This window comes from Phoenix dactylifera, chromosome 4, assembly GCF_051530095.1.
Source record: "Phoenix dactylifera cultivar Ajwa chromosome 4, Ajwa_hap1_PhDact_Kaust_v1.1, whole genome shotgun sequence".
Lineage (NCBI taxonomy): Eukaryota > Viridiplantae > Streptophyta > Magnoliopsida > Arecales > Arecaceae > Phoenix > Phoenix dactylifera.
In genome coordinates, this window is record NC_143193.1 from 5,107,167 (window position 1) to 5,179,255 (window position 72,089).

Here is a 72,089-nt window from a genome sequence, read left to right on the forward strand (position 1 = left end):
CCTTACCCCTTGTGAAGGGTCACCAAGGATTAGATCCCTTGGATGACCATGTGCATACCTCCATTCCCTCGGAAGATCTTGATTTCTTGCTTGGGGTTGATCCTCTTCATCTTGCTGAATTGTGTCTTCCTTCACTTCATCCTCAAGTTGTTTGTCTTGTATGGAGAACTCCTTCATTCTGTCTTCAAGTATACCTGCATCACCATCTTCTTCTTTTCTAGAAGAATCTCCATTAGCTTCATCAAAAACAATATGAATGGATTCTTCAACAACGAGAGTTCTCTTGTTGAAGACCCTGTATGCTCTACTAGATGAGGAATAACCTAAGAAGATCCCCTCATCTGATTTAGCACTAAATTTACTTAGATTGTCCTTTCCATTGTTTAAAATAAAGCAACGACAACCGAAAACGTGAAAATAACTTATATTGGGCTTCTTATTTTTCAACAACTCATAAGGTATTTTCTTTAAGATAGATCTAACTAAGGCACGGTTTAAAATATGACAGGCAGTATTTATTGCTTCAGCCCAAAAATACTTTGGTAGATCCGATTCGCACAACATGGTACGAGCCATATCTGCTAGTGTGCGATTCTTCCTTTCTACCACCCCATTTTGTTGGGGTGTCCTAGGCGCCGAAAAATTATGATTGATACCGTTTTCTTCACAAAATTTTTCAAAATGCTGATTTTCAAACTCGGTACCATGATCACTCCTAATTGCTTTTAGTTTAAGATTAAGTTCATTCGAAATCCTATTATGAAACTTGATAAAAGCGGAAAAGGACTCATCTTTGTGGGCAAGAAATGAAATCCATGTAAAACGTGAAAAATCATCAACAATTATAAGACCAAACTTCTTACCCCCTAGACTAGCAGTTCTAGTGAGTCCAAATAAATCCATGTGAATTAGTTCTAAGGGTTTTGATGCTGAGACTATGTTCTTAGATTTGAAAGAGCTTCTAGTTTGTTTTCCTAGTTGACATGCAGCACAAATTTTATTCTTTTCAAAGTCTATTTTTGGTAGTCCTTTGACTAGATCTTTTGTAATCAATTTAGAAATTAAATCCATGCTAGCATGCCCTAACCTACGATGCCATAACCAGCTAGTCTCATTGACCTTGGTATCTGTGGCTACGAGACATTGGCCATCCTTCATGGTGAGATCATCAAGATCTACCATGTAAACATTTCCACGCCTATGTCCCGTAAGTATGATCTCATTGTCAACTGGACTACTAATTATGCATAGTGAAGATTCAAATGACACTTTAAAGCCCTTGTCACAAAATTGACTTATACTTAATAAATTATGTTTTAATCCATTAACTAACAATACATTGTCAATAAATGAGGAGGGTGATATGGAGATTTTACCAACTCCAATGATTTGACCTTTAGCATTGTCTCCAAATGTGACTACTCCTCCTTCTTTTGATTTCAAGGTGACGAAAAGGCTCTTGTCACCGGTCATATGCCTTGAGCAGCTACTATCAAGATACCACATTCTCTTTTTACTCCCGGCTGCAAGGCATACCTGCAAAATAATCACGTGAAGCTCTTAGGTACCCAAGTTTTCTTGGGTCCTTCTTGGTTAGTGTAGTTGGTTCCCTTAGGCACCCATATTTTAGTTGTGTTTTTACCCTTTACAAATGTATTTTTATTAGTTTGAATCTTTCTTTGTATGCATGAATAAGTTTTATGTCCACTTTTCCCACAATAAAAGCATGTAGATTTCTCAGTTTTGACATTTTTTGCTTTTACAAAAAAGTTCTTTAGATATTTTTGTTGTTTACTAGTTTTGTATCCTAATCCGGCTTTATTAAAAATAGCTCTTTGATTAGATAGAATAAGATTTAATTTTTCAGAGCTTTGTGTAAATTTCTGCACAATTGGTTTGTACTTGTTTAGCTCATCTTTAAAGTTCACATTTTCTTTAGCAAATTTTTCCTTATCATTTTTAAGAGATTCAACATTTTGTGCAAGTGAAGTATTACTATTGAGTAGGACTTTGACTTTTAGATTTAATTCCTTAATGAATGTTTTTGTCGTTTCATTTTCAATGCTAAGTTTTGAATTTTTATTCTTTAGGTCAATGATATTATCATTTTCATGGCTTTCCTTTTCAATCAATAGGTTTTTAATGTCATCCTTTAGTTTTTGATTTGAGGCCTTTAGTTCTTTATTTTTTGCTCCTAACATACTACAATCATTCATGAGTTCTTGGAAAGCTTCATATAATTCTTCTAAAGTGAAATCTGTAGTTGAGCTTTGACATACCTCATCATCATCGAATGCCATAAAACACAAGTTGGCGGTCTCTTCCTTCTCTTCCTCGGAGGAGGATGTGTCACTGTCATCCCAAGTCGCTTTCAACGCCTTCTTCTTCTTCTTTCCATAGTGCTTCTTCTGTTGAGGGCATTCGGAGCGGATGTGTCCCGGTCTCTTGCAATCATAACATATGATGGGGTCTCTTTCCTTTTCTTTTTCCTTTTTCCAATCATTTCTCCCTCCAAACTTCTTTCTTGGGAGGGTCTTCTTTCTTCTCATGAATTTTTTGAACTTCCTTACTATTAAGCCCAAGTCTTCATCTTCACTTTCTTCTTCACTCTCACTGCTTTTTTCTTCACAAGCACTTGAAGTAGCCTTGAGGGCGATTGTCTTCTTCTTTGGCACATCTTCTTCATGTTGCTTCATTGTGAGCTCATGCGTCATCAATGAGCCCAATAATTCTTCAAGTGCCAAAGTGTTGAGGTCTTTAGCTTCTACGATCGCCGTGACCTTCGCTTTCCAAACTTTTGGCAAGGACCTGAGAATTTTTCTCACAAGTTCTGAGTTAGTATAAGATTTACCCAAATTTTTTAGACCATTTATTATATCCGTGAAGCGTGTGAACATGCATGAGATAGTTTCGTTAGGTTCCATCTTAAATAACTCATATTTATGGACTAACATGTTCATTTTAGACTCTTTGACTTGATTAGTACCCTCGTGGGTAACTTCAAGCCTATCCCATATTTTCTTGGTGGAACTACAGGTGGAGACTCTATTAAACTCGTTTACATCTAGAGCACAAAACAATGAGTTCATGGCTCTAGCATTGAGTTGAACCATCCTACTATCATTCTCATCCCAATCCTCCTCAGGTTTGGGAACTTGAATGCCATTGACTATGTGAGATAGTTCGTGTGGTCCTTTGATAATAACCCTCCACAAGGCATAATCTTGTGCTTGAATAAAAATTCTCATTCTAGTCTTCCAATAAGAATAATTTGTCCCATTGAAGAGTGGAGGTCTATTGGTTGCCTGCCCCTCAGCAGGAATATTGTTGAAGGGTGTTGCCATCTTGATCTTTGGCAAAGACGGTTAAGTCTTGAAGAATACACAAAGCACCCGCTCTGATACCACTTGTTGCCCAGAGATGGTCACCCAAGAGGGGGGTGAATTGGGTGTTTTAAAACTTTTTGTCTAATTAAAAGAAAACACACAAGTGTATGTGCTAAAGTAAAAATAAAGTTGTAAGCACAGTCAATCGCAAACACAAGGATTTATAGTGGTTCGGAGCTTCCACTACTCCTACATCCACTCTCCAAACACCTTTAGAAATTTCCACTATAATCAGCGATTACAGTCTGGTAGTTTTTCGAGTGCACTACCCAACTCGTTGTTTTACCCCGGGCTAACAACGAACCCTACAATCCTCCAATTTAACCTAGGCTTGGGACGCCTATCCCTTGTTCCAAGTCCCTTGACTTGAACAAGCACAGTAATCAAATATTTTACAAAGATTTAAAAGCTCTTATGAAAGCAAATATAACAATGAGAAATATCAAAACCGGAAGAACCCTTTTTGCCGTTGGAAGCGTGGGTGATGGTGGTTCTTCCGATGTGGATCACGTTGGCTTGAATGCGAGCTTTGAATGCCGAGTGGGAGTGAGTAGTTGAGCACGAAATCAGATGAAGAAGACTTGAATGCACTTGATTTCTCCTCTTGAAAGCACCAACTCCCTTGAACCTCTTTTTCTTTCTTCTCTCTTGAATGATCTTGTGTTTGGTTGTGAGAAGTTGTTTGAAGGCACTTAAAAGCTCCTTTTTATAGCCCTACAAGCAATAGATCCGTTAGACACAAAAATATAGCCGTTTGAAATTCAAACAAACCTGCAAAAGTGTGTCAGTCGCGTCCCAGGCGCTCCGGAGATGTCTCCGCTTGAACGCGAGACATCTCGGCTGTATAAAAATTCTTTTGATGATGTTGGAGTCGACTCGGCGCTTTCTGGGGACGACTCCGAAGAAGAACAGCTTGACCTTTTGTTTTTCTATTTTTCTGAGAGAGTCGGCTCGGCACTTTACGGGGACGTCTCGGGATGTTTGCGCTTTTTGCATGGGGACGACTCCGCGACGTCGGGGACGACTCCGCAGTTTTATCAACGAAAAACACGTCCTCTGGAATCCCTGAGAGAGTCGGCTCCGCGCTTTCCGGGGACGTCTCGGGATGTTTGTCCTTTATGCGTGGGGACGACTCCGCGTCCTTCGGAGACGACTCGCGCGCATCCTTTGAAATCGGCCTTTCTGCCGTCTCTGAGAGAGTCGACTCCGCAGAGTCGGGAGTCGACTCCGACCCTGCGAGATGCCTCGGCAGGTGCTGGGGACGTCTCCAGACGTGCCAGTTCTTCCTCTACGTGCCAGAGACGTCTCTGGGACAAACCAGAGACGTCTCGGCTGCCCCTGATCTGTTTTCTTCATCTCAAAAAAATCTTCAATAAATCCTTGAAAAATATGGAAACATGCCTTGACAATTCTTAACAATATTCTTAGTTAAACATCTGAATTCCTCAAATAAATTGTTAATATAAAGGGAATTATACTCTTGTGTTTTGTATTCATCAAAATCCATTAGGGGGTCAACAGTCATGTCTTATTTTGAGTCATCTAGTTAAAAAAAAATATATGTTGTATGAATGTTTTGTATCTTGAAGAAACTAATGACTTTCCTTCAAGAAAAAAAAGATTTTGCTAATAATGCAGGATCTATGAGCAAGAAATGAGAGATTTCAACTTGAAGGACACCTCCTCGTAAGGTACAATAAACATTCACATGCAAACAAGAAAGAGGATCTTCTTCAGCCAAAAACTTTACACTTAAGAAATCTAGTAGGTATTTGACTTGAAGAATGCAGAATGAATCGGTAACTTCAAATACCTCTCTTGTAAATTAACTGAGCAAAGTCAATAACTTAAATCTAATTGTGGTATGATTAAAGTCTTTAATTACTAATTTTTTGATATCATGCCTATAGATGTATTGACTAACTTATGCTTTTGGAAATTATTTTATGGTTTGCCTAAATTGAAATATACCGTTGCCTATGTAATGCATAACCATGAAATACACAAGTTTATGCTTCAAATTTTGATTTAAAATAACTTGTGATAAACTATGAATTCTTGGGCATAATTAAAATATTGTTTGCATGATATATATCTATATGATATATTAGATTATTTCTTTATTCTGCTCTTTCATGTAAATTACTTGAGACTAACAAAAAGAGAGAGAGATAAAGAAAAGAAAATGAGCATTATTCAAGGAAAGTAAAAGCAAATACTCCAATCTTAAGGAAAAGCAAAACAAGCATAATATATTCGGCACATTTGTGAGACTTGTGTGAGCATTCTTTTGGAAGGAATAAAATCCGTAATTAATTATATTTAACCAGGAAGAGTTTGGAGTGAATATTTTTAAAGAGAACGGTTTAACCTTTCTATATTGCTCATCATAGGAATGGTATCAAGAGGGAGGCTAGTGGTAGTACCTCGTGCCCCTTCCAACTTCACTGGATAGGGAGCAAATAGAATATAGAGCATAGAAAAGTAAAATCGAAAAACAAATGAAGATAATCAAAATGTTCATTGAGTGGTTAAAGAAAGAAATTAAAAAAAAAGAGAATGAATGACAAATAAATGAAAATATATAAGAAGGTTGTGAAAAACCAAATAAAGTTTCAATCACTTGAAAACACACCTTAAGGATAAAATCAGTGCTAAATTGTATTTAAAAAGGAGAAATTTTATTTGAAAAGAATTGATTTTGATCCTTGACATACTTATTTTTAATACTTTAATGGTATACATACTATGTTTCGCATGTGGCATGATGTTTTGAATTGTGAGTTTTCAATATTTAGATAAATTGAGGATCTTATTCAAGTATAATTTGTAATGCTCTATGCCTAGATAATTTAATTGAAACATGTTTCCACCAACAACAACATCATTTTGTTTTAGTAAATATCTTCTAAAAAAATAAAATAAAAAAAACAATCTGAATTTACAAATTAGGCAGAATGAATTAATTTTGATTTATCTTCCATTTTGCCTAACATTGGTACATAATATTCTGATACATGTTAAAATGTCTTCCAATTTGTACCAAAACTCAATATTAAAAATAAAGATTCTGAATGTGCTCTGATGTGCTTGAAATATGTATTTTCAGTCTTAATGACTTAAGATGAGCTACAATGTAGAAGATACATATCTCAAATTATGAATTTTGAAAGCCTTCTTGAAAATTCTTATGAAGTTCAGAATATGACCTAGTATAAAAGTTTAAACTCCATATAAAATGCTTATATCTTTACATTTTTGAAATTTTCATTTTATGCTTCAAAGATTGCATCATGCTGAAGAATAATTTACTATGATTCTTAGATAAAAACTACAGCTTAAGAAAAATAGAATTAATTTTGATATTTTGGTTGTTTGCTCCGATACGCATCTGAAACATATCATTTTTTATCTTGTAAGTATACTGAAATTGGTCTAAATGATGTATTTTTCAATGATCTTGATTGCGAACAAATGTTTCTAAACATATGATGTTATTTTGATATTAAAAAGATTTGTCATGCTTCATATATACATTGCTGAAAAACTATGACTAAGAAATTAATATTTTGAATATACACTCCTGCATAATTAAATGCTTCTATCATTAAAAAGAAAAGCTATTTTTAAGAAGAGAGTTAATGATCCTAAAGCTTAAAATATTTCAACTCACTTCAATAATTCTTATAGGAAAGAAAATGTAATTACTTTTGAAATAAATTTGAGCTTCAAAAGAATTATTTTCTGATTAATATTTTCATACATATTCAAAAAAAAAGAGGAAATATAATTTATTCTTGAAAGATTAAAAAGAGTGATTGCTATAAATTTTGAAAAATTCTAGATCACTCTGCATTCTTGATATTATAGAAGAACAAAAAAAAGGTTTGAAAGAAAATGCATCTTTTGAGGGAGAGCTTTAAATACTCAATCTCTTTATTGAAAATTATCTTCAAACTCTAAACTCTCAAATGGAATGATTAATTAAGGGGGAGAAAGAAAATTTCAGAGGGAGAGATTATATAGAACTTAATCGTGTAAATTCACAACTAAAGATGAGAGAAAGAATACTAAATGTAAAGTGGTATTAAACTTTGTGCTTCATTGAATATCTTTTGAAAGTTGGATTTTCATCTATATTCATCAGTAAATCATTTGTTTCTGAAAATTAATTGAAAAGAATTCCATCTGTCTTAGTATCGAAAATTTATCTTGGAATCTACTTATGAGTTCTTATTCGGTTGCACTTTAGTATTTCAATCATAAACCAATTCATTTTAATTGATTTTGATGCTATGATCTTTAAAGGAGTAAACTAAAGTCTTTAAAAGAGCTCTAAAAGAACTTTCAAAGCCTTGAATTTTATATATCCTACATTGCATAAATTCATGTTTTGGTATCTATGCCCCAATACTTTTATATCATGAAAGAACTTTGGAGTCATTAAGAATTAAGGATTCAACATAATCTTATGTTTTTCGAGTATATAAGTTTTGATCTTTATCTGCTCTTAACTATACTCTGAAAATTAATTAGATTGCTCTCATCTTGCTATATACTTAATATATTAAAAAAAAAGATGTTGAATTTTCATTCGCGTCTTCTTTGAATATTATTCTTGATACTTCTTGAAATAACTTGAAAAAGATTCCACCTACACTTGATTTGAAAACTATCTTTGGAATCTATATTTAGAGATCTCTTCTGGCTCACATCTTAAATGTCTCATTTTTAAAGCCAAACTTTTCATCCTTGATTTTGATGTGATCCAATCATAATTTTAAAACTATCTTAATTAGCTCTGATCTATACTCATTATCTTGCCCTGACAGTATTGCCTTGAGTCACATAATTCATATTCTTGCAATAATTTGGCATTCAATGAATGAAATATTGTCTTGTGCTTAATATTTCATTATTTTGTAATCTTTTTGATATTTCAAAAAGAAAAAGAAATATCTGAGTATATGCTCATAATGTTTTATGTTTTGAATTGAATATCAATCAGCTTAGATTGAAATATGTTGATTATGTTAAAGCTGATTAACTCTAAAAGCATTATCATGAAGTGTGTTCTTAAAGTGTCTCCTAGATTATGTATTTGTTTTGACATGTATTTGCTCTTTGTAGTAGTTTGTGCTTTTGGCATAGATGAAATACAATACTTCTCTTGAGCTATGATCTTTGTGATTGTCATTACAATGCTATCCATTTCATTATTATTCATTCTTTTTGATGATGACAGAAAGGGAGAGAAAATATAAAGAGAAATTAGAAGCAAATTCTATAAGAAAAATAGTATAGGGGAGAAAATCTAAAAGGTATATATTGCATACTTAAGGAGGAGACATGTATTATACACTTAAGGGGGAGACAATTGACAAAGAGAAAATCTGAATCTGGCACATGATCATAGAGATTTTTCTTCCCTCGATACATAGCTTGAAACTCTTGCTTTAAGGGGGAGCAAAGCTAAAATTCATTAGGCATTCTACTTGGATAAGATAGGTTCATTGATACATTCTCTAAATTAGACTATTTGAAACTTTTACACCAAAAGCATTTTCTATACATTAAACCTTACTTCTCACATGAATATCAATTTGCTTATACTCAATGTTTTGTAATCATCAAAAAGGGGGAGATTGAGGATCCTAGTGTTATTTTGATGCTTACAAATTCATTGAGGCCATATGGAAGTGCTAATTCTATTAACTCAATTAATCCAGTACATAAATGAGTAAGGAAGAAATATTCGATACATCATTGATAAATGACACCCTCGATACATTCACGATACATTAAGAATATATGGTCAAAACCACTCTCAAGAATTGATAACGAGATATAATTTGTAATAGAGAATGGTAGAAAGCTCAAGAATCCATTTTGGCAAAGTTTCACGTTAAAAATTTAAAAATACTTAAAAGGGCAATTCGATAATTGCTACTATTAAGGGTATGAAACTCTATTGTGCCATGCATCGTAATTTGCTTGAAATATCATATTGTTGTTTCAATGTGCATAACTAACCTTCAAAGTGCAGAAAAACATGGTTAGAGTCGACCCCAATTAGTTTGGAGTCGACCCCGATACATTTGGCACGCTTGGAACGAAGTGGCACGCCTTTGGAACACTTGGCACAGAGTAGGAGTCGACCATAGAAGAGATGGAGTCGACCCTGGCACGTTTTAGAAACATTCTAGCACATTCTAGCATTTATAGCACGGATGAACCGTACTTGGGTCGACCCAAGTGAAAGTTGAGTCGACCCCATCTTCAAGCCTAAAGAAAACAAGTCTCTGGAATTTCTGAGAGGGTCGACCCTAATGTAACTTGAGTCGACCCAACCTTGAGTCGACCCCCAAAAAGAGTTGAGTCGACCCCAGTAAAAAACGGCTGAAATATAAGGTTTTGTGTTTCCTGAGAGGGTCGACCCCAATATAGCATGAGTCGACCCCAGTGAAAGTTGGGTCGACCCCAGTGAAAATTGAGTCGACCCCAAGTCTGATGAACAGTGGTTTGAGTCGACCCCAGGAAAGTTTGGGTCGACCCAAGTACGGGCAGAAGCATAACGGCTAGTTGTGCAGAAGTGCTTTTTGGACTCCCAACGGCTATAAACGCTAGTTTCTTCAATCCAACGGTCAGGAAGGACTATTTGGAGGTTGGAGAAGTATTTAAGAGGGAGTATTCATCAGAGGAAGCAAGCTTTTGAAAATCATCAAGTCCATTCAAGAGAAAATCCTAGCAAGGCAAGCTTCATTCAATTGCTTCATTCAAGAGCCAAAAGAAAGTGGTTGAGCAGATTCCAAGAGACATTAAGAGCTCCACCAATCCTTGAAGAGTGAAGCAATCTTGACAAAGAAGAGAAGTGCCTTATTAAAGCGATAACTATATTCTAAACTCTTCTTTGTAGCTTATAATTATTTTATTTGCTCATTTAGGAGCTTTAGATCCTTGTTCTTTATTCTTGTTGTAAGGTTTGTTGGTAAGCCCGTAAAACCAACATTATAGGTTTGTTGGTGAGCCCGTAAAACCAACGGTATAGGTTTGTTGGTGTGCCCGTAAAACCAACGGTGTAGGTTGTCAGTGAGCCCGCAAAACCAACATAGGTTATTGGTGATCCCGAAAAACCAAATTGTAAAGGTTCGTTGGTGAGCCCGTAAAACCAACATAGGTTCTTGGTGATTCCGGAAAACCAAAGTGTAAAGATTTTTGGATTGTGAGCCCGGAAAATAATCCAACTGTAATCCGAGGGATTATAGTGAATTCCTAATGAAAGGCTTGGGGAGTGGACGTAGGTGCTTGAGGTGTACCGAACCACTATACGTTGTCTTGTTTGTGTTGTGCTTGTTCTTGTATTTATTCTTGCTTTATATTTGATTCTTGCTCTAGGGTAAGTTCACACAAGTAACTTAAGAAAGCTTCCACCGCACTTAACTAAGAAAACATTTAAAGCACCAAAAATTCAGAAAAACCCAATTCTCACGGAAGAGGTATGGTATGCCCAGCACGTGGAGGATCCGTTGAGAGTGTCCGTTGTCTCGGTAGGGAGCACACCCCCCCCCCCCTCTTGGGTTGTCACCTTGGGCAACACCAAGGAATTTGCTCGAGGTTACTCCGAATGCGCACTTGGCAGGGTTGAGTTTCATTCGATACTTCCTGAGTATGCAAAATGTCTCATTGAGGCCGGCCACATGGTCCTCTGATGTCCGATTCTTCACCAGCATGTCGTCCACATAGACTTCCATGTTTCGGCCTATTTGATTTTTCAAGATCTAGCTGACCAACCTCTGGTATGTTGCTCCGGCATTTTTCAACCCAAAAGGCATCACTTTGTAGTAATAAATACCCTTGTCGATGATAAAGGTCGTCTTCTCCTCGTCTTCTAGTGCTATTCCGTTTTGATTATATCCCGAGAAGACGTCCATGAAGGTCAGAAACTGGTGTCTCGAGGTAGAGTCCACAAGCTGATCAATGCTGGAAAGTAGAAAGTTGTCCTTTGGGCAGACTTTGTTCAGGTCGGTGTAGTCCACGCAAATGCGCCACTTCCCATTAGCTTTCTTCACGAGGACCACATTGGCGAGCCAATCTGGATAGGAGACCTTCCGGATGAAGCCGACCTCGAGAAGTTTGTCCACTTCCTCGGCCGCTGCCTGCTATCATTCCGGGGCGGAGCCCCGTTTCTTCTGCCGCACAGGTTTGCAGGTCGGTTTCACCTGGAGTCGGTGAACCATGACCTCGGGATCTATTCCCGGCATGTCGGCGGGCGACCAGGCAAAGACGTCCATATTAGTCCGCAGGAACTCGATCAGGTGGTTTCTTTTGCAGGCGCTCAGGCCAGAGCCGACCTGCACGGTTAGCTCTAGGCAGTTTTCTTTTAATGGAATTTGGGTAAGAAGCTCACTAGGCTCTATCCGTTCCTTCCGGAGGTCGTTCTGTACCTCCAAGGTTTCGATGGGCAGCGTCTGATCTGACGTTTTGGTTGACGCCTCGGCCGGTTGCTCCCCTTGGCTTGGTGCTTTGGCCGGTTGCTTTGCTTTGTGAATCGCCATATAGCACTGCTTAGCTATTGACTGGTCCCCACGAACTTCGCCTACTCCTTGGTCGGTAGGAAACCGCATGAACAGGTGATAAGTCGAGACCACAGCTCGGAGGGCATTAAGCCCTGGTCATCCAAGAATGGCGTTGTAGGCCGAAGGCAAACGGACCACAAGAAAATCCATCCTCACAGTACTTTCTTGGGGGGCGAGCCCAAGAATGGCGTTGTAGGCCAAAGGCAAACGAACCACAAGAAAATCCGTCCTCACAGTACTTTCTCGGGGGGCGAGCCCAACCGTGACCAGAAGGCTGACCTCGCCCTCAACCGGGACCGAATCCCCGGTGAATCCGACCAGTGAAGCATTCATTCTCCGAAGCTGGCTTTCTGTCATCCCCATTTTTTGATAGGCATCGTAGTACAAAATATTTGCCGAGCTTCCATTATCGACTAAGACGCGCTTTACATCAAACTTATTTACAATCATGGAGATGACCACAGCGTCATCATGAGGAGTCTCAACTCCTTCCAAATCCTCGTTCGAGAATGAGATAGCTTCGGAGGTGCGCGGGCGCTTCGGAGGAATCCTTCCCCTGACTGGTTCTTCGATTGAGCTTCCTCCGCCGATAGTATTGATGGTGCCGGCAATAGGCCTATTGTCATTTGGATCTTTAGGCAGAGCGGCATTTTCTACTGGCCTTCTTTCCTCGCGCCGGTTCCGCACAAATCGGTTAAGTACTCCGAGGCGGATGAGCACCTCGATCTCGTCCCGTAGCTGAAAGCAATTATCCGTGTCGTGGCCATGGTCCTGGTGGCAGCGACAGTACTTCCTAGATTGCGCCGAGCTCCTGTATCCCGCATCGAGGGTGGAGGTCAGAAGTAGTCTCGGCCTTCTATCTCCATTAGAATTTTCGCCTGGGGAACATTGAGGGGAGTGTAGTTCTCGTACTTCCCCAAAGGCATTCGTGGCTTCGGCAGAGATCTCGGTCGAGGCGGGGACTTTGGTCGAGGCTGTCCCCGCTGTCGGGGTGGACTCCTTAGCCGAGGCAGGTTCTCGTCTCTGCGGGGAGACGGGCTTTTCGGACAGCCGCGCTCCTCGTTGCGTCTTTTCTGCTTCTTTAAGGCCTGCTCGGTCGCGCCCCGCCTGGAGGCGATACCCTCTTCGGCCTTCGCATACTTCCGAGCTCGGACCAACATCTCGGTGAAGTCGGCGGGTGAGGATGATAGTGTTATTTTAATGATTAACAAGCAATAATCAAGAGTATGTTATAAGTTAATTCGATACTTCATTTATAAGTCTGTTACTCTCAGTATATTTGTATAACAAGTTAAAGATGCATTTCATTGTTTACTTGGATGAATCTAACCTTGAGTTGCAGCAAAATGTGAATTGAGTCGACCCCAAGGTTGATTGGGTCGACCCCGGGGCATCAAGAAAGCATTTGGCACACTTCTGCAAAAATGGCACAGATGAACAGTAAGTTGGGTCGACCCAAGGAAAGCATGAGTCGACCCAAACTTCAAGCTTCTCAACAACTTAGAAAAATGGTTCTCTGGAAATACTGAGAGGGTCGACCCAAGATGAAGTTGAGTCGACCCAAGCTTGAGTCGACCCAAACCCTGAGAGGGTCGACCCAAAGGTAATGACAGAACAGATGAAAGAAAAGGTTCTCTGGAAACCCTGAGAGGTTCGACCCAAGAAGAAGTTGAGTCGACCCAACTGAACCTTGAGTCGACCCAAAGAAATGTTGAGTCGACCCAAGTAAAGGAAGGCTGAATTGCAAGGTTCTGTGGTTCTGAGAGGGTCGACCCAAGGAAAGGTTGAGTCGACCCAAATGAAAGTTGGGTCGACCCAAGGACAGGTTGAGCCGACCCAAACACGGGCAGAAGCATAACGGCTAGTTCCGCAGAAGTACTTTTTGTCCTTCCAACAGTGAGTAACGGCTAGTTTTTGAATTCTAACCATTGGAGCTTGTCCAATGGATGAAGGAAACTATTTAAAGTGGCACTATTCATCAGAGAGAATATTCTTTTGCAAAATATCAAAGAGTACACAAGAAAGACAAAGTGCCCTAATCTTCTTCATCCAAGTGCTTCATTCAAGAGTCAAAAGAAAGTGGTTGAGCAGATTCCAAGGGTCATTAAGAGCTCCATCCACCCTTGAAGAGTGAAGCATCCTTGACAAAGAAGAGAGAAGTCACATCAAGCGATAACTATTCTCTAAACTCTTCTTTGTAGATTATATTGTTATATTTGCTCATCTAGGAGCTTAAATCTTCTTACTTTGTTTATTAAACTCCTTGTAAAGGTTAGTTGGTTAGCCCGCAAAACCAACGGAATAGGTTGATTGGGGAACCCGTAAAACCAATTGTAAAGGTTCGTTGGTGAGCCCGGAAAACCAACATAGGTTCGTTGGTGAGCCCGTAAAACCAACATAGGTTTTTGGTGAATCCGGAAAACCAAAGTGTAAAGATTTTTGGATTGTGAGCCCGGAAAACAATCCAACTGTAATCCGCGGGATTATAGTGAATTCCCAAGGGGTCGCTTGGGGAGTGGACATAGGTGCTAAGGAGAGCACCGAACCACTATACTTCTTGTTGTTTGTATTGTGATTTGTTTAATTCCACTAACTCATCATTTAACATAAGTAGGATAGTTAAAATTAAGAGAAACCAATTCACCCCCCCCCCCCCTCTTGGCTTGTCACCTTGGGCAACAAGTGGTATCAGAGCAAGGTGCTCCAATAGTACTTATTGATCTCACAATCAAGAGTTAAAGATCATGACAACCCAAGTGGAATGTTCTATGAGTGAGGGGCAATCCACAAATAGACCTCCTCTATTTAATGGCACAAACTACACATACTGGAAAGCTAGGATGAGGATATTCATTAAAGCTTTAGACTATGAATTATGGTACATCATTACTAGAGGACCTCACACACCCACACTTAATATAGAGGGCACTATCATACCCAAACCAGAAATGGATTGGAATGAAAGTGATAGAAGATTGGCACAGTTAAATGCAAAAGCAATTAATGTACTTTACTGTTCATTAGATGTAAGTGAATTTAATAGAATATCTACTTGCATCTCCGCAAAAGAAATTTGGGACAAACTTGATGTCACTCATGAAGGGACTAATCAAGTTAAGGAGTCAAAAATAAACATATTAGTACATAAGTATAAATTGTTTAAAATGGAATCCACTGAGTCCATAACTGATATGTTTACTCGTTTTACTGAAATTATAAATGGGCTTAAGAGTTTAGAAAAGTCTTATACTAACTCTGAATTGGTGCGAAAAATTCTCAGGTCTCTACCAAGAGTTTGGGAGGCCAAGGTAACTGCAATTCAGGAAGCTAAGGACCTCAACACATTGCAATTAGAGGAACTTCTAGGATCACTCATGACCCATGAGTTGACCATGAGGCAAAATTCAGAAGATGAGGTCAAGAGAAAAAAGCCCATTGCCCTAAAGTCTACCACCCCTAAACAACAAACTAAGTCGGAAGATTCAGATGATGATGATGAATTTGATGAAGAAGGAATGGCTATGCTTGGAAGAAAATTCAGAAAGTTTATGAGAGGTAAGAATAGATTTTATAAAAAGAAACCCTTCTTCAAAGGTAGCTCAAGCAAAGAAAAGGGTAAGGACAAAGAAAAGGAAAAAAGAAACTCCTATTTGTTATGAGTGTAACAAACCCGGGCATTATAAGATAGATTGCCCAGAATTGAAATGGATGGCAAGAAAACTGAAAAAGAAGAACTTCATGGCTGAATGGAGTGAAAGTGAGGAGTCAAGTTCAGAAGAGGAAGATCATCAAGAGACGGCCCAAATGTGTCATATGGCCAATGACGATGAGGTAGATTCTGAACTTGAATGTGATTTTACTATTGATGAATTACATGATGCATTCTTAGAACTCATGGAAGAACATAGAAAACTAATCAATAAAAATAAAGTTCTAAAAGAAGAAAATCAATCTCTTGTCAAAGATAAGTTAAAACTATCTCATAACTATGAAACATTAAGTAGGAAACTTACAAATGAAACCAAGAATCTAATTGCTGAAAATGTCAAGTTAAAAGAAGATGCTGAAAAATATAAATCCTTAGTAGATAAGTTTACACTTAGTTCTACCAAATTAAATTTGATTCTTGATAGTCAAAAAGCTGTATATGATAAGGCTGGATTAGGATATAAAACAAATAGGAAACAAAAATACTTAAAGAACATTTTTGTAAAAGCTAAAAATGAAAATATTACTTGTCATTGCTGCAATAAATTAGGACATAAAGCATATGAATGTAACTATAGAAAGTCCAGTCAAAACAAATTGAGTAATAATCATAAGATCAAATTAAGAAAGTTTGGGTTCCAAAAGGAACATCAAGTACTAACCCTAAAGGACCCAACATAGTTTGGGTACCTAAAGCTCTTTCTTGATCTTTATTGCAGGGGTGTCTTGCAGCTAATAAAGAGGAAAAACGATGGTATCTAAATAGCGGCTGTTCAAGACACATGACCGGTGACGTAGACCAATTTGTCACCTTGGAATCTAAGAAGGGTGGATTAGTAACCTATGGAGACAATGGTAAAGGATATATCATTGGAAAGGGTAAAATTTTCATTACTCCATCTATTTTCATAAAAAATGTCTTATTAGTTAAGGGTTTGAAATATAACCTACTTAGCATAAGTCAATTTTGTGATAAAGGATTTAAAGTCACATTTGAAGCATCAGTATGCATAATCACAAATCCTAAAGATAATAGCATTGTACTTGTAGGACAAAGGCAAAGAAATATTTACATGGTAGATCTTCATGACTTAGGCAAGAAAAATGGATTATGCTTAATTACTAATGAAAAAAAGAAAAATGAAACAAGTTGGCTTTGGCATCGTAGACTAGGACATGCTAGTATGGAATTAATATCAAAACTAGTCAAGAAGGAATTAATAAAAGATGTGCCAAAATTGATTTTTGAAAAGGACAAAATCTGTGGACCATGCTCATTGGGAAAACAAACTAAATCATCCTTCAAATCAAAGAATATAGTATCAACAACTAGGCCTTTTGAACTCATACACATGGATCTATTTAGATCCACTAGAACTGCGAGTCTAGGAGGGAAGAAGTATGGACTAGTTATTGTAGATGATCTTTCAAGATATACATGGGTTTCATTTTTGGCACATAAGAATGAAGCATTTTCAGAATTCTTGAAACTTTATAATAATATCATAAATGAAAAGAAGCTCACCTTAGTAGCAATTCGAAGTGATCATGGTACTGAATTTGAAAATCAACACTTTGAAGAATTTTGTAATAAAAATGGTATTTCACATCAATTTTCAGCACCTAGAACGCCTCAGCAAAATGGGGTTGTTGAAAGAAAAAACAGGACATTGGCAGAAATGGCACGCACGATGTTGTGTGAGTCAAATCTTCCATGCGCATTAATTGTTGAGTGAGCCGAAGACCAGTGGAGGCCATGCGCATTAATTGTTGACAGTAGTAGCAGGGCGTGGTCCTTGGTCGAGCTGCAGAAGGATGTGACCGCTGTAAGTGGATAGCGAGGTCGGACTTCCGAGGTCGAGGATGCTGAGGTCGGGTACCTAGGTCGGGAGTCTCGAAGTCGAGCGCTTGGCCAGGCGCCAAGTCGAGAGTCTTGAGGTCGGGTTTCCAGTTGGGCATCTTGAAGTCGAACGCCTCAAGGTCGGGCGCCAGGTTGGACGCCCTCAGGTCGGGCGATTCCAGGTCGGACGCCCGTCACGTGCCGGCAATGCGTTCATGCATTTTTGGGGCGATCTGCTTTTCCCCCAACAATATGCAACTCTAATAGGTAAAGTTAAATGTTTTGATGGGGCCTTCTCAAGTTAAATACGCATAGCCTCTGTATAGCAATATTTTCCCTATAATGCATTTTTATTTCAGGATATAAATGCAAAAATCCCAACAAAAAGGGGTGATAGCATCATACAAAACATAGCATTTTGCACAATGATATTTGCCCTATAATGCGTTTTGACTTGCCGGATATATGGCTTGTTTGGTTCGCGGAAAAAGGAAGAGAGAAAGTGTGGTTCACAGGAAAGTAATGAGATGCCTTTTGTTTGGTTGGAGTTTTCAAAGGGAAGAGACTGGAAAGTTGTATTTTTCATGGGAATATGATTCTCATGTTTTATGAAAAAGTTACTTTTCCGTGAGCCGAAAATCACTCTATTTTTATTTTTTTTCCAAAAAGGCCCTTCAGCATTAAAAAAGCATTAAAGACTTAATTTTTATTAAGGGTATAATAGAAATTACGCAACTTTTTCAAAAAAGTGGATAATCAACCAAACATAAGCACTCTGAAAATCTCACTTTTTCATGGTCAACCAAACATGCCAAAAGTACTTTTCTATACATTCTCTTTTCAAAAATCTGCTTCTCAGAAATCATATTTCTAGGAGGAAAAATACTTCTCGCTAACCAAACGAGACCATTAATGCAAAAATCCCAACAAAGAAGGGTAGCAGTGGATCGACTTTGGGACACAATCAAGTATAGATAGCAACATTCAAAACCTAGATATGTACTGGACTCAAAACTGGTAAAAAGGTCGAGACATCTCAACCTATACCTATCCACAGGTCATTTTGGATAACCCAATTTTGATCTTAATCTAATCTATTTTGCAAGGCTCAAATCCTAAAAGACTTAACTTGTCAAATCTAACTTTTACTATTCTTTCAGTCTGATTTTCAAAATAATCTAAACATATAGTATTAAAACAAGCACCAGTCACTCAATAAAATCTTATTCAAGATTATAACAACCCAGCCAGATCATGTCAATCAAAATAGAATTCAGCCCCTTCGACCGGGGTCGGGTCAGAGTTTTGACCCATATCCAATACATTTAAGGTCAGGTCAAAAAATATGACCTACACCCTAAAAAATCGTCGACCCAAACCCCACCTAAATATGGTTTGGGTCCGGTCAGGTTCTTGGGTCCAGTCAATTTTTGCCACCCCTGCCAATAATATTGTGAGACAAGTGAGTTTGGAACTTTGAATCCTCTCTAGCCTCATATAACATTTCCACACCCATCACTGCAGGATATATGGGCAGCTGGTGATGTGGGAAGTGAACCCCTCCAGCTTAGTTGCAAAGTGGATGACTGCCAGACTAAAATCTGCAAGCTGTGAACTGATAGAATCTTATCTTGAATGTCTAAGAAGGCACAAATGTATTAGATTACTGTATTTCATTTCCTCTGCTTTCCGGCATCTTATAGCGCTTTTGTTCTCTTTTAGGTCTTGCAGGACAAAATCATGTTAGAGCTTAGTCTCCTATTGTTACGGGGGAACTCAGCCACCATGCCCCACGTGACCAGCACGCGCACCCTAGAAGACTACAGCTGCCCCTTGATCCAGTAACCCGACCCCGAGTCGGATATCTTCGGCCTCGCAGCCCGACCCCGAGTCGGCTGCCCCTTGATCCAGTAGTCCGACCCCGAGTCGGATATCTTCGGCTTCGCAGCCCGACCCCGAGTCGGCTGCCCCTTGATCCAGCAATCCGACCCCGAGTCGGTAATCTCTCGACAACGACAGGCTGTTCCCCTGAAGCACGCCGCGACCCTCTGCTCCACTACTCCCTGCAACGGTCGTATCCGGCGCTGCTCCACGATCTCTTGTAACAGCCGTACAAAGCGGAGCTCCACTACGCCCTGTCATGGCCGTACCCAGCGCTACCCCACGACGCCCTGTAACGGCCATGTCAGTGGCAACTCCATCGTGCCACACGATGACCAACCCCCCAGAAGGACCCCCCAGCCTGGTATATATGCGGCTGGGGGGAGAAGGGGGGGTAAGCAAGAACTTCCAGTACATTCTCTTACTTGCTACTATTATCTCTCCTTCTCCTCCAATCTCCTCTGACTTGATCGTCGGAGGGCCCCCACTACCCCAGTGGTGGTGCGAGGCTTGCTTGCAGGTTTCCCGGTGGAAGGTGGAGCGCAATCAACACCAACCAAGGCAACTCAGACGGAATCCCGTTCACACCGCTGTGCCAATCGTTCTCGGTTTGGACCACCAGCAACACCTATGATTCCCAATTCGATGCTCATCGTCTTAAATAACTGAATCGCCTAACAAGGGATCAAGAAGAAGAGGCAATTTGTATAGGACACTAGTTAATAATCTTGCAATCTTGGCAGTGCTTGCTTGTTTGATTTTTTTTTTTTTTTTGGTAACTTCATGTCAGTTCTTGTTACTGAGTGACCTTTGCTGCAGCATTCACTTTGCCAGGACACAATAACCGCAATAGCTCATGATGCATGAATGGCCATGCTAACACATAAAAATGCTTCTATAAAGCAATCTTAATGTTGGATACTTAGCTACAGTCGGCTATCATGAATCGAAATAAACTCATTTATATGGGATCATGAATTCTATACTCTCTTAGCACTTACTGCAATGAAGTTCATGGGGGTAGCACTAGGAAGGATGAATATTATGCTACAGATGCATATATAACACTGGTCAATGCACATGTAAAAATGCTTTAACATTAGTCACAGGAGAAAATTTACTATTGTCCACCAAAATCTGGAGTGCACCACTTGTGAATAAATAAATTCCCTAGTTATAAACTAGAACTAAGTAATCCAGATATTTTCAATTGAGATTAGATCATTTGGCATTTAAGAAAATGCGATAAAAAATATAAACACATTACCACTCGTTCAAGGTTCGGTCAGATGCTGGAAATTTTATAGCATCTTGCTCGATTTGCTTTGTTGGCTCTAACAAGGAGGAAGTTAATTGAAGACCACAATAGGGTACTGCAGTAATGAACTACTAGTATATGGCATCAGTGATAGTTGATTTATTCAAGAAAATGGAGCATTTGGTATATATCAAGATTGTTTGAAGCAAAATTAAAAAATATACTGTCCATTTAATCTATGTACTCTCTTTTTTCTTCTATTTCAAGTATCAACAGGGAGTGTCCGAGGTTGGAATCTGACTTTGCTTTGATTAAGAAGATGGAACAACGAGTGCAACTCCACTGACAGGGCTGGTGTGCCCCATTTTTTGTTTGCAGAGGAAGAAGTGGTTCTCGAACCGGAACCAGAACTCTTGGATCAGCCCGACCCTCACTCTGCAAGCGCACAAGCGCCTATTCGCTCTAGCTTTCTTAGGGCAGCAGTTAGCTCTGTGGTTGACTAAAATCTGAACATGAAAGGCTACTAAAACAGAACACAGAGAGGATGGACATGCAGGGGCCCCGCTCCAAATATTGTAATAGTAGAGATAGCAAGTAGGAAATGTTAGCCAACTAAGATTAATCTTCTCAAATATCTGATGGCTATGGGGGCATATACCTTTCAGGATGATCCCTACATCTCTTTTCATTCTCTTGCATTTTGCAAGAACTTCAATTCATCTAAAACCCCACATTGACCCCATATTCTTTCACCTGACAATGTTAGCTTTTAATGGATTGATAAGTCATCATAGAAACTTAAATTATATGGTTTAGAATAGTAATTAAGCGACCACCCCTAAAATTGTACAGATTTTTAAGTAGAAAAAACTGCTGGGACTAATGTAAGTATCATAAGAATGATACATTTAGCCTGAGAAAAACTTCAGGTGTCAAATAAATTTTCTATGATCTACATTAGTATCGAAAATGAAATCAAAAGCAGGCAATTCTACCACAATTCTAACAGGGATTAGCAGTTAGAGGAGCTAGTAAGATCGTCAATACAAATTGCTTGTCAAAAGAAAGGTAAATACAAATTTGAACCAGAGTGGCTTGCTTGCTTAGTGCGAAGATCTAGATGCATCATGTTTGGGAGTATTTGTAAGTAGAATTGCATTATAAATGACTTCAGTAAATCAGGTCATGGTGATACAGCTATCTCATCATACTTTTTAAAGGTCCCTTAAAGCAAACACTTTCTAGCAACAGATGGTCAAGGCTGTTAGATCAGCGACCAGGTTTGATCCCGCAGCTTGACTAACAAAGATATCTGCAATTTTCAGATTCTAGAATTGAACCAGTAAGTGAATTGCTAAAAAAAAACTGTCTATTCCAATCTTCAATTGCCACAATAGAAGAAGAAAGGCTGTGTAGTTTAACTGTAATTTACCTGCATCAGCAGGAAGCAAGCAGAGTCTCTTGTTCCCATATCTCTCAAGTTCCCAATCAACAAAAGAACCGAGGGCCACAAATCAGTCATCTATATTTTGCCTATACGCCATTTAGAAAAAAAAATCTACTTTAAGCTATTAATTGGTACAAGATGTGTACCTGACATTAGCAGGAGTACCAGTTGAAAAAGTATCAGCCCCAAACAAATCCTATCACTGACAGTTTTTTTCCGCATCACGAATGTGAAACATAAGCTGGAAAAATATTATACTTAGAAAGTCGAAAGACGAAGTATTACACTGATCTTGATGATGAACAAGATAGACAAACAAATACCTTGGTTGCGACATAAAATGATACAAACAAGACAGCTAGAACAGGCAACCCTGTACATCATTAAAAGCATAGCTCTGGTAGGTAAATGCATGTTGAGCTGGAGAAAACTGATGTGCAGTTAACATACCATCCTTTTGAAGAAATCGTGAAATCAACCAATTTATGCCTGATGGTCCTATAACATAACCAATAAGATTTGCAACCTGTTGTTCAACAGGGGATTGTTAGTACCGATGTACCTGAGATTTACCAAGGAACATATTAAATATAGCATCTTAAAGGCTTTTCTTTTCCCTTTAAATACTACATAATCATATACCTTCATAAAACATGCAGAAACAAAAAAAAAGGTTGGTTACAGACATTTGAGGAATTTCCAGCTTATCTTACAAAGAAACCTCAGTTGCTGACTATACAACTGATAAAATCAACAACAGGTTGATATATTGCTTCTTGAAAGAAGATGTAGATCAGTCGCAATAAACTCAGGGATACATTTTCTACATAATCCCCACCCGCTCTCTTTTTCTCTCCCCCTCCCCACTCTAAATCCATTAAATAGAAACATGAGAACAGAGTCGAAGCTGTCTCATGGAAAGGTTATATGGTATGAAGTTCTGAAGAGAATATGCAATAAGATTGATTAGTTTGTAAAGGTGAAGCATATGAAGCTCTTCAGTTGGCACTAATCCAGTAAAAGGGCTTCTATCAGTAAAGCAAAATGATTTTTGTGGCCAGATACAAAGCATGTCGATGTTCAATTGATATTGCAGAGATTTAAGCATAACATGTTAGATATGCTCAATATGCAAGGACGAATTAATCAAATTTGCTGTAGGAATTCCAGATCTTACTTTTCTTTGGTAAGACCACCCAATTTCAATTATCGAAACAGTTTAAATGGAATTGTTTGAATTTTTGTACATGCATGTTCTTTATCCACAGTTCTAAATAATTTGAAGGGGGTAACTGCAGATAAATTTCTCTCATCCTTTTCCGTTTAAACAAGCAAATGGAAAAAGCTGTTGAATGAGCAAGCTCTGTATGAAGAACTTGTGATTAGCTCACTAAGGACTTGCCTGATTAAAACAGCCAGGTTTGATGGTTGAATTTAAGTTTGAAGATAAATGAATTGATATTTTCTACACTTCCTCATGTTTGACCCATTATTAAATACGTATATTATATATTATCTTAGTTATTATTTATAAGCATTTTTTTTAATTTTCACATACTACACACTAGCACAAATTACAATAAGAATGGGGGTGTGTTATCAGCCATCAGTTTTCTGATCCAAGTGTTACAATGTTTACTTGCTAGTGAACCATTTCAACAGTATGTCTAGATCTAACAACAGTGATTAACGTATATACCAAAGCTTTCGCAGCACTAAGGCTATGATCATTCCCTTCCACTGCTTTTGAACAGCGCAGGTTCCACCCAGAATTTACTTAGCAGTGCATAAGCCTGGCTTGAGTTTAATTTAGCAGAGCTTGAGCTTGGCCTCAATTTTAATATGAACAGAGCTCAAGTATGGCTTGGCTCTCTTTAGCTTCTTTTATTTACCACATGGAACCGTATATAGCACACTATGAATTCAAATTTAGAGTAGGATAGAAGGAAAAACATAAATACATTAGATATTGACAAACATGAGCAAACCGATCAAACAAATTAAAGCAGGGCATTCCTTTTAGAGTATGAAAGCTTAAAGGTATATCTACATGGCCCCTGAGGTCTGAAATGCAGCAGCAGAGGTGGTACGGGTCATGCATTGGTATGGCATGTACATCGGTATGCTCTCATATCTGCTCATGGTTTGCCAGCACAGATGGTAACCCATATCAAAATAGGGTCAAGATACAGGGTGACAACTATTGCAGTCTGGAAATTTTTCAAACTTTGATGACACCTCTGCTTGATCATGTTGCTTCTGTAGGTTGGCTACATGTGTGCTAAGTTCCATAAGTAGTTTATAGCAAAACCAGGTTAGATAATGGTAAAGGTCATATGGAAACACTAAGCAGACCTGGAAAAGAAATGATGTTGCATTCATGTGGCCTAAAACAAGAAACCATATGAAGGAAGTCTCCATTATGAAAAGGAAACATACCATTAGGCATGTAATTGTTACTGCACCAGCAATGGCACTAAGTTCACGATGTATGAACATTCCAGAAGCACTGTTTACCTGATCAGAGCAAAAGTTTATCAAGCATTCACTATAAATCTGGCAATGGTATTTAGTTAACCATCAAATCGAATGAAAAAAAGAACTAACTTTAAATATATTTAGTCGGCAGTAAACTGAATATTGCCCAATATGATGCAAGCACTGTCATGTTATACATCAGAAAACTAGGCAACTAAATGGTAAACACTAGCCTCAAATTATGATATGTTTCCTGCAAGCTAAGGATGCAAAGCAGGTTGCCAGGTCTAGGTGCACACTGGCCATCTATAGAGGTAAAATCAAGCAATATTTGAGGCAAGCAAGTTGATGCCATATAATGAAATTATTGTAATCGAGAGTTCAGACAAAAATTAGGTTTATAATTTGTTCCCAGCTTCATGTTTTCAGTCTATTACCCTTCAAGTGCTTTCGGATCCATTATACAACCACGATAGTTAATGATTTTGTATGTTCTCTTAATTTACACGTTATGGATTTTATACTGCCCAGAGCATGTGCAATAAAAATTATAAACCTATCGTGCAATAAAATCCATAACGTTTTCTTCTATTATCATCTCACAGTTTTTCCATTCTTAGACTTTCTTTCTCTAAAGACCAAAAAGACCTTTTGAAAAATCTTCAGTTCGAAGCCCTCAGAATTTCAAAAACTTTAATTTTAGAAAAAGATGACATTATGTTGAAACCTACAGACAGCCTTAATGTATTTTCTGAAAATTTAAGGTATCCTGAATCGCTGCAATATTACCCAAAAAAGTATGATACTAATTGGATAGTTAAACTCAAGTTCTACAACTATCTAGTTATGAGATCAGGCAAGTTTTATCAGTGCCTAATATAGCTCAGTGTCTGGATATAGAGTCAGATTAGGTTTATGAGGTATTAGGAATAATTTAGGCTGTCTTTTTGTTAAGAAAACTTGAGTAGTTAAATTAGATCTGTCATCTGCTATTTTTAAAATGTAAGTAAATTGGCTTCTGTGTGTAGGTGATGTAGCTGCTGAAGTTCGAGGCTGCAGAGTGGGGACTCGTGGACTGAGCGCATTTAAAGACAATCAAAGGCTTCAGCTGAATCAATCAGGTTTTAGTTAGTTGATTGAGTCATTTTGAGTTTTCGAGTCACTGTTTGATTTATTTAATTTTCCAATATTTTCTTTTATTTTAATGAAGAATCAAGTTATCTACTGGAGCATAACGTAATGGCTAGTTTATTTCATATTTACTTGATCAACATGTCACTTGGGGTTGAAGTAATGGTTAACTTTGTAACTAGATTATACATAGACGAGCATTTTGATCATACACCACTTTTAGGTCATCTATAAATAGTGCTGCCCTATCTCTTGTGATAATGATGATGTTATGTTGATCAACAGAAGTATTTTTCTTCTTTTTATTTGAGTATTCCCTCATAAGATATAAGGCCAGCTGTGAGACCCTTCGAAGTGTAGGAATTCATAACTTTTCTTGTTTCACTATCGTCATTCGTGTGTTTGTCTCGATCATGGTGTGAGACCACCCTAGAGTGAGCGGATCTTATTTTACTCTCTTTGATAAAATTTTGCACCTCTTCTTTCTTTTGTTTTGGGTTTAACCATAGATCCTCAACCCACAAGTTAAATTTAATCATTGTCCATACTTTCCATATAGGAAAATTGTAATGCACTTCACCTTCATTAACAACTCAAATATAAAAAGAAATTTCATTCACCAATAGGTTAGTCCTAGCATCTGATGTCCTTTCAACCTTTAATTTCTCCTTTTCCCCAGGCTATCCTACATCAATAGGAGAGACTAATTCCCAAGAATCTTTATTATCAATTTTTGAATGAAACAAGGTTCGTTGTCTCGATACCAGATCCCATACCGGTACCATCCTACTATCGTGTCGGTACGCAGTATGGTACGAGATGGCAAGGCGTACCGAATATCGGTACAGTACGAGACTGTATACCAATTCGGTATCGAAATAGTGCGTCCGGTATAGTACGATACCAACCGGTACGACAACCTTTGGAATGAAATAATGGTGGGTTGTCCCTTTTGTCTTTATCACAGCTTAACCTAGTTCTTTGTTCCCTCTAGTCTCCCAGTTTCCCTTCTTTTACTCTAAAATTTGGCAAAAGAATCCTACTTAATCCATCATGAGATTCAATTGCTATAATCATTTATCATAACCAATAATTTCAATGCAAACTAGCACGTATTACCATCAAAGTTAGCCGTCTCAGTACCGAACCTCATACTAGTGCCATCCTAGCATTGTATCGATATGGTACAATACAGAATCTTTTCAGCGTACCGAGTATCAGTACGCCTCCCATATCGAGTACCGAAACCAAATCGGTATAGTACGGTACTCTCCATACCGCGTATCATGCCACCCAGTTCAGGCGGATACGGCAAACCTTGGCTACCATAATTCTATTTGAATAATTGTCCTAATAAATTAACTTCTATCATTACAATTCTCATCTAAAATTAAATCTTACATCGCAAGCAATAGCTCCCCAACTTACAAGACAAAATACCGTAGAACATCCAAAAATCAAGGTGACATGTGAGGCAAGGACATGATTTTTATTGTAAAATATCGGCCAGGATTTTCATGTGTGCTAATATCATACACTGACAAACATTCACACACACGCACACATATATATACAGACAAGGTGTCGTCATGGTATCGGGCTCCGTGTCGGTGCCACACTATCAATGTATTGGTATAGTATGGTATGAAACCGGCTCAGCATATTGAGTGCCAGTACACCGCTGTACATATATCGATACCAAACTGGTATGGTACGGTATACCCTATACGGTCCAGTTCGGTATGGTACAACAAACCTTGCATCCTTTTTCTAGCTTTGTCAGTCCTCATTCACCATACTCCTATTTTAGCACCAATCTAATGTTATTCTAGCATCCAAGTAACATTAGGTCTTTTCCTTCTTTTCCCACAACCTTTAACATAAATTAAGGCACCTCGCTTTTTTTGAGTAAACCCAGGATTTGAACCCTAGACCTCCTCCAAGGGCAAGCCCTTAGGGGAGAGGTGCTAACCAACTAAGCTAGCAATTGCTGGCAAGTAATTCTCCTTATTGAAGCCCTCGCAGAACTTTGTTATAGTGCCCATATAGTCACAATCGATTTTCCATCACTTTTATGCAATTCCTTATTAACATTCTAATTACTTATTGAAGTCCTTAATTTATGCAATTCCTACAATTACTTGAATACACTAATTTCTAGTTTTATCACACATCCATCTTAACATTTTCACTTCTACCTAACTTGACTTATTTTTATGAACTATCTTTATTGCCCAAATGTCTGAGCCATGCAACATTACAAGCCTTAGATGCCAGCATTGGGAGCAAGTGCATGAGTAGGTACAAGTGGGGGTATAGGAATGTGGATATTTTAAAAACACTTGAAGTAAAGAAGCACTTAAGCAATAGGTCCCAGTTCAAGTTTTCGGAGAGTTTCTGAAGTGGATACATTACCTTAGGTGAAGGTTTCCTATCACTAAGATTTAAGCCTTAGAAATGAACAAAACTATGTACATTAGAAGTTGTCATCTTGCTCCATCCAGCAAGGTCGACGGTACCATCCCGAATCGTCCGATTCGAAGCGTATCGAGCCATATCGGAGGCCGACCGGGATAGTTCCGACCTCCGAATCAAGAAACTGGCGAGGCAGGAGGAGAGGGAGAAGGAAAGAGAGGAAAAGAGAGAGAGATGGGGAGGGATGGAGAGGGAGACTCTTGCAAAGACTAGAAGAGTCTAGAAGACATACTCCTTGGTCGTGTAGGTAGATCACCTTACAGTTTTAAATGATCATTGTCCATTAAAATAGTGACATGCCCATTGTCTTGGGATCTCAAAGTTGAGTTACAACAAGACAACTAACATGGATGGATTGCATTCATCCTTGTCACACTGTAAGCTTAAAGGTACTATATATAAGCACAATAGTGCACATGGGAATGAACACACAGATTATCAGAATTAGAGAAATGTCCATGAGATATTTATCTTTTAATTCTAGAGCAGTAAATGTGCTCAATTGTGGAAAAAATCTATTGATATGACTAATATGATATCCTACCGAACAAGGGACTTGTGAGATTCATCAACGTAGACAATGCAAGAGATCATACCTGAAAGGCATTAACTGATGATTTGACTAATATTTCCGGAATAAAAAATAAACATGTTAGCCATGCCCATGAAAGAAGTTTCCTGTTACAGAGCAACAAAACCATCAAACAAACTATCATATGATTTTGAAGGATAACTTTCTTATAGACTCATACTTCAGTAAAATGTTAATAATAGGGGAGACTAAAAACATATGTTTAGGGAAAGAAATACCATTCAAGATCATGCCATATTGCCACAAATGTGAAAATGACCCACACATTAAGTAGCTTTCTCTGAGAACCACCAAGTGGAATGTACATGTACCTATAATGATAATTTACTATTAGTAATCCCTGATTTTTGAAAATAATCAAAACACAAATTAGTATATTTAACTAAAAAGAAACGCTGAATACAACCTGACAAGCCATTTGTTGAACGAGGCATGCCAGTTTTTCCAGAAGCCCTCTAAATTATAACAGTTGTTGATACACTTAGGCATATTCTCAGGAGTCTCAATACCTCCTATCTGCAAATCAATACTTATTCAATCAGCTTCAGAATCAGCAAAATCAAGTGTACTCATGTCAAATAGAATACAGGAAATTGGAAAAAAAAGAGTAAATCAGAGCAGACGGCTAAGAATGACGTCACACAACATTATTCAATAGTTGCTGACAACACAAAATGTTAATAGCATAAAAAAAACCTCAATCGTCTATAGTATGAGTTAGGAGGGACAGAAGAGCTTAAAAAGTATATCAAGAAAGTGGTATTCAGGTTCAGTAAGATTACCAGCGACCAGAACCTAAAATAGCGCCAAATAAGAAAGAACTTTAACCACATAAAATTAAGGACCTGTCACAAGATAATGTTATAAGTAATCAATTGTCATAGATATATGCTAGTTAAAATAAAATGCAGCAGATATACCAAAACTCACCTATGGATGCATAAAAATAATCTAAATGCAATATTTAATGGAAATGGATAAACTCTATCAGTATCATCAATTGCATAACCTGCACCCAAATCCATCCTCACACGCTCACACCATTGGTAACTAAAAACTAAATTGCACAATTGCTTGTTATTAGAAGGCTAAATTTAGAGAGCTCCCAAGGGATTCTACTATTGAGCTGAAGGAGAAGACAGTTATGCAATGAAGCATGTTTTATGATAATAATAGTAAAAGACATCTTTCTTTCGCAATTGATATTAAATATGAACATGTTACATGAAGAAAAACATGCATAAGTTTGCAGGACATTTGATCTTTGTATCCATAATTATTATGTTCTACAACATGCAATATTCCATTAAGCATTTCTTTGATAGGTAAAAATTATAACCAACAAGAAAAATTAAGAATTAAATAGAGTAGAATTACTATTAATCTAAAATCTAGTGGAAGTAATGCTTATCAGCCTCAGTTCAGTTGGCTGGCATCCTTCTCCACTTAGGAGAGGAATGTTTGAAGCCAGGTGGCATCATCCCCTCTGTATTTCTTTAAAAGAAAATATAGCACAGAATATGATTTTATTTTCTATCTGCTATTGCATGAGACCTAAAATAATTTAAAGAAGTATTGCTTTTTATCTTATTTGATAACAATAATAGACTTGAAAAGCTTAATGACAGTTGAAGAATGAATTAAGTTGGTTCACCAAAGAGAAAAAGCCAGTGCAGAATGTGACAGAAGGAGAGAACAAGAGTTATACAACTTAACACATAACTATTAACTGTTCATATTTGTGAAAAAAAAACAGTTAAAAATATAACTCATTCATTAAAAAATCTGAATAAATATATGTAACAATTGTCAAATGATGCTTTTATCTAGACTGGACTATGTTGTCATGCAGGAGCATAGAATGCACAGCTTGCATGTAGTTACAAGATAAGAACAGGAACAGGACAATTCTAAATTCAGAGCACGGAAGCATTAAACACATAAAACAATTTGAAGCAGCATAACACATAAAACAGTTGATATATATTGGTATTAAGATAATCCTGGTACATAGAATACCGCATAACTGAAGCACTTTTTACAAAAACCAAAATCATGATATATCAAGTACGTAATAACCAAAGTGAGCCACAAAATCAACTTAGAATACCACACCAAAAAAATAACAATATGTCAAAAATGTTTATTTTAAAAAAAATTGTTAAAAAGTAGAAAATAGAATAAAATTGTTATTTTTTTACCAGATTATTTTCTCAATATCCAATTATTTGAAATGACAAAACTAACTCTTGCAGGATTACAGGTGTATAAGAACCAAGCTCAAGCAAGCCAAACCATGCTGAAGCATAGTTCAAATTGTACTCAAGCCAAGAATGAGCCGGAATGTAATTTGAATACTGCTCAAACTGTTCCAAAAAAATAATTCAGTCACTCGATTTATGAGAGCCTGACACAAGGGTTTAAATACTAGAAATGGGCCAGTATCAATTTTAGAATAGAATAGTACAGTAACAATAAAATCGGTAAGATCCAATTTAAGACAAAACCGATGTCCCGCACATGTACTTGTGCATGTTCTTGTCAAAGCAGAACGATATTAGTTGAGCCGTATTGAATTGATAGTATATGATTCCTAACTTGAGGTTTCATAAGGCTTAGGCACAGGGTCGGCGGAACTGGTACCGCGCACCATACCGGTTGCCTGGCAAGACAAATCGGTACAGGCCTGCGTTGTGCCGTGCTAGGCCCGTACCGACACAGTAGAAGAAGCCGGAGAGAGAGAACAAGAGAGAAAAAGAAAGAGAGAAGGAGGAGGCTAGCGGAGGGCCGAAGGGCTGGAGAGCCGCCACGTGGAGGCGAAGGGTCGGAGAGCAGCCTCGCAGAGGAGGTAGAGGCCGAAGAGTTGTCGGAAAGTCGTGGAAGAAGGGCTTCCTTTGGTCCCCTGTTTCGCTCAACATAGGGGCCGAAAGGGCCCCTTTTATGTTTGAAGATTTAAAAAAAAAATAAGTGAAGTCGGCAATATGTTTGCCGACTTTCACTTAAAATCTTCAAAAATAAAAGGGGTCCCTCCGACCCCTGTTTCAAACGAAACAGGAGGCCGAAGCAAGCCCCTCTTCCGCAGCTCCCTCCTCCGTGTGGCAACTCCCCAGCCTCCGCCAGCTGGCCGTGGAGGCCGGCCTCAACCTTCCTCTCTCTCCCTCTCTCTCTCTCTCTCTCTTTCCTTCATTTTCTCCCCCTCCGGCGTGGGTCTCATTTTCATCGCCAGAACCGTCCCAAGTTGCGGCTAGTACGATTAGGGACGCCCCGAACCGAACGGTTCAGGACGATTCTGCCAACCTTGCTTAGACATATATATGTGCATGTATTTATGTATCCTTATGTAGTATTTATATGCTTCACCCTTAAGTCACTAGAGTCAATCTTAAGGCTAAAATCTCTGTTGATTAATGAGCACTTGACATAAATATTAGAAAACTATATCTAAATAATATAATTTATTAACACTAAGGACATATAGGATGCTGGTTATGGGGTGGTTAGGTGATAGTTATTTACTTAACAAGCTAAACAAGTGCAAAAAATGGTACACTTACTCTATCTGGTTGATGCCCTCAAAAGTGGCTTAACCAGGTTAGGTTTATTTCATAGGGGGAGGTGAATAGCTTTAACAACCAGTCTATCTCTTTACTTTTTTTTTCACTTTTTTCCACAACTTATCCCACTAGCCCTCTAAGGTCAAACGAAACAGCGAATAATTCTAACTCATGGTTGTTTAATTAGGAAGTGGCGATGGTTAAAGATATCTACCCCTTGTTAGCTATCTGGGAACTAAACAAGGCCTAAATGAATTACATGCATATTTACGGCCTGCTTGCATGAATACATGGATATGTACGTAATATGTATGTGCATATCTAACTTGATTTAATCACACTGAATGTCCATCGGCGAGGAAATTCTCAAAGCAGAACACAAGCAGCTCACAAACAGCTCACTCTATTTACAGCCCCAAAAGATGGTTGTGATTTGTCATTGTGGACATTGTCCATAAGATCTATTAGAGACCAGCATCAAAGCCTTCCCATTATTTAAAAATTATCATGGATTTCTTCCATTTCTCCTATCTTAAAATGTGTTCACTTGCAGGGTTCATGTACATAGCAATGCTCTGCCTAAGCTACAATATCAATCCTTTGCTTCATTTAGAGACTGTGGTGTGTGAAATTGGAGGGACCAATGGCAAGGCTGGGGAGGATTGATGTTGAATACTCATTTTGTTATACCCTATCTTCCTTGTCATTATCTTCAAAGTATTGGTTTTAAAAGGTAGCGCTTATGTTGGCAAAACCAATAGCCTCTAACCTTCTTAGATCTTTCCTCAATGAGTTTGGGCCATGTATAAATTTGTCAGGCACCTTGAGTATCAGGAAGCAACTCCCCTTTGAAGCAACATCAGCAACTTGCATTCCAGCCATGACAACCAACATGGAGTCTATACAGAAGGATATTCCAGTCATGACAACTAACATGGAGATTCTACTGAAGGATAAGCTGGGAAACATGCCATAATCATTAGCCCTATACTAATACAGAAAGACAAAGGATGCTTATGAACACCTTGTGAAATTTTTATCTCCAAAAATTAAAACCCATCATGATTCTAGGAATATCTTGAGAAAAAATAGTTGCTCACAATTTTTGATTTTATCATTCATACAATGAAAACATTGGACAAAAAGTTACAGCATTAATTTAATTCAAGATTGGAATGAAACTTTGAGAAGGTACTTGATCCTCAACAATTTTGTTCACTAGCAGCATGTGATGATTGGTAGTTTTAATTTCAAACTTCTTTCACCTATGACACCATTGGAAACTAGGTTACAATTAATCTCATTGTGGAACCGAAGACCTCTCCATAGGATGCAATTACATCCACTAAAAGGAGTCTTTACACCCAATAGATGTAAGAATTTTATCCTTCATAGAACTGAATTCATGCTTAAGTGTCTCAAGATGGACTTACAAGCAGTATCACTATCTTCACAAAGTGGCAATGACCCTAGATGATAGATAATCAATGCCACAGTAACTTTTACATGATGCTAATGAGAATAGTGGGGTCCAAATTCACCACCCTTGATCAACTTAACCCAATATACATTGAAATTTCATTTTTCATGATATTGCAGTAATATTCACCCATGTTAATATATGTGACGAAAACTCCTTGCTTTTCTAACACCCACTATTAATGTGATTAAGGACATATGCAATTGAGTGGTTACTAGTGAGAGAACTTCTAGTAGTAATACTAGTAATTTTCCAATCATAATAGGCTCACCAAGGTTTTGCTCTAACTCTTTACCTTTTGCGCTACTTATTTGACATAGCAAGAATGGGATTTCAGCAAAAGCAGAAGAGATTACAACAAAGAAAGCTTAAAACTGAATTACGAACAAAAGGATCCTAGGAGCAAGAGCCCAACGAATTCCCAAATCTATATTATTTTCATAAAACAGTAAAAAAGTGCTTAAAAGGACTCTTAATCAAGATACGTTGTATAGGCCCCAATGGAACAGTACGGAGCATACCGTACCGTACCGGTATCCGGTACAAGTGGCATACCAATACTCGGTATGCTAAAAAAATTTCATACCGTACCATACTGACATTGTGCTAGTGTGGCACCACTATGGGGTTCGGTACCAAGACAACGAACCTTGCTCTTAATAGACCTTTTATACAAGTCTCTAACAACCTAAGCATTACAAACCCTTATTACATTAATATTTATTAAATATCAGCCATCCAAGTTCATTAAAAAGGTCATATGCAAGTCACATGACTTTTTAAATGACTTGAAAGTTGAAACATAACAATTTGCTGAAGCTTAAAACAAAACTAAGACATAACATAACATAAAAGAAAGACTAAGCTCTTAATAAATAATGAGCTGGTCCAATAGACTTAATAGGACTAATTGGACTTAGAATCCTCTTAGATGCTCCTTTATCAACCTCCTTGGGTGAGAGAAAGCTCGGTTTTGGCAAGAATATCTTAATAGTCTTATCATGAATTTCTAGGTCAATCCTCATCAACTCTTCTTCTGCAGTCCACATACTCTCACTAGTGGGTTTTCCCAACCAATTCATCAAGAAGCACTGACATGGGTTACCCCTCCTTGATTTTACCTCTTTAACATCCAACACATCTTCAATGATATCAAGTTTGAAATTCGATGACACATCAACTTGGGTTTCGGCAGCATAACCTTCTTCATCAAATCCTTCAAATGAGAAGAAATCAGCAACATTAAAGAGGGGGTTGATTTGCAAGTCTGGTGGTAGCACAATCATGTACGCATTTGAGCTAATCTTCTTCAACTCCTTGTATGGCACAAACTTTCTTGCCATTAGTTTATGATAAGTGCATTTAGGAAACCTGTCCTGTCAAAGTGCACTAATACCATGTCTCCTTCTTCGAAGTCCTTGACTCGTTCATGTTGGTTTGCTGCGTTGGCATAGACTTCATCGCAGGTCTGGTGGTAGCACAATCATGTAAGCATTTGAGCTAATCTTGTTCAACTCCTTGTATGGCACAAACTTTCTTGCCTTTAGTTTATGGTAAGTGCACGTAGGAAACCTGTCCTGTCAAAGTGCACTAATACCATGTCTCCTTTGAAGTCCTTGACTTGTTGATGTTGGTTTGCTGCGTCGGCATAGACTTCATTGCTCGCACCGATAGCAGCATTCCATTCCTCATTACTTTTCTAACATGATCAGCAAAAGCCTCTCCATCATCACTTACATGAGAATCTTCAGGTAGTGCAACAAGGTCAAGAATGTGTCAAGGTTTCAGCCACTATGATGCTTCGAAGGGTGTCTTCTTGATGGTCTGATTCATTGAATTATTATAAGCAAATTCAGCTTATAAAACTATTAATTCCCATGACTTCACATGATTCCTCATTATGCACCTCAATATATTACCCAAGCTTTAGCTAACAACTTCCATTTTTCCCATCCATTTGTGGATGACAAGTGCTGGAAAATACTTCAAATCAGTTCCAAACTTTCACCACACTGTCCTCCAAAAATACCCCATGAATTTGATGACTCTATCAGAAACAATGGATGTCAGAACACCATGTCAAGACAAAATCCATGCTCAAATGCATCCATGGGACTTCTGGTTCAGGTAAAGGGGTGTACAACCCTGTATTTTGTCATCTCCCCTTGGCAAATTGGCAAGCTGAACACCTTTGCTTCAGTCAACAATCCACATCAAGATTTAAGAAGTGGTAATCACCAAATCAGGTTGAGAAGAGATGATGAATGATGACTGCCTTCAAATCAATTATAATCATGTATTCTGGAGGGATCCCTTTGAGAGCAAATCACATAGGAATCCCATAGAGAGTTTGGGAGGACATTTTGGAAGAGGTAAAGCTTTGACAATGGTGGCTGATCATTATTTTTGACCGAAGATGTACAAAGATGTTGAAAGATTGGCGAAGTGGTTTTGTGCATGCCAATTAGATAAGGAACTTCAAAATATAGGTTTATACACCCCACTACCAGATCCTAAGGCTCCTTAGGTTCATCATGCAAACATAGATTTCATCTTAGGACTTCCAAGGACAATAAAAGGACATGACTCCATCCTTGTTGTTGTTGACGGTAAAAGGACATAGATTTCATGCGAGCATAAATTTCGATGAAGCAGTGAGGTTACATGGTGTTCCAACATCCATTGTTTCTGGTAGAGATACCAAATTTATGGAGCATTTTTTGAGGACATTATGACGAAAGTTTGGAATCATGGTTGGTTGTACCGCACCGAACTATCCGATTCAGGGCATACCAAACCAAATCGATGAGGAATCAAAACCGTTCACCCTATCGACTTTGTAAACAGGCATAACCCCCACCATTCAATTAAAAAGACCCCCAGGTTCAAGAGAAGCATCGTTCGAGAGAAGACCATTCGAGCAAATAGCACCCCCCCAACCCTCGCCCACAGGTAGTAATTGCCCCACCCCCTTGCGCGAGAGAAGCACCCCCCACCCCCCCACCCCCACCCCCACCCCCGTCCTCTGAAATCCCATCGAACTCGCTGCCCCATCACAGATCCCCCCTCCTCCAGCTCCTTCGCCTTCTTCTTTGGTCTCTCTCTCTCCCTGCTCCCTCTCCCCCTATGCGGATCCTTCAAAAGAACAGAATTTCTATAACAACATAAAAGCAATGAACTGGCCAACGCTGCGGAGGCATGGATCCGCCAACCTACCCACAGGTTTGGTCTCCCTATCCTATGATGTTTGCGTTGGGCAAGCTGGGAACTGATGACCTAAATATAAATCAACATAAAAGCAACAGAGGCACTGAACAAATTTCTATAACAATAGTTGGACATAGAAAATCAAACCAATGTGGCAAATAGATATTAGGTAACTCCAAATAGATTTAACATCAAAGGAGAAAAAAATTATATATAGATGAATAAACCCATGATAAAAATAAAATAATTTTTGATGGTAGACCTTTGTATGAACTGGCCCATGATAAGAATAAAATAATTTCTGATGGTAGACCTTTGAATGAACTGGATTCAACTTCATATTCATGTTCAAAATGTCTCAACATTAGGTCATTATCAAGTTTGAACTAGCACTCCCAACCCGAATAGATATAATTCCACTAATCCACTCCCCACCCTTTGCCCTGGTTACTCCACTCGCTCATCCCATGACTCCCATCATCCAGTTGTCCCCTCTCTTTCGAACCAAAGCCTAGCCGCAATGTCATACTACCCACTCTACTTCCCAAGCTGACTGCAGGCCAGCCGATGTACCACTCCCCATCTATGCCCAAATTTCTACCCACCAACTAGGGTATTAATTCGATCATTTAAATTTTTTTTTGTTTTGTTTTGTATTCTATATTACGTACTCATATTCCTACCTCAATTCGCACAAAACTTCTTGATACGATTACGAATTCTTGTTTCAATGCCGACGGATCTAAGCTACTTCAATTTGTTCTTTTATCAATTTTGACTTCCTAAAGAACAATATGTTTGTTTGTTGTATTTCTATTATGTTGAAAATGTGGTTTGTTATGTTCTATGTCTAAGACTCTTATTTTGTCTAATATTATGTGAAGTACCAAGGTTTGCTTGTATAATCTTTTTTATTTGTTTGATTTGCATGCAAAAATAAAAATTGACTTTCACAACTTTATCCGACCCGACCCATCCAACCTGCCCCATCTAACTGTCCCAACCAACCCTACCCCAAGGCAGCTAAGGAGCGGGTATGGGTACATGGTACCCAATTGCAAAACAAAAACGGGTAATGGCCTACCGGACCCATTGTCATCCCTAAGGGGGAATGAAAAACAACAATAACAAAAACCAAAGCAAAGGAAAAACATGAAAACTCAGTTGACTCCAATTTAGGGCCTTTAAAAAAGGCATCCTAATAATTTTTGACCATCTCCAAACCCCGTGATAGGAAGAAGCTCATGTACGGGGGCATCCTTTTCGTCTTAATACATATTGAACACTAAGGCATCCAAAGTGTCAGTATGATACTATAATGGTAATAGATTGGCACAATCCCCAGCCAGTATCTGCACCAAGATCAGGATTTTAAACCTTCATATTGATAGTAGTCAGGCAAAAAACTCCAAGCCTTCCCACAAAAATTCAATCAAACTTGTCTTAGATCTTGCCCACTTCATTTGAGTTCTTTTAAACAAATCTAAGACCCCTCAATTAATCAAGCCTCTTCTATTCTTCACCTTACATAAGCATACAACTAAAGCGAACATAGTTAGAAATAGAAACCACTATTGCTTGGCCCAATAGAATTTAGAGGCACTAATGTGTTTAGTTGTTCGGAAATAGTTACTTAACAATAAAACCATATTGACAAAAAAATATGGATAAATATTATTTTTAGCAAAGATAAGAAAGGGCAATTCTTTTACCATTATAACAATGACATCACTTTCTTAGTTATGCCTTTACCTCTCCTACATCTAGGTTGATCCCAATTGCGAGACCCAACAACATTAGGATATCAATGAATTATTTGATAAAGAATGGGATTAGATACTCTCCTACATGCTTGTTGTTCCAATTCAGCAGTACATATCTCTATTCAGATGGCAAGGTATTCTGTTGGGTCTACTTGAACCACTTGCAGCCCAAGCTGGATTTTTGCATGCATGCATATGTGGACCATTACTAATGAGCAGCTGTGCTTATGCATATTTTTGGGCATGTACATGTCAAAATGCTACTTGTAGTGTACACTTTCATGCCAACTTACATAGAAATTTGATGGTCACTTGCAAGGTCCGCAAAATAGTACCGAGAACCATGACAGTGAATTACCAATACCATATGGTATGGTTGGTGCAGTACGATATATACCCCATACTTAGATAGGCTTCCAATACTTTTTTCTCACTCCCAATCACTATGCCGCCCAAAACTAGGTGGCATGGTACAATTCCACTCAATTCAAACCAGCATGGACCTGTTCAACTCATATACCAAACTGAACCCGATACCGTATTAGTACCTTAATGGTATGGTATAATTGATACAGCATAGTACGGGTTGATACAGCAGTCCTTAGTCACTCGTGTGCACAAAATCCAACTAGCATGTGCACATTCACATGTACAAATATATCATGTCAATGTAACCCAAAATTTTTAAAAAATAACAAAATTTATTTTCAATTCACATGGAAAAGATGAGCATAGCTAGGAAAATGGTCATATTTCAGTTTCATTTCATGCAAACCACCTTCCATTGGTCCCTTCCTACTAGCAAAAGTACAAGCACAGATAAAAAATCAAGCAGAAAATGAAGTATTCCAAATATCTATCATGAAGGGCTATGAGAAAAATAATAATTCAACAGTAGAATTATACGCATAAACTAGATGTCAAAAAGATATCTTACCCCATAACCAATGATGAAGATCTCAAAAGGTGACAACTGCCTCCACAAGCCACTACACAACGTAACAATCAAATAGGTCTTCAACTCAGCCTATATATCAAAACCTGTTACTGATTCAAGCTTGTGTGCAAGTGGCTCACCTAATTGCAAATGCATTGTAGTAGAAAAAGTGTGTTACTGTTTCCATAAGGAGAAGGCTAAGAATCCATCTGAGCCCATACCAAGCTATTTGTCCAACTGAATAATTTTTTTGAGGTGCATCTAACTGCAAGATTTCTGGCATGTGAATTATGGACAAAAAATAAAGAGGTACACTACTTTCTATTGGAATGGAATATAATAACTTAATAAGCATGTATCTTCTCCAGCAAAGGAATGGTTGGTTTAGTTTGTCTGTAGCAAAATTTTATATTCAACAATATCAGCATGTCTTTATCCAAAAAAAAAATCCAAACAAAAACAAAAGAAATCAGGACGTCTGATCAAATAAAATATTTATGACTTCATGGCTGACAGAAAACACAAAGAACTAAGACATGCATTTTTAATTTCAATTACTTTGAAGAAAGCTTCAGACTACAGCATTAGTTAAGCAGATGTTATACCGACCTGTGCCACAAATGCATTGAAGCTTACAATGGGTCCAGCTATATAAAGTGGTGCATAAGTCAAATAGCACACATACATATTAAATGAATATTTATCATTATGCATGCTCCTTTCCTGCCAAATATAAAAAGAAAGATAAAGGCTGTTACACTTCCACAATCAAAGTGGTTAAATCAGAGAGTAAATAAATACATACCAGATGAACAGACTGCAAGACCCACTTAAATAAACAACAAAATCAATACACAAGAAGTTTAATATTGTGAACTTCCATGATGATGAAATAGGCGAACACTATCTATAAACTTTACTGTTTATCATTATACATCAAAAACTGGCTGATGTTAATAATAATTTGGATTGAAGAGGCCATATGCGGACACTGAGAGCCTTGACAATTGGAAAATGGAACAAGAATTTCAAGCACTTCTACACTGTCGAGAAAATTAGACAGAAACTAGATTTGCTTTTAAAGTGAAAGGATGTAGAAAGTAGACAAATGAAAGAAGCAGTGCAGAACTGGCAGGTTATTTTGTTTTTTATTAATAGGAACCAACATGGTACTCCTTATATATTGCTAGAATTTGATTCGAAGATAGCAAACTTTAATTGCCAACTTGCTAAACCATAAAATAAAGTTGGGTGTCAGACGTAGGATCCATGAGAATCAGTGGTTTGCTTCGGCACCATATCAAGGATATGAGGATCTATACATAGAAGCTTCATCAGAGGCATTCATGATTTGTTTAAGGAAGAGCGGTGCATAATATTAGTCTCATATCTTTTATTACATCTCAAAATAGGAAGTTAATGACAAGGAAGGTTTAATGAATTATAAATTTGCATGCCCTAAAATCCAATGCCATCACTAAATTTTGGGAACATTTGTTTATGGTTCATTGATTTGTTCAATGGAAACCAAAACTTGGAAGAGTACTTTTGTAGAGTTAAATAATATCACTTCATGCCACTTTCTAATACTTTCTATTTCTAATAAAATTTAAAAAACTATGGGTCTCTTACATTTCAGCATGTATACAGTGATCATAATCAAGGTACGCCATACCGGCTTGAACCGGGCAATACAGGACATACCGTACCATACCGATTCGGTACCGGTACCCGGTATGGGTGGCGTATCGATACTCGGTATACCAAAAAAATTTTCTTACCATACCATACAAACACTGTGCTAGTGTGGCATCGGTACGGGGTCCGGTATCGAGATCGCGAACATTAATCATAATAGTACGATAATTTTATATTTCATGGAAGCACAAAGCAGAAACAGGCCTTTCTTAAATTCTAGCATGATCATCAATATTTTTTGTTACTTTTCTAAATCTTTACATTTTTCTATATTTCCTTAAACTTTGTAGACCAGTTCAAATGGTCATAGATTTGACACCAAAACACTTGTATTGATATCGCTAATACCATTTTAGCCTTGCAAGTGAATAAAAAAGAAAAGAATTTTGGATTTCAGATATTAGTAATCATTAAATTGTAAATAGAACATCTAAATGTATTTTCTTAAACATCAACTAGCTGCATTTGAAATGTTGAAGAGCACCAAAACTCACCAGGAAACTATAAGACTCTTCTACTTCCTTCCAGTAGATATGTGTTTATATCATTTTAATTTTCATCATGATATATCCACTAACTAATTGATTTAACATGCGAAACTGCAAAAAGAACATCAATCATTGTTCAGAAGATTGCCCATGAGTTAATTCTTGGGAGATCTGGAAGGAAATGAAGTTATCCTGTGATTGGGAAGAAGTCTTTGTGTTAATTTAGTTCTATGTCAAGTGAGGTCTTTCCACTTGAAGCATGAGTAGTACTTTGCTTCATTAGAACAGTTTTGATCGTGTTTGACCTTCATCGCCTTTTCGATTACCCATTATCATCTAAAGTTCTAAAGTTCTAGCCAAAACTGATCCATTTCAGCCAAAACAGATCAGTTGCCAAAATAAGTTGGTTCAGCCAAGGGCAATCCAAATCTGACCAAAAGTTTTGATTTCAGTTACTTTTGGCCAGCTTCATGCAGCTGCTGCAGTTTTGCGAAGATTAACTAAAATATGTTTAATATTTCTAAGATGCATTGGTATTATTCAATAACACATTTATCTAAAATCCTATTCATTTAATATGTGTTATTTTTGTCTAAGATTTGTTATCATGGGTAGGCTGCAATCTTGATTAGTGTCTATACTAATTAGTAAGTATAGGGTGTTTGTACTTGCTTAGATGAAGCTTTTTCTCTCTTTCTTTGATAATAAAATAAACTACTAAAATTAAATAATGACATAAAATGGATTTTATTTAGATGGACATTTTCTTACTTAGAAAAAGAATGAGGTACGCTTAGATGGGTTTTTCTTGCTTAGATGGATTATTAAAATAATATAGAATAAAGCAATGGATTTTTTTCTTTGCATAGATGATTCTAAAAATAAAAAGAACAAAAATTGGCTTAGATGTGTATTTTCTTCTGAAATAGGTTATTAAAATGAAATAGAACAACATATGTTTCCATGACTATTTTCTTGATTAGATGGGTTGTCATTTATTAAAATAAAACAGAATGAACCATACTTAGAGAAAGATAACTTAAATGCAAAAACTAGGGTAAATATGAGAAAATTTCAGGAAAAAAAAATTGTAGGAGAATTAGAAGCTTCAATACAATTTATTTTTTCCCTAAAAGTACCCAACCTACACAAATTGTGATCCTAGATATCTCAAAATATAACAAAGATGTCAAATAACTTTCTTATTTTTATTTTTTTTCTTTTTTTCTCTTTTTTTTTCTTTTTCTGACTTTTTTACCGGAACCTTGAAACTCAGAGAATCTCCCAAGACCATGAAAACAAAAGATCTACTAAATGGACCACAATTGAAACCAAGTTTAAAACCTTGGTCAAGGAGAATGACTTCTCCATGCTTTTAATTTTCTAAGTTGAATAATAATTTATAATGCCTCTTTAAAAAAAAATAAAAAACAATATTTATCATAATGTTTCACAAGTAATAAATATTAGCTGGAAGTGGTGTCAAGAAACATCTAAATACCTGTAAAACATGGTAGCATGTCCTTCCAGAAGAACAAACATGGCAGCGCAGCATATGTTTCTGCATCCACGAGGCAATGAAAACAATTGTAGATTTAACCATTAAATAAAAATAAAATATGTTTGAGCTGATTATTAAATAAGCATGATGAGATTTTTCATTAATGTATCATGAAAACAAATGTAAACAAAAAAGGGGCAAGCCGCAAAAGAAAGGTATCCATTCAGCAATGGCTTATTGCAAATATATAAATATATAGCAAATACCACCAATAAAGTGCAAGACTCGACATATGAGGGCACACTAAAATTGCAATTTCAAATATCTCCTGCCTCCTCGAATGCCACTTGTTACATATAGGATTATAACATTTGACATCAGGGTTTACTGTGACAATTCAGATAGTACCACATCATGCAACATATTCTGGTTTTTATCCATAATAGAACACCACTAACCCAAACCCCAACTGCACTAACCCCCACTGCAGGAAAATAAATGAATAAATAAATAAATAAAACCATATTCATCAATAATATTCGATATGCAATTATTTTTGTTCTCAAATCACCCAAAATCTGATTCCATTGGTCCCAAACAGAGTTTTCTTCCATAGATCTACATTTAATGACTCAAACCCTACAGTTAATCCTTGAGTACCCCCTAAAATCATATCATATTAGCGAATGCAATGGTCATCCACGTTATACACTATATTGCAGTTTAGAGAAGGATGAGGGGCCTTAAAAAGGGAACAAAATATTCATGAACTAATGCATTCTTTGTTGAAGATAGTCAAATCCAACTTCAAACCAGCAGGCAAATTTTCATATTCCCCATAGGCTGCACCCATCTTCAGATGTAGAATTTGGAGAGAGACTGCTTGACAAGATGATTGGTTGCTGGATCAATGAGGTAAGACATGGTTTCCGTAGGTCCAGGTTTCTTTTTCCTAATATTAATGCCTCATACTCCTGAAAAAGCTAATGGGTTTTGATTGAAAGAACACCTTAATCAATTCTAATTCTGAGGAATTCCAAATTCTTAATCAAAAACCAGTAAACCAGAGAACAGTTTGAGGAAAACTAATCCAGTTAGGTTGTATAGTGAGATAAAGAGAAAATGTACCCATGCCCATCATTGTACCAGAAATAAATAATTCATTACTAAAATTAATTATTCAAAAAATAGTTCTAAGAATAACTTTTAGACAATATCACAGGGAAATGTTAGTTCATTAGTTATTTGTTTATCCAATAGCCTACTAACATATGCAACAGCTAAGTTCATTCATAATGAACCATAGAATGGTAAAACAATGCTTGAGCTAAATCTACCTTCCGGATAATAATTTATTTATTATATCATTTTGAGGAAGGGAATATTATAATTTCGAAATAAAAAGATGTGATTAAGCCCAATATAAGGCAACATCAACAAACAAACACTACCATGTAAAAATGCTTTATAATTTTAATGAATATGTTTTTTGCTTGTAGGATTTAAATCATTAACAAATGTGAAGATTGTAATGAACTGAAGTTATTCTAAATTTTATATTCTTATGTTTTTATACATGAACTTTTGGGATTGAAGTGAGTGTGACAGTTAGAACCTCTTTTGGATAACATCAAAGTCCAGCACTCTTCCCTCTTTATATTTAAAACCATACATGGGTCCTATCACTAATGAGGAGGTATGCAGGGGGAGAGATCTTGTGATCGGAAGTGACATGGTTTGCTACCAACTATGTTACACTTAATAGCCTTTTTGAGAGGAAAGTAACCTTACATTAGATGTTTGTTAATTCCAAGTGGCAGAAAGTAGATTTGCGAGCGCCGACACCGAAGGGAGCACTATTGAGGACTTGGTAACGAGGCAGATATTCTGGCAGCAGGCCAGAAAAAGGGTAAAGGCTATCAAATCATTGTACGAAGTGCTTCGGGCCGTAGACAATGAGGAGCACCCTAGATGGACTTCTTGTATCATATGATGAAGAGAGCAAAGATTCAAATCAAGAAGGTGGATCCGACGTCTACCCAAGAGTACATCGATATCATTGAGTGATGGTGCAACAACCATATGAATAGGGACTTACATCTAGCATGTAAGCAAGAACATTGAAAATTAGACTGCTCATGTACTTGTACAATTTTACTAAGACAATTACGAACTCTATCTACAGCCTACTATATGAACTTAAGGTTTCAATACATCGTAATTGGAATCGATATGGATGACAAACTTCTGGCTACTCTGTGTAATGTGATTTAAAAGATGGAGCCTGATCTAAAAGTCGCAGCTTTACATCTAGAAGAGATAAGTGACATGTATAAGTTAACCGGTATCTTCAATTATTAACGTATTACGACACGGTTCTTTTTTCCAATCAAAATATTTAGAGATGGCACTGACAGCTTTGGAGTCTCGGTAACTATTATAAGTAAAAAAAATATGAACCATGTAGATTACACATCCGGAGGACATTTATCTGATATTAGATGATTACTAATATGATACTATCTTATATGTAATTTTCTTCAATATTTTTACAGCTGAATGGTAGATTCATTTTGTTTTGTCTGCGAAAAATCTTAGGCGACTAGCTATCCGGATTCTCTCCCATACGATCTCCTCGAGTGGCTATGATCACAACTGGTCCACTATCGCCCTCATCCGCAACAAGAAGAGGAACTGTCTGACACAGAAGCGCTTCAACGACCTTGTATATGTTCACTACAATCTGATGTTGAGGTTAAGTGCATTCAAGAGGAAGTGGAGCTAAAGTACACAGATCCGATCCATAATACTTTCGTTGATGATGAGGATGATCCTATGATCGGATGGCTTGTGGGCCAGCAGCAAGAGCCGGAGCTTGATGAGCGAGAATCGCCTCCACGACCGGCCAGTTTCGTAGCCAGTGAGGTTAGAATTGATGTAAGGCAATGGGCAGATCGCAATATTCCACGCATCCTTCCAGCTAATTAGCTACAGCCACAGGAGTCACTGAGGAGCCGGTCATCACATGACTCTTTGTCCAAGACATCCTCTTAGAGATATAATTGAGAGATACTTAGATAAGGCCAGTACGCTACTTGGTCGACTCGATCAGGAGGACGACATTCATTCTTCCAACATAGTGAGGCAGAAAGGGGCATGAAGGATAAGCAAGCAAAGAGGAGTATGAAGGGTAAGCAAGCCAAGAGGAGCACGAACGATAAGCAGGCAGAGAGAGACACGAAGGATAAGCAAGCAGCTGCTCAGCATACCAAAAAAAAGGCACCTGCAGCCCCCATGAAGAGTGGAGGAGCTAGTTCACTCAGATTTAGAGACCAGAAGCATCAACAATGACAGTTCTAGTGATCACAGATCTGCTGGCCTAAAAGGGAATGGACATGAGACCACCGTTTATGAGATAGTCGCAGAGTAGTCTTCGATTCACCGATAAGTTCCAATTTACGCATGCTACATAGAAGAGAGACCATGGTGCACGATCCGGTAAAGCCTGCAAAGATACGATTGCATATAAAAGACGGGCTCCTCGAGATCATTCAGGAGGATACGATGCAACTACAGATGACCTCGCACGTAGAGTAGGATTCATAGACGTATCAGGTTTTGAGTCGTATATTGGATTCTATTACCCGCAACCACAAGCAACCTATGATCCATACAAATATGGATATGATGCGTCTAAGGCATCGTCCTTCAATGGCTACTACCCTACCCAGCTCGAAGCATCTTACGGGTTGAATTTTACTGCTGGCATATTCGAATAAGCCCCTCTACAGCTGTATTATCAGCCATAGGTCACCTCTTAGAGTCAAAGCTTTAGCAAAAAATCCGAGAGTGCTTATAATCCAAAATGCATTCCTTATGGGATGAACATACAAGACTACAATGCCACTTGGTTAGAGGAATGGGCTAATGTGCCTCCTGGCTATGTTAATAATCCAGATATCTATGAAAGGCATCGCTATTCGACGAAATTTTAGATATAAGTATGTATATTGTACTTTAAATATATGTAATTAATTGTATTATTTTATATGTTCCACCTCACTAGTTGATTTTAAAATATTTCATTTTGCTTCTGCAGCATGCAACATCTTACTAATCATTTTATATTTTGTATCACTTTGAATCAATAAGATGCATCATTTAAGTTAAAATCGGAATCATAGAAACATCAAAAAATATTAAATTATACTTAAAATCATTAAAAAAGTTGAAAAAAAATTATTACTAATTAATCAAACTTGAAAACTATAAAAAGAAATTGGCCGTGCCGGTTCTGATACTGAACCGGTACCATACCGACTCGCTCGCCGATCGGTACAGGTTCCAGTATTGGTTCGGCAAACCTTGGATTAAACTATCACAAGTTGATGGCATGCCATCTTGGCACTAGCACGACACTTTCTGCCTTAGTGCTTCGTAGACGCTAGTATAGAAGCATGTCGAATACTAGCACACAACAGGTATCGTGCCCAAGCCAAATGCCCGTACTAGCATAGTTTATAAGGCTGTGGCATGTGCCACTTGGCACTTAAATTCATGATTTTAGAACACATCCATCGTGGACAATTAAGGAGTTCGGGGAAGGGGGTGCATTAGGAGATCTCTTCATGCCAGACATGCATGGATCAATGATAGCCGGCGTCTTCTATAATTCAGAGACGGTCTACACATTCATCAAGCTCATATGGAACCACATTAAGAATGATGTTAATGCTAAACGTGTTACTTTTCTAGTCATGCAACATAGCCAAGTGAATGTTGAGAGACTCTCCATGCCAAGATGTTGCTTCAATATATGGATAACATTGTATCTCGCAGGAAACATTGGTCCATGCCTTGATGGAGTCTGAAGGTGCTAGGAGTACTGTTCAAGTCATGCAACATAGCCAAGTGATCTAAGAGAGAAAGCATGAGGTCACCAATGCCAAAGATGTTGCTTCATTATGTGGATAAGCTCATTAATCACAAGCAAGATTGGTTAATGAGAGTCCGGAAGTCCTGTTTTAATTCTCCAAATACCATAGTTGCTAGTACAAGACAGGCATTCTTGAAACCAGATGTGTTCATCATTACAAGCATGGGATGTACCAGTATGCTGCTGAAGGAATTATATAGTTTCTATTTAATATTCTTAGTTATGTTTTATAAGTCATAAGACTATGAAAAATATCTTTATATTGTGGAATAAAAGAGTGTTTAGAATACATTAGGTATCAACATTTGTTTAAAACTTAAGCAGTCTCATTTGAATGTCAAAAACATACAACCATAATTCACCATAATGCAATTGGTAATAATATAGGATTGAAGATCAAATGTTTTGGGGGTGTATCATAGCATGTTATATAATGCATTATTTGGCAGTCTCACATATCATGCAATGCTTGAACTTGGCAAGATATTAATCCATGTTAAGTATCATTTTGATGAATCTGCAATTTGAATTTGCTGATTTGAATAGCAATTACCATACAGGTCAAAGAAGGAATTAAAGAGAAGAGAGTGATAAAGAGAGGAGTAGAAAAGGAGGGTACCACATGATATGCTGCTTTGCTTTGTCATTTCTGTTATTTATCATAAACAGAATAGTGAATAGCAGGAAGAGGCCCAAGTTACCCTTACTCATATACCTCTTATTTATATATTAATACAGAAATAGGATATCTCTGCCTTAAGTGCTCAAAAATGAAATGAGAAAATTTTAATTTTTTTCTTTCCCCTCAAGATGGAAAATAAACAATTTCCATCCCAAGCTTAAAATAGATAAACTAATGTTGAAGTTGAAACCATCCAAAAGCTTTGTTGATTAATCTGCTAAACAACTATCATTTATTCAGTGTGTGGTTATCTCTTGGTAAGGAATTGTCAGCTAATATGGCAATCAACAACAATATGCTTATAAAATACATATTTAGGTAACAATCACAAGCTATCTTCATGTTATCACTGACAACAAAACCTACTTCTGTTTCAATGTCTTCAGCCACATAAATTCACATGTTATACAATTCATTGCACTTGCTATAGCTTTTACATTAGGTTAAGCAACATCAGTTTCTTTTTCAATCTTCACTCCTAGGTTGCAGTACTTAATCTCTTACAAAAAAGAGTAACTCAAGTTATTCAACAGATATGTAGGCTTATGAATAACGTCCATCATGGTATCTAAGGTAATAGAAAATACAAAATATAAGAACAAGCTTCAATTTAACCAATAATAAATAAAAGCAGATGAGGAATACATAAACAAGATATGTTCTAAAACAAACATGTTCATTAAGCAGACAAAACATATAATGAAATGCAGCCTCACAAGAATTCCATAGCATGTAATCATAAGATCGTACTCTTTTAAATTGTGTTTTGTTATATAAATCCAACTTATAAGCAAATTTAAATTGAACCAGAAAGATAAACATTACCTTTTGATCAAAGTGAGTATGCTTATAGGACCAATGGTAATCACATCCAAAGCTGATCATGCGCAATACAACTGTTAAACAAACCACAAGTAGAAACTGAAACCCAATTACTTCAAAGAAAATTTAAAATCAACAAGGATAAGTAAAGCAAATTACAACTGCATAACCGCTCACTGTAAATAACCAGATACAAGTAATGAATGTTTTTGTATAAATGCATCAAAAATATTGGAAATGAGCTCTCCATGTGCAGCAATGAATAATAATTAGACTGACTTGTAGCGTATCTACTTGTGCATGTATTGGAACACTTTTAAGCAAATCAACATATGATTAAATATAGGCTTCATCAAACAATAAATTACTTTAATAAATGCTTAGGTATTACACCAAGAGAAGGAACAGATTTGAGTAAAAGCAGCTAAATGAATAACATTTTGTGAGTCCAATAAACCCATCTTACATTCTTGTTCGTAGATATTGACAAAAGTAGTTTGAGTTACATAGGGCAAATGGGTGTAGAGCCTACATAGAGAAGATGATTTGGCACTTAATTAAGATTAAATCACAGTAGAAACAGCAGCTGCCAGCTGGGCTGGTAAAATAAGATATGTGCTAGATCCCAAGCAAAATCAAGGGCAAGTGTAAGAGCATCAACTTAAAACCAATTTTTTAAGAGGATGGAGCTAATTTAAAAATGAACAAAAAGAAATTTAATGGCTATCAATCTAGTGTTCAACTGTTAGTTGAAGAGCAGATCTAGAATTTAAAATGCAGGCCTCATTTTTCAGATACATGTGTGTGATCATACTACAATGATGAAGAAAAAATGAACAACAAAAGAAATTCATGATCACAAAGAAGATTAGAAACTTAAAATACATACCTAGGTTGAAGCATATATGCCATCTAAAAGTACCTCGATAATTGTCCAAGAATGCCAAGCGTTCTCTGTTTACATCAACCAAACATCACTATATTAGAACAAATGGCTGATTTAAAAAAAAGGAATTTCAAATAAATGTTATAATTGCATAAATCTGACCATCAAATAACTAACCCAAACAAGGAGAATGAATAGCCTTCACAGACACGGTTTAGTATAAGAAAAGTTACATTGAAGATCCAAAGCATGCTAATGTAGTACCGGGATCGTGCAAAAGTCTGCAGAAAGAAAGAGCAATACTGCTTAACGGTGAAGAAATTTACTTGAAAGATTGGCAAAGATTAGCATTCATCTAATTAAACAGAATATTTTCATTTGTTAACAACCTTTATCACATTAATTTTTAAACGTGATAAAGAAAAGTGATATCAAAAGCCACAGGTTGAACAAAAGAAACAAGAAAAGGACTTTCAGATGTCCATAATTTACTTTTGGATTTCTGTTGGAGCTGATTTTACAGTTCACATCATCTGTGCAAGTGATTATAGGCGTTTCAAGGAAAGAAAGGTCCTCAAGAACATGATACAAGCCTAAAATGATTTATTGCAATATAATCCTAGAATATATTTTCTGATCATTCCATTTAAACCAGCATGAATATGTGATGCAGGGCAATGAAAGGGAACTCCATCCATAAAAAATGAATTAAAAAGTGCAATTATCTTGAAGGAGGAAAAATATAAATCTACAAGGAATAACGAGATCTGTTTCACCTATTTCTCGAAGTAATGATGAAACATCACTCTATGCTCTCAAGCAAGGCTTTGATGGAAAAGTATGACTGGAGTCTCAACCCACCAGACTAATGGAGAAGCACCATCTTGATAATAGGCCCTCAAAAAGAACAGTCTTCACTCCATATTTCAAAACTCTATTAATGATGCATACTTTGTTGAATAAAGTTTCAAAAAGGATCTAGATCTGAAGCAATCTAAAATATTGACTCATATAAACAGATCATAACCTCAAATAAGCAAGAAAACAAACAAGTTTGTCCTAATCTCACATACTGCTTAAAACCTGTAATGCTGAAACTCTATTGTAACAAGTTAACTAAGTGTGAAGCTTCAAAATAGTGCTGCCATCAGGCTACCAAAAAATATGTAAGCAGGTTTGCAGAAATCAAGACATCTAAGTCTAGCGGTAATATAATTGATAAACATTTAAAACTAATCCAAATTCTAATCATAGCAAAACTCCTTAATAAAATAAAAATAACTTCAGACATAATTCTCGACCAAGAAAAACCTAACCCAACAATAGAGTAAGTATGAAACTAATTCCAAAAGGAATTGGTTACCATGCATTCACCTCAACTCTACAAAACATTGTTCCTGGTTTAGCCACAAGGACCTAAACCATCTTAGGTGTTATCTTAGTTACATAAATAGTAAATGGCCTTGACCACTTCTATAAGTTAAGTACAGTACAACAAGGACATCAAGCTCCAATTCCCTTCCACATCTCTATTCCTCTCTCTCTCTTCTTTAATGTACCGCTTCTACTTCTTGTTTCTCCTTCTTTCCATCTTTTTAGTGCCTAAAGATAGTAATTGATATTATGATAATAAAAGTAAAGTAAAGATAAATAATGGATAGTCACATATTGTTGCACAAGAATATGGTAGCCAATAGAGTTGGATAAAAATTCAAACTGGTAAATGATGTTAATTGCATTAGGCAACAACAAGAGAAAACAGAAGAAGAGATAACAAAAGAAACATCATCAATCAAGTAACGACACAAGTACATCATGAATAATTGATGAATAGTAGTGAATTTTACATTTACTGAATAATTTCTGAACTACTGATTATTTGGGAAATGTTTGTCAAGAGCATAAATACCAATGAACAGAAAATGTATAAGTGCACTACTTTCAAATTGTTACTTAAATAATGTGTTTATGCATTATATTAACAGATTTTAATGTACAAGCCTTTCAAATTCCACCAATAATCTAGGTCTTGTCTTCCCTGATATCCATCACAGGGGAAACCACTTAAGCGGCATCAAGACATCAAATAGCTAAACAAAAAGCATCCTTTGTTTTAGTAACACAATCATATCATAGTATAACAAGAAATGGGTGTACATAGACCCCAAAATAAGGTACTCAGCATAACTAGCATTTGCCTCTAAGACTTTCAACAAAAATAAATTGGCACACTAACTCATATTAGTGGATTATGTTATATAAATTGAGGGCATTTCAATCCTTAGGTACACAGTAATTCCATAATTTTTTAGCAAAAATAACATTAAAAAAGACCAAATATTCCGCTTTAACTATTATCAATATGAAGTGTTATATTTATAAGTAAAGTTAGAAACTGACATTGAGCAAAAGCACAGACCTTCACTATGAAATAATTCGCTGAAGCAATTGAAAGAACAAATCCAACACTGCAATGGTCACAAACTAGTTAGATAAGAATTTGTAGAATCACATAATACTATCAAACTAGAAATCTCATGATCAAGATACATACCAAGCTTCATGAAGATATGATAAATAACACAAAGATAGTATAATCCATATGAAGGACATTCCTCGCCCTTTTAAGCAATAATGATACCTCAAGATAGTTGCAACAAATGTAAAAAAACCCATAACCAAGGTAAGAATAGGCAAGTTTCCACGGAAGTTTTTCCATTGTGCATCAGAAAGATCCTGCAAAAAAGAAAGAGAAAGGAAAAACCCTTAAAAGATCAATGATATTCATTTTTATCTTAGAGGAGAAGCAAATTCTTTAAGTATCAACCAAAAGGGTACAAGAATTCAATGTTCAATTCTACAAAGACAAGAAACAAGTATACAAGGAGCTAGTTCGGGGGAAGTGAAAATTAGTCAAATAACTCCTGAAATAAGAATGTTGTAAAACAGTTGAAATTAGCCACCAAATAGTCACCTTTACTTAATGCAGTCCTAGTATAAATTGTTGGTAGCTAAGAAATTATACATATCAAGAAAAAGGATGGCTGCATTATACAGCATCAACATACCACATGCAAGGAAACAGAGGTGCACAGCCCATCTTTTTCAGCCAAACATATAGACAGCATCAAAGGCCCTTTTAGCCATAGTAAATGGAGCATGGAAAGAAGAAAGTGATGGTAAAAAAGGTCAGATGTCTTTTTGGCTAAATCTCGGTCTTTCCATTTCTCCCCTTGTTGTTCAATTGCAACATAGCTTTTTTATTGCAACCATTGGATTTTAGGAGAAGCACTAGCATCCAACATTGTCTTCTATCAAGGCACATTATCTACAGAATGAGAGGATGTAACATTTATTTGATAGAAAAGTAATGAAATTTCAATTGTTTCTCTTCTCTCCACTCCATCCAGTTATACTTGTCACCTGATAAAATTCAGCTGGAGGTTCTCGAATTTGCCTCTGAAACAGAAAATCACTTCACAAATGTAGATGTTGTGCACCTCAAACAGGAATATTAGATTCGCTGCTAAATTTCATCAAAACTATCAGATCTTAGATATTATCATCAATCAATATCGGAGGACCCCTCTACATAGTTGTATACCAGGGGGAAATAGAATGCTAAGACGCAGAGAAATAGACATGGGATCAAGCACTGTAACTGTTTGGAGGGCTCTAGTGCTATCTCACTGCTTAGGCCAGAAAGTCCAATATATAATCTAGACAATCTTCTACTTCAAGGCATGGTCTTGAAGAAGCTCTATACCATGTATGATCATCTCAAAATTAAGAAATTGATGTTTCAGGTGCTGGCTAACTCACATCTGTCTTCAACTTTATGCGGATCTTAAAATTGAATTCATGCTCATACTACAATTCTTATTTAGCATCAATATTGCACGACAGAATGTAAATCTAGCATGAGGACATGTACATATAGCGGTATCAGATAGAACATGTGGGAGATTCCAGGAAAATTATGCCTTAGTTTGCCTCTGACATGTATCAGGCATGACAATTTGCTCACAACTAACTCCCTATTATATTGCTCATTTAGCTTCCACACACACAATCCGAACACTTTCACTAACCAAAGCCTTTCCAATTGCTCTTCTAGTATTTCATAGTCCCCATGTTCCAACTTAAAATCTCCACTAGCACAAAAAGAAAAGCGCAGTTTTTTTCACTAGACCTTCCCCTAACAAATCATCACTGAATACTTATCTTCTGCAATAACTTGCCCATGACACAGATTTCACCACTCACAAATTGCAATCATTCTTCACCTGATCTGTCATCTTTCACACAGCAAACTTTTTTCCTGGCGGCCTTTATTATCCCATTCATGTGAATATTCAAATTTATACTAATCAAGACAGATATCAAATTGAAAATTGAAAGATTATCACGGTCTTGAAACAAATCCCTTTGGTCACTCAAAGGACACCAATATCCAGAGTTGCTTAAATCCTCTTCCTCCCTGCAGCCAACAACAGAAGCTTATCCGCATGATACAGCAGAGACTTCTGGAATTCTAAAATACCTTCCATGAATCATGACACAGAAGAGCAGTAACAACATCTTCATTCTCAAGGACAAGACTAAATAGAGAGGTCAAAAGGAGCAAAATATGGAGGAAGAAGCAGACAAAACCGAAGAAACGGCACCAGACCTCTGACCAAGTGTAGACTACCATGATAAACTGAGATCTCAGTACAAGCAAATATGGCTTGAATTCCAGCTACTTAATCTTCTTTAGGGCTTCTAGCATAAACATATTAGTAAATACCACTACAAACCAATGAAATCTCCAAACACATTCCCGCAAAAATAAAAAGGCATAAGCCTAAAATGATACATTTTTACCATTCGACTGTCTTAACATTTGAATAAATAGATCACGGATTTTTACCTAGATTAATTTCTTACTAGCCTGTGCATCATTTCTTAAAAATTTACATGATTCCCAATGATAGAACATGCCCTTATTTACAGCAAAAATTCAAATAAATAGATTAGTATAACATTCAGAATCAGATAAAAACACCAATGAAAAATAAAATAAAAAATGGACATATTCAAAGAAAAGCACATAAAAAGCATACGTTTAGGCGATTAGACATCCATCCGGGGCGTAAGCCGTAGAGGCTTCTAGAATGATCTGTACAATAATGAGGTGGAGGAAGCTGACTTATATCCACAAATGTAAAAGAAAATTCAGTGTAGGAAATGTTGTGAGATGAGGGAATCAAAGAAGGGAGGAGATTACCACGGGAAAGTTGCAAAGACCAACGGATGAAAACAAAGCCAAAAGCCAAGGCATAAAGAATGATGAATAGGAATTCCCATCGCTTCCACGAGCTATTGCTCATCTCCGCTCTTCTACGACAATTTGGACAAAGGTTTCTTTTAAGGACTATATTTTCCGGTTGATCGAGTGGAAGATCTCAACTCCGCCCGCCACCAAGTCCCCGATTCCTCTCTCTCTCGCGCCACAGCACACATCTCGATCGCACGGTGCTTCGATTCCGATTCCACCTCGGCCGGCTACCAGCAGCGAAGCCCTCGTCTCATGGTGTTTTTCGCCATTTGCAGTAGCGATTAAGTTGGGTTGGGGACTCGCGGAATCGGAAACGAAGTACCGTGCAATCGACCATAACTCTTATCAACCATAACTTTATCGAATTCATTCCATACAGCACTAGTCCTCTTACCTCTCAAAAGATGATATATCTAAATTGATGAATTCAAAAAATAAAAACTAACCACAAGAAGAAATTGAGTAGAGGGTCGGAGGGCAGAGGCAGAGCCGAGATTCTGAGCTTCCTCTTGTGCTCTCAACAGGAGTGACCTTCTCTTCTCAACAGGAACCTCCTCTTGTGTAGCACTTGAACACTTGCTAAATACAAACTAAAAATTAAATTGCTAGAAGAGCACTTTAGAAGAGAGAAATAATAGCAGTAGAGAAGGAGAGAATAGTTGGTTTGGTGTGGTGAGAATGAGGGAGGAAAGGGCTACTTATAGAAGCCCAAAAAAAATTTTTCCCAAAATACCCCTCAATTTAGCCGTTTTTGGACTGTTGGGAGGGGCAAAATTGGAAATTTCCCAAAATAGCCGTTGGAAACGGCTATTTTTCTCCCCCCCTCTCCAGACGGGCCATGCCAGGCACGGCCCGTTTGGAACCGTTGCGGGCCGTGCCTGGCACGGCCCGTTTCGTGTCGTGCCCGGCCCGGCCCGCCAATAGACAGGCCTGGGGCCGGGCCGGGCTTCCTTTTGCGCCCGAGACGGGCCGTGCCGGCACGGCCTGCTTCATAAGCGGGTCGGGCCAGGCACGGCCCGTTTAGACCTTGGGCCCGGTGGGCATGGGCCGGGCCGGCCCGGCACGGCCCGATGCCCAACTCTGGAGCCGAGTTCCAATCGGTACAGATTTCCATTTGGTGAAACTACCCACTTTGCCCGCCTGAAGTCCAGACTAAAAATGTCCGAATCTTATAATTTTTGATATATAAGTAGTTTAAAAATAGCATATTAATTATTAATATAAAATCTACATCATCTTATATAGATTTGTCAAAAAAAAAAATCATATTATCTAAATTATATAATTTTTAACCACCTAATGCATAAACTAAGAATATCCAAGTCATATAATTTTTTGTAAGTATTTATACCATATGCAAACCGATTGCGATCCAAAGGCTAATACACCAAAACAGGTGCAAATCGAAATGCCAAGGATGTAGAGCGAATGAATACGGTATGGATCCAAGAGAGTAGGAGCTAGCGGCTTATGACGAAGCTTTAGTGGAGCAGAATCTAAGGACAACAGTTACACCAATCTTTCTGTGAGAAGTAGAGTAGCTACAGCTATTTTTCTACTACTCATGACGTAAGAGAGGTAGCACTACTTATCATGTATGATGGTAGTAGGTCATATGGTAAATAATAGCAAGAACAAATGTCTAAGAGGACTAATGGTACTTATCTTATCAGTTACGAGGAGTCACTTATAATTATCATATTGTAATGTTGAGAAAAGTATCTTCAATAATTCAAATCAATGTATCTTATTTTATCTTCGCTTAATTTGCCAATAGTTTTCTTAAGAGTAGTGTTAACGCTCTACTACCATAGCCTAAGCTACACCCTTATCCCTATCTAAGTCCATCTTCTTCAAATAGTGCTGTGATGATGGTGAAAATCCTTGAAGATCAAGGCAATTGGAACTATGCTACTCTTGTATCTTTCCTTCAGTCACTATCTTACCAGCTACTCTAATGTCATTGGCATGCTCGCGCACATATTTACATTTTGCCATCTAACTTGTACTAGTAAGTTTTCTAGCACAACTATCTCTTTAGGCATTGTAAGAGAAACTTACAGGAACAGTAAGTGAATTAAAGATAGTAGATTATATCTAATGCCTTGGATCATCGATATGAGGCCTCCATCATCTAATTCAGAAAGGGCATAACTCTAAAAATCCGAAATCTGATTAAAACATATTATCCACATATTGTTTGTAGCATGATGAAGAGGGTTGAAATTTTATAATTGCACAATAATTTGTTCAAACCCCAAAATATTTGAATGATGGCCCTCTATATGACACTAAGCATAGAGTGAGCACATGGTTTATGGATTATCTTTATGCGAGCAATATCTCTAGGCATGTTTATCGATTATATAGGATATGGACTATGAAAAATTGAATTAAAAGTATGAAATCCTAAGAGAATCTATAATACCAACACCCTTTAGGGCCTGATATTTTGGTTAGCCCGATTTGTCCCAAAACCCAAGACTAAAAAAAGCAAAAATGAACCACATATACACCGCACGTGTTGAAAGAGAGATGGGGTGACAGCAAAAAAGAAAGAAGAGGTGATTTGATCGACGAAGTTATGCTTCAAAGATCAACATATAAATAGAAGAAAACCAGATTGAAGAATTCTTCACTTGGTGAAAGAAGTTCTCTCATTTTAGTAATATCTTAAAGTCCATCTCGTACGATATATTATATGCATATTTATAGGACATGATATTCTAACTTTAATTCGGATATTAAACCCAACACATAATCATGCTCGAAATAGAACTTGATAGTAAAAAAGACATACTAAAATTATTCTATTATAAATATAAAAATGTGACTAAAAATTTGATACTATCCCTAATGAAAAATTTATAAGAAAATTTGTCAAAAACCTGTGAATCTACTCAAAATAAATCAAATTTTTATATTGCTATAGTTTTCACCCGCTAATTTGTTGGCTCCTTCAAAGCTTGGCATGGTCTAATTGGTTATAGTACATATTGGCTGCATTTTATGCTGTATCATGAACTCCTGATGGGAAATATCTCTTTCTCTGACTGAGTATGAGTCTGATGCTAGGAATGATCTCTAAAACCTGATTTCTCTTCTATCTGAATCAACCCTCCAAATCCTTTCAACCTCCACCTCCGATACCAAGCCTCAAGTTGGAAATCACCAGTGTTCTCTTGTGCCTTCAACCCCAGCATCAACTACCACCATTGCGGCTTGAGTTGCCGGAGCAAGGTGATAGACTCCTAATCTTTGTTTATTCTTTCTCCTCCTCCTTCCTTGATCTTAAGTTCACCTTTGCCGATCGGATTGATGTCGGATTCTGTCATGCTGAAGGCCTCCAATTCATGTTTCCATCTTCCCTTGTTTTTAGATTTGATAACTTTCTTTTCCTTGCAAACCCTGCAGCCACCATGGGTTGCGACCTTCAGCCATCACCATCAAAATCCCCTTCTTCTCCTTTGAATTCCAGCCAAAATTTCTTTCAGCCAATCCCCTATTTCCTTGAATTTTTGGCCCTTCACCAACAATTACCATTGGTCGTTCCTTGCTTAACCATTGTCGAGCTGTTGGTTGCACTGCTGTGCCTGGCTAGACCACCACTTCCACCACCAATTTGCTTCTATATCTCCTCTTCTTCCTTTGCTCTAAGAAGAGATGAAGGCATGTTCTTCTCTCTCTCTTGGGAAAAAAAAGAAAGAAAATAATAAAAAAAATTCCATCCCTCTACCTGATCCGTCAACTCTAGTGGAGGGTTGTGCTCCTTTGTTATGGACCCAAGATGACCGCAGTAAGGAGGCCTTGAACCACCCTGGTACTCAGGCTGCATGTCGACCCCACACCCCATCCCTTGCCAAACGCCACTATATCCTATCATCACTAATCTCTGTACTCTTATTTATATTGTGTTTGATTCTTGTTTTGTGATTTGACTAGATCAAACTGGCTCGAGGCATTGGACGTTGTCATCAAGCCGATCTCATCCTTCCTCTACCTTTTGTTTATATCTGCCATTATCCACTATCTATTGTGGTATTTTCTAATTATCATATTTGGTTCGATATGGAGGCGATGAGACTTAGGATTTTTTCTAAAATTTATCATGGCTAAATTTTGATAGAAACATAATTCTTGAATAATTAGGATATGAGGGAGATTTTTAGAGTTAGTGAATTTGTCAGCTGGTTGTGCTTGCAAGATAAGCAATGTAACTCTTTTTCTAGATTTATAGGTAAGTTGTAAAATATTTGCTGAATCAAACTATTCATGATTTATAATCTTGAAACATATTATTTTACTATTGAATATTTTTTTGAAATATTATATGACTCATGGTTGAACATATTGATTTTGATATAGATTATGCTCGATCGGTTTCGATATCACATTATTTCATGTATGTTTCAATTTGGAACATAAAACATATTTTTGAGGAAAATAGTTTTGATTCGAGATGAATTTGGAACTCTCAGCTTAAGTATGTATCTATACCCTATCAGTAGGGGTTATGCATTGGTGTATTGTTATCTTGCTAGTGGGAGTTACATGTTGGCACATTAATACCTTACTAATAGGATTATATATTGGCACATTGATACGCTACTAGTGGAGGTTATGTATTGACACTTTAACTATTTCTAAGCTCATTATCTAACCCATCCATAGGATATAAGCATGGATATAGTTCATAGTTGATGAGATGAACATAATATTTTTGAAAGAATTGGATTTATGAACAAAAACTTAAAGTTTCAAAAAGATTGGATTTGCATGTATGATGGATGTTGCATATCTAGATATAGTTTTTGAACTGGCGTATTTCTACATGCATATTTTCAGTAAAATTTGATTATTTTATTGTTTAATTTATTCAATTAAAGTGTTTGTTGTGGGAATAAAGGGTCTCGGACTTAGTCCCACATCGACTGAATAGCGGAAAGGTCTGTGCCTTAAATGGAGGAGGAAACCCTTTTTCTTGCGAAGCATCTTTTATAGGGCAAAACCGTCTCGGGGTGCCACGGAAACCCCAGAGCGGACAATACCTCGCAAGGGACGCAGCCGTTCTTCTATTATACTTCAGTGGGGGCTAAGGGTCTGAGGCCGGGGGATACCCCCAACCTCATCAATGGTGCTTTTGTTGAGAGCCTTTGATCCCTACACAGACCTTTACGCTGGGGGGTTGATGTTGTGGGAATAAAGGGTCTCGGACTTAGTTCTACATTGACTGAATAGTGGAAAGGTCCGTGCCTTAAATGGAGGAAGAAACTCTTTTCCTTGTGAGGTGCCTTTTATAGGAAAATACCGTCTCGGGTCGCCACAAGAACCCCAGAGCGGACAATACCTTGCAAGGGATGTAGCCGTTCTTCTGTTCTAGTTTGGTGGGGGCTAAGGGTCTGAGGCCGGGGGATACCCCCGACCTCATCAGTGTTCAGTATCTTTCGACCTCATCAGTATTCATTGCTTACTAGACTGTCTAGCTCGTTATTCAATATCTTATTGATTTTACGAATTTTGAGAACTAAGCTAGCATTGGGATATATTTTGGGTGAATGATTAAAATGGAGTTTTGATCTTTTGATTTTAGATTAGGATTTGTTTAAGTTTGATGTAAGACTATTTGATTTTATTATAATTTTGTGATATATTAACTTTAGATTTTAGTTATTTAAATTTTGGATTTATTTAAATATTTTTTTTAATTTCGATGCTTACTTTATGATATTGTGATAGATGCCTTGCATGCTTATGGGGTGAGTAACTTATGAGTATATTGCCGCGATCCCGGCTCACGATTTTGAATCGAAGGCGTGATAGAATCTATACAACTTCATTAGAAATGCATCACCATGATAGATGAATAAACTTGATGACCCAAAAATTGATTTAAAGATTGATTTTGATGATCACAAAACTTTGAAGTATAATTACTAATGTTTGTGTTGCAAGGAGAAAGATATTTATTTTGCAAGGAACATAGTAAGTTGGAAGAATACAAGAAGGCCTTCAAAAGCTCTCAAAAAGTTGGAAGAAAGCTTCACTTCATTGGCCCAAGTTTCAAGTTCAAAGGATTCAAGTTGAAGGAGCAAATTCAAAGAAAGATTCAAAAGAATAGTCCTCGAGTCGACTCCTGAAAGTTTAGAGTCGACTCTGGCACTCTAGAGTTTCAAGAAACAGTTCTCGAGTCGACTCCGATACTCTACGAGTCGACTCCGACTGAGAACAAACAAAAAGACAGAGAGTTGATTTTCAGCGCTACAGTGATCTCGAGTCGACTCCAACTTCAGCGCTACGGTGCGGAGTCGACTCCCAGCTACAGTGCCGGCAGACTACTATTCACAGGTCGACTCCTGTTTCAGCCGAGTCGACTCCTACTTCAGCCGAGTCGACTCGAGCACGCTGGGAGGCATAACGGCTAGTTTTTTCTTGATTCCAACGGCTCTATTTTTGTCTCTAACGGATAGATTTTTGTTTCCACTCCCTCTAAAGCTATAAAATCAAGAGGAGAGCTAGGAAAGAGGGTATGGAAGTGGGAGAGAACATTTAGGAAAGAGATTTCAAAGAGATTACAAGAAAAATCTCCCATAAGCACAAAAGGGCCATTCAAAGTAAAATAGAGAGAAGAAGAGCATCCAAGTGAATCCCAAAGCTTCCTCTCCATCCGTGCGCTGCCTCGGTGATCCTCTACTACGTGCAAAATCAGAAGAGGGTCAAGTAAAGAAGAAGCCGAGTTCCTCCATCTACAAATTTGTTTAAGGGCTTCTTCTCTTTACTTTACTTATTTATATTTGCTATATTTGCTTGAGTGAGAAGCCTGTATTTGATTTAAACTCTTGTTCTAATATCTTGTAACTTGATTCAATCAAGGGATTGAATTAAGGGGTTAAGGTTTGTTGGTGAGCCAAAGGGAAAAACCAACGTTGTAAGGTTGTGGTTGGTGAGCCTTTGGGAAAACCAACTGGGTTGATTGTGAACCCGGAAAACAATCATTGTAAGGTTGTGGTTGGTGAGCCTTTGGGAAAACCAACTGGGTTGGATTGTGAGCCCGTGAAAACAATCGGTTGGTTCTAGTCGGTGAGCCTGTGAAAACCGACAGAGTTCGTTGTGATCTCGCAAAACAACAAGTTGGGTTGTGAGCTTGTAAAACAACCGACTGTAATCTGAGGGATTATAGTGAAATTTCCAAGAGGTCTTGGGGAGTGGATGTAGGTGCTGGGGTGCACCGAACCACTATATATCTTTGTGTTTGTGATACCTTATTTCTTGCGTTTCATACCTTACATACATACTTGACTGTGTAATATCTCTAGCTTTATTTCCTAATTGATTATAAGAGATTGTTTAGAACTTGCTTAGCTTTCACTCTATTCTTACAATTCACTTAGATTAAATTGATCATACAACTATAAGTTAATTTAGGATCAATTGCGTCCTAAAGCCATAGTATAATTGCTCTAGCTTAGTTTGTCACTGCATTACTTATAATTACCTAGAGCTTAAGTAAGTAACATCTTATCATTCCGCTACATTCAATTTAAAGTAAAATAGGAAACACAATTTTTAGAAAACCCAATTAACCCCCCCCTCTTGGGTTGTCATCTTGGGCAACAAGTGGTATCAGAGCAGGTGCTCTTCTATTAATTATAGTCTTAACCGACTAGAGCTAAAGATTATGACAACCCCACATAACATATTATTTGCCGAGGGACTTTCCATAAACAGACCTCCACTGTTTGATGGAACTTACTATATTCAATGGAAAGCTAGAATGAAAATTTTTGTTCAATCACAAAACTATAAAATATGGAATATCATTATAAATGGCCCTCACACACTCTCTCAAGCTGTCAATGAAAAAGACTTAGCACAATTGAATGCTAATGCTATGAACATTCTATATTGTGCTATCCATGAATCTATATTTCATAAGATTTCTGCATGCTTATCTGCTAAAGAAATCTGGGATACTTTAAGAAATATTTAAGATAAATCTCATATTAGCTCACATGTGTTTCAATTGCATACTAACAATGAGACTGCAGAATCTTCCACATTAGCCGAGTCGACTCCCAGTTTGTCCGAGTCAACTCCTAGAGAAGAAAAAACAACAGAAAAATTCAAAAGCTTCCTAAAGACAAAGAAGAAGAGGAAGCAAGAAGAAAGAAAAAAAGAGATAAAAAGGAAGAAAGCCTTGACCAAGGAAGAGTCAAGCAAGAAAATAAAAGCTAGGAGCAACAATGATGATATTAGCTCCAATGAACTACAAGAGGTAACTAACTTATGTTTTATGGCACTAGAAGATAAAGTAGAATCTGAATCTAATTTTACACCAAATGAATTTCATGAAGAATATTCTTATGATGAACTATTAAATGCTTTTCATGATTTGTATGATGAATGTAGAAAATTAGCTATCAAAAATAAAAATCTTAAAAAACTAAATCTCGAAATCTCAAAAGAAAGAAATTCTATTGCTGAAATATATGACAAACTAAATTCTGAAAATGAAAGCTTAAGGTTAAATTCAAAACAATTGATTCAGAAAAATCAGAATTTAATTAAAGAAAATCAAAACTTAAGTGAAGAAATTAACCAATTGAAGTCTTTTGTTAACAAATTTACTGTAAGTTCAGAAAGATTAAAAATGATGTTTGAAAGCCAACATGCTGATTTTGATAAATCAAAATTTGGCTTAACTCCTTCACTTAGCAATGAATCCCTAAAGAAAAAGGCTTTAAATTTGTCAAGCAAATCATCAAAAAGGATAACGTATTTCAAACATCAAAAGAATGGACATAACAACCTTACCTATAGTTCTAGTACAATTAAATCAAATGGTAAAGTTATTACTATTAAACAGATTTGGGTTCCAAAAGGAACCATATGTCCTAACTCTCAAGGACCCAAGCAAGCTTGGGTACCCAAAATGAAAATATGAGGATGTAGACATATGTGTGCCAAGATACCCATGGAACAAATAGAACTTTCATACAAATGGGTGTTCTAGACACACGTCAAAAAATGAAACTTAAAATATACTTATGAAAGTAATTTTAAATAAAAATAATAATAATGAAATCAGTAATCCTTGCATCTCATCATTATTTTTGCTTTAGTATTTGATTAAAATCTGAATTGCAAGTATTGATCAATTTTGTGATATAAAAAAAATACTTTTGGAAATATAATCAAATCACTTCATTTTATAGTATGCTTTACTCACTATTGGATAAGTTGCTAAATAATTAATCAATTTATTAAGAATAACTCTATGAATTCTCTATATGCTTGATTGAGAGTTTTTATCCATGGCATTATTGTTTATTGATCATAGATATGATAATGTGTACTTGGTATGCTTTTGAATATATGCACTATGAATATCAAGATTAAAGAAACCATCTTTGGCATATAAAATCAACTCATGCTAATATGTACTTAATCTCAAAAGACCTTGCCATTGGCTTACTTAGATTATCTTCTAAAAGGTCAAAGTTTGCTATGCATGTTAACTAAGAAAACAAACAAAAATCAATTTCTAAATCTAAAGATGTTGTTTTCATCACTAAGTTTTCAAAAGCTTACATTAGTTTTGTTCTTGGCACTCAAATTGAAATAGTTTCTACATTGGCACAAACTCACAAAAAGGGTTCAAATGAAAAAGGTTTGCAAACTATGAAAATAAAGAAGTATCATGGCATAGTTTTGAAAAACAATTTTGTATTAAGTTGTGCACAGAAAATAATATTGAATACAATTGTTTCAGAACCAAGAACACCATAAGTAAAATAGGATTAATAGAAGCCTTGAAGAAATGAAAAAGGCAATGTTGTATGATAGTCATCTACTTAAATGATTTTTTTTGTTAAAAGCTATCATCATTGCTTGTCATATATATGGTTTCTATTAGATCTATTTTTGATGAAAACTCCATTTGATCTTCTGAAAAATAAAAAATGATCTATTGCATATCTTTCATATTTTTCAGTAGTATATGTTATGCTTGATATGGTCTTTTGAAAATAATGCCAAATCTGATAAAGATATTTCTATTTTTGGATATCATTCATCAAGCGATGCATATGGAACATTTAATGAAAAGATTATAGTTGTAGAAATATCAATTCATTTTATTCTTTATGAGACTAATAATTTATTATCAAGATACTAAAATCAAATTATATATGTATATGGTTAATCTTTTACATATAACAATCTAAAAACTTGTTAATAATTAGAACCAAATTGAGTTTTTCAGAAATGCACTTAATGAAGAAAAATTGATGACTACTAAAAGACTAAATCAAGAAAAGATGAAATAGATCTTGATGAGATTCTTGCATGATTAGAAGTAAAGATCACCATTATCATTTGCTTGCTTTATGAACTTTAATTCTGTCAAATGAATGTGTAGAATGCACTCCTATGTGGTTATTTCATTAGAAAAGATCTATGTAAAATAACCACCTTATTTAAAAATACTCATTACATATATGATAAAGCAATATGTGATTTGGAACAAGCATCAAAAGCATGATATATAAAAGCTTGAGTTAACTTTTTGATAAAAAGTAATAATGATAAATCTATACATTAAAAAGATGAATCTGTGATATCTTGCTTGCTCAAAGCATACATTGATGGCATCATTTTTGTTCTACTGATGAAGATTTATATGGAGATTTTACTAAGCTCATGCAAAGTGAGTTTGAAATATGTATAATGAATGAATTAACATTTTTTTTTCTCAAACTCCAAATTAAGACAAACAAGAAAGGGGATCTTCATTGACCAAAGTTAGTCCACAAAAAAACTCTTATAGAAGATTGGCATGAAGAAGGTATGTCTATGACCCCATCTTGTAGAATTTGAAAAGGATGAGCAAAGTAGATCTATTATTTTAAAGCTGTATTGAAGCATGATAGAATAATTATTTTATCATACAGCTAGTAGACCAGATTGTATGCTCATTATGTGCCCTTGTGCAAGACTTCAATCTAACTCTAATGATTCATAATCTGAATTTTGATAGAAACAACTGTTTAAGATAAATTGATTAAAACTTAGCTAATATGTCTTATTGATAATTATCTTAAGCAAATAGAATCTAAGCTAAATTGATTCTGAAAATAAAAAATTGATTTGACCTTGATAGATCTTTCTATTGCTTCACATGCTTGTCCTTGAACCTTCTTGGTTAATGAAACTATCTCTTAAGTTCAAGTGACATGTGTTTGCTTATATTTAGGCAATCTCTTGAGTAAAATGACTCAACATTCAATTGTTGTCATATCTTATGATTGAGTCACCTAGTTAAGAAATATGTTATATGAATGTTTTGTATCTTGAAGAAACTAATGATTTTCCTTCAAGAAAGAAAAGAATTTTGTTAATAATGCAGGATCCTTGAGCAAGAAAATGAGAGATTTCAACTTGAAGGATATCTCCATGTAAGATACAATAAACATTCACATGCAAACAAGAGAGAGGACCTTCTTCAGCCAAAAGTTCAGACATAAGAAATCTAGTAGGTATTTGACTTGAAGAATGCAGAATGAATCGGTAATTTTAGATACCTCTCTCATAAATTAGCTAAGCAAAGTCAATAACTTAAATCTTATTGTGGCATGATTAAAATCTTTAAATATTAATTTCTAGATATCATGTCTATATATGCATTAATTGACTTATGCTTTTAGAAATTGTTTCATGGTTTGCTCAAACTAAAATATTTCTTTGCCTATATCATAATCATGAAATACACAAGTAAATGCTTAAAATTTTGATTTAAAATAACTTTTGAGAAGTTATGAATCCTTGAGCACAATGAAAATGTTGTTTGCATGATATACATCTATATGATACATAAGATTATTTCTTTATTCTGCTCTTTCATGTAAATTACTTGAGAATAACAAAAAGAGAGAGAGATAAAGAAAAGAAAATGGATATTATTCAAGAGAAGTAAAATCTAAGTAAAGGCAAATACTCCAATCTTAAGAAAAAGCAAAACAAGCATAATATATTCGGCATATTTGTGAGACTTGTGTGAGCATTCTTTTGGAAGGGATAAAATCCGCAATTAATTACACTTAAACAGGGAGAGTTTGAAGTAAACATTTTAACGTTTCTATATTGCTCATCATAGGGATGGTACCAATGAGAAGGCTAGTGGTAGTACCCGGCACTATTTGACCCAACTATTCGGTGTAGGGTATATTAGGAACGGCACAAGAGGGAGGCTAGTGGTAGTACCTCGTGCCCCTTCCAACTCCATCGGATAGGGAGCAAATAGAGTATAGAGCATAAGAAAGTAAAAATGAAAGACAAAGTAAATGAAAGAATATAAGAAGAATCAAGTCAATTTTTTTTAATCACTTGAAAACACACTTTAAGGATGAAATCAATGCAAGATTATATTTAAATAGGAAAAGTTTATTTGAAAAGAATTGATTTTGATCCTTGACATGCTTGTTCTTAATATTTTAATGCATGACTTAACACATAATATATTTTGCATGTGGCATGATGTCTTGAATTATGGGTTCTCAATATTTTGTAATGTTCCATGCTTGGATAATTTGATTGAATGTTTGAAATACTGCATAAAATTTTTTTTAGTATTATTGAAAAGAAATTTCAGATTTGTCGTTCACAATCATCTTTAAAATCTGAAAGTTGAATAAATTTGTAAAAAGGAGAAGAGAAAGATATCTCTATTTAGGCAAAATGAATTGATCTTGATCTATCTTTCTACTTGTCTAACTTTGATACATAATATCCTAATACTTGTTAAAATATCCTCCATTTTGTATCGAAACTCAATATTAAATACAAAGATTCTGAAAATGCTCTAATGTTATTGAAATATGTGTTTTCAATCTTAGTAATTTAAGATGAGCTACAATGTAGAAGATACATATCTCAAATTATAATTTTGAAAGCCTTCTTGGAAATTCTTATGAAAATTCAGAATCTGATTTTGTATAAAAGCTTAAACTTAACTTAAAAATGCTTATATCGTTACATCTTTGTAACCTTAGTTATATGCTTTAATGATCGCGTCATTTAGGAGAATAACTCAATATGATTTCTAAATGAAAATTTTAACATAAGAAAAACAGAATTAATTTTGACGCCTTGGTTGATTGTCTCGATACGCATTCGAAACATATCATTTCTTATCTTTAAAGTGTACTAAAATTGGTTTAAGTGATGTATTTTTCAATGATCTTGATTGCAAACAAATATTTCTAAATATATGATTTTATTTTGATATTAAAAAGATTTATTATGTTTCATGTATACATTTGCTGTGAATCTATAACTAAGAATTTAAATCCTATAAACATTCACTTGAATGATCTTCTATATCCCTTTCTGCATAATTGTTGCTTCCATCACTAAAAGAAAAAGCTATCTTTAAAAGAAAGTGAATGCTCCTAAAGCTAGAAATATTTTAACTCACTCAAATGACTCTTAAAAGAAAGAAAATGTAATTGCTTTTAAAAGAAATTGAGCTTCAAAAGAATTATTTTTTGATTAATATTTCAGTACATTTTCTCAAAGATTAAGAGGAAGCATAACTTGTTCTTGAAAGATTAAAAAGAGTGATTGCTATAAATTTTGAATAAATCTAGATCACTCTACATTCTTGATATCATAGAATTTCTGTTTTTATTTACGCTTATCATTAAAATCTGAAATTCAACAAAAAGAAAAGAATGATTAAAGAAGAATGCATCTTTTGAGGGGGAACTTAGACATATCAAGATTTTACATCTTATTCAAAAGCCACCATCATATGATGCATATCTTGAATTTTATGGATTGATTTTGATGAACCTCTTTGTATGGATTTACTAGCCTTAGTTACATAATAAGCCTATACCTTGAGTTGAGTTCTATAGAGGTTATCTTATCTCAAACTTTGAGCTTTATGAAAATATGCTCTCATTAGTATAACCTATGCTGAAACTCATCGCATAAATCTATAACTAAAGGAGAGAGAAAGAAATTATGATACACCTTGAGGCTTGTTATTTGGTTAATATATCCTATGCATAATTAAAATAGTTGATCTTAAGAGCCTCTAACTTAATGAAAAAGGGGGAGAATAATGTGTTGAAGTTTCTTGAGTATTTCTTAGAAAATCTATTTTTGGAATTCACTAATGAGTTCTTATTGACTTGTTCTTTAGAACTTCAATTTTGTGCCAATTCATTATTATATGTACCAAAATGTGCTTCTTTTTAAAGGAATAAAGTCTTTAAAAGAGCTTTAAAAGAACCTTCAAAGCTTTGAATTTTATGTATACTCTAAGATATATCATAAATTGCATGAATTCATATTTTGGTATTTATGCCACAATATTTTTACACCATAAAAGAACTTTGCAATCATACTTAATATATTGCTCTTATACTCTGAAAATTAGTTAAATTGCTCTCATGTTACTAAAATACTTAATATATTGGGCAAAAGATCTTAAATGAACAAACTTTCATACTTATTATTAAAGAAGTGTTAGATTTCCATTCGTGCTTTCTTTGAATATCATTCTTGGTACTTCTTGAATTAACTTAAGAAAGATTCCACCTACACTTGATTTGAAAACTATCCTTGGAATCACATTCGATGTGTTCTCCTCTGAAATTATCCTAATTGGCTCTGATCTATGCTCATTAATCTTTTTCTAACATTATTGCTTTGAGTTATATGATTCATATTCTTGTAATAATTTGACATGCAAATCAGAGTACACTAAGAAAAAAGAATATTTGAGTATCATTTGTTGCTTTGTGCTTAATGTTTCATTACTTTGCAACCTTTTTGATGTTGTCAAAAAGGGGGAGAAATATTTGAGTATGAGTATATGCTCATAATGCTTTATGTTTTGAATTGAATACAAATCAACTTAAATTGAAATATGTTGATTGTGTTAAGTTGATTAAATCTAAAGCATTATCATGAAGTATATTTTAAAGATATATATTTTCTACTTCAAACAACTTAGCTATGCATTACTTCTAGAACACAATATATTTTATATTGCATATACTCCAAGTTTTGTCATCATCAAAAAGGGGGAGACTGATGACCCAAAAATTGATTTAAAGATTGATTTTGATGATCACAAAACCTTGAAGTATAATTACTAATGTTTGTGTTACAAGGAGAAAGATATTTATTTTGCAAGGAACATAGTAAGTTGGAAGAATACAAGAAGGCCTTCAAAAGCTCTCAAAAAGTTGGAAGAAAGCTTCACTTCATTGGCCCAAGTTTCAAGTTCAAAGGATTCAAGTTGAAGGAGCAAATTCAAAGAAAGATTCAAAAGAATAGTCCTCGAGTCGACTCCTGAAAGTTTAGAGTCGACTCTGGCACTCTAGAGTTTCAAGAAACAGTTCTCGAGTCGACTCCGATACTCTACGAGTCGACTCCGACTGAGAACAAACAAAAAGACAGAGAGTTGATTTTCAGCGCTACAGTGATCTCGAGTCGACTCCAACTTCAGCGCTACGGTGCGGAGTCGACTCCCAGCTACAGTGCCGGCAGACTACTATTCACAGGTCGACTCCTGTTTCAGCCGAGTCGACTCCTACTTCAGCCGAGTCGACTTGAGCACGCTGGGAGGCATAATGGCTAGTTTTTTCTTGATTCCAACGGCTCTATTTTTGTCTCTAACGGATAGATTTTTGTTTCCACTCCCTCTAAAGCTATAAAATCAAGAGGAGAGCTAGGGAAGAGGGTATCGAAGTGGGAGAGAACATTTAGGGAAGAGATTTCAAAGAGATTACAAGGGAAATCTCCCATAAGCACAAAAGGGCCATTCAAAGTAAAATAGAGAGAAGAAGAGCATCCAAGTGAATCCCAAAGCTTCCTCTCCATCCGTGTGCTGCCTCGGTGATCCTCTACTTCGTGCAAAATCAGAAGAGGATCAAGTAAAGAAGAAGCCGAGTTCCTCCATCTACAAATTTGTTTGAGGGCTTCTTCTCTTTACTTTACTTATTTATATTTGCTATATTTGCTTATGTGAGAAG

At 36.5% G+C, this 72,089-nt stretch overlaps 1 protein-coding gene across 28 annotated transcripts; it reads right to left on the bottom strand.

Moving 5' to 3' along the window:
- Positions 1 to 21,641: 21,641 nt before the first annotated feature.
- Positions 21,642 to 56,377, bottom strand: LOC103697274 (MBOAT (membrane bound O-acyl transferase) family protein). 28 transcript variants are annotated; one of them, XR_015977009.2, is made up of 21 exons: positions 55,996 to 56,377; positions 55,832 to 55,887; positions 53,281 to 53,462; positions 53,146 to 53,194; positions 50,904 to 51,007; positions 50,730 to 50,794; positions 49,844 to 49,914; positions 43,401 to 43,460; positions 40,323 to 40,436; positions 39,854 to 39,978; positions 39,714 to 39,765; positions 29,555 to 29,617; positions 29,179 to 29,288; positions 28,991 to 29,083; positions 28,777 to 28,858; positions 24,536 to 24,613; positions 22,547 to 22,622; positions 22,420 to 22,469; positions 22,243 to 22,337; positions 22,082 to 22,122; positions 21,642 to 21,961 (listed from the first exon to the last, which is right to left on the bottom strand). XR_015977009.2 is itself a non-coding variant. In XM_088719674.2 (19 exons), exons 1-19 carry the CDS (start codon positions 56,096 to 56,098, stop codon positions 22,296 to 22,298), a joined length of 1,572 nt encoding a protein of 523 aa, XP_088575800.2. In that variant the 5' UTR covers positions 56,099 to 56,377; the 3' UTR covers positions 21,780 to 22,295. The 28 variants fall into 28 exon arrangements, 4 of the variants coding, with proteins under 4 accessions (XP_088575801.2, XP_088575800.2, XP_038989737.3 ...); XR_005514922.3 differs by having other exon boundaries at positions 21,642 to 21,977; positions 22,082 to 22,124; XR_015977012.2 differs by having other exon boundaries at positions 21,780 to 21,961; positions 55,999 to 56,377.
- Between the last annotated feature and the right edge of the window lie 15,712 nt (positions 56,378 to 72,089).

Excerpts from the sequence above, each read along its gene's own strand:
- LOC103697274 (XM_039133809.3), bottom strand. The coding sequence starts at position 56,098 with ATGAGCAATAGCTCGTGGAAGCGATGGGAATTCCTATTCATCATTCTT. Across the intron at positions 49,915-50,729 it reads GCATATATGCTTCAACCTAG|TTGTATTGCGCATGATCAGC; the intron begins GTATGTATTTTA and ends TTTGTTTAACAG. Across the intron at positions 39,979-40,322 it reads TCAATGCATTTGTGGCACAG|TTAGATGCACCTCAAAAAAA; the intron begins GTCGGTATAACA and ends GAAATCTTGCAG.